This window comes from Aquarana catesbeiana, linkage group LG05 (genome assembly GCF_042186555.1).
Source record: "Aquarana catesbeiana isolate 2022-GZ linkage group LG05, ASM4218655v1, whole genome shotgun sequence".
Taxonomy (NCBI): Eukaryota; Metazoa; Chordata; class Amphibia; order Anura; family Ranidae; genus Aquarana; species Aquarana catesbeiana.
Window position 1 is genome coordinate 16,013,019 of NC_133328.1, and position 72,089 is coordinate 16,085,107.

At 46.4% G+C, this 72,089-nt stretch overlaps 1 protein-coding gene across 1 annotated transcript; it reads right to left on the bottom strand.

Moving 5' to 3' along the window:
- Positions 1-40,872: 40,872 nt before the first annotated feature.
- On the bottom strand, positions 40,873-56,648 carry LOC141144096 (5-beta-cholestane-3-alpha,7-alpha-diol 12-alpha-hydroxylase-like). Its single transcript, XM_073629475.1, has 2 exons — positions 56,567-56,648; positions 40,873-42,807 (listed from the first exon to the last, which is right to left on the bottom strand). Exon 2 carries the CDS (start codon positions 42,797-42,799, stop codon positions 41,267-41,269), a length of 1,533 nt encoding a protein of 510 aa, XP_073485576.1. The 5' UTR covers positions 42,800-42,807; positions 56,567-56,648; the 3' UTR covers positions 40,873-41,266.
- Between the last annotated feature and the right edge of the window lie 15,441 nt (positions 56,649-72,089).

Below are 72,089 nucleotides of genomic sequence, written 5' to 3' on the forward strand. Positions count from 1 at the left end.
TTAAAGCTCTCCAGCGTGACGACGTCTGACTCATCGTCACGCTGCGGACTAAGAAGGACACCTGCGCATGCGCACGTTTCCGGTGGTTGGAGAGGAAGTAAACATAAACGGCGTCAGTAGGGTTGCCACCTCATCCCTTTAAACCCGAACACATATTAATTATACAGGTTCTGAGGTTGATTAAGGTGATAATTAAACTCACTTGGTGCCTTATCTGCATTTAATTAGCCACAGAACCTGTGTAATTCATATGTGTTCAGGTTTAAAGGGATGAGGTGGCAACCCTAGGCGTCAGGCACATAAGGCTGACCCGCGGCCATTTTGAAAAATCCTGTGCCCTTACTCTGGCACTACGGAGGTTCGCTAGGCTCAAAAGTGAGGTTTACATTGTAGGTATTAATGACGCGGGCAAAAATAGACAGCGCCCGGTATATCATGGCTATCCTACGGCTTTCTTTATACTGGACACTGGATTTGACACCAGGGAAGCCCAAGGATGGGGAGAAAGATATTGGAGCATAATAATGCCAAATATATAGACAACCGGAAAGGAGAGTAAAAAAACACAGCACTAAGTGTCAGTTAAAGGGCAACAAAGCAACCAAAGCATTGATTAGAAAATGAATTGCTAAGTGCCCCGAGTGTCCGTACATACCAAGGATAAGGAGGGAGAGGGACAGAAGGCAGAATAAAGGCTCATACCACACATAAAATCAGGATGTATGAATCAGAACAAAAGAGAAAACAAATATACAAATATAAATTAATTAATCGATCAATTAAATCAATTAAATATAATGTATATATAAAGGTGGTGAAGGAGAGAAAAAAATATATATATATTAATAAAAATATTAATGAAAAAACTACAAAAAAGGGTTTGTAACTCAAGGTGTCATTAAGGCCTGGATGTTTCAAGGCATTAAGGGTGACAATCCACTTGGTCTCGCGTTGTAACAAGATCTTATCATAATCCCCCCCTCTTTCATTCGGGGGGGACATGTTCCAGAGCATAAAAATGCATCTTGCTGTCATCAAATTGATGATGCAAACCCATATGTCGGCTTATGGGGGTTTCCATCTTTTTTTTGGAAACTAGAGAGACATGGTCTCTGATCCGATGGAAAAAGGGACGTTTGGTTTTACCCACGTAGAATGCTTTGCATTCGCATAACATAATATAAACCACGCCAATGGATTGGCATGTGGCTTGAAAGTTAGGATTATATAGCTGACCATTATATCTCCTGAAGAAGCTTAGGAAAGCGAAACATGTTGAGAAAGTGGTATTAATTTCTGTATCAATGAATTACCTTTTTGCTTTTTGTATTGTCTTTGGCCAATGTCTGTCTGTTTTTTAAGATTGTTGAATAAAACATATATTTTATTATACGCTCACTACGTCATTTATCTCAGCACCGTTAAAAGTCCCTGGGGCCTATAAATGGCCTCAATGTCCCTTTTTATCTTAACTATATTTTCTGAGATGTGGTGCTCTTGATTTTTCCTCCCTTCCGAATATCTTTATTTAATTTAACTTGAGGTGTTACCCACCTTTCACCGTTAGGAAATCGAGGAATTTCAAATTTAAATTTCAAATATATCTATATATTGTTATTTATCCATCATATTGATTGAGTCACATTCAATGATCTATTTTTTGTTCATTTATTTTTCTGTTTTGGTTTTGTGTGTTTGTATTTTGTTTTTTGTTTTTTGGTTATTTTGAGTTTGTTTTTTTCTTGGTTTCTATATGGCCCACCATTGTGGTAATGCATTTGAGGGATTTATGGATCAGATCCATAAATCCCAGAATGCCACTGGAGGTGGCCTATCCATGGACCGCTTCTTTCTTCGTCTCCAGCGAATGCTGGAGAAGAAGGCAAGAGTTTACTGGAATAAATGGTATTTTTCGAAATATTTGGACGATCAGATTGCCCCTTGGGGGCTGAGAATCCAGATTTTTTTCACAGTGAGCAAATTAGAATCAAATTTCAAAACTGATTGGGTGTCCAATCTCCAATCTTGTTCCATGAAAATGATGGAACTATTATGTGGACATTATGGTGAGGAATTGGCCTCTCTTGATAAGGAAATAGAAAAGCTATATGCTGAAAATAGCTTGATTGTTTCAAGTGAGCTCTTTTCTAACCGTGAGGGAATCCTCAAAACGCACATTGAGACCTATGTAGCTGAAATTTTAAAAACTAAGGAAAAGAAATTCCTAAGGGATAAGTTATCATATGATAACAATCAAGCTTATGCTTGGACACAAACAAAAACAAGCAGGAGACGAAATACCAAAATGCGAACTTCCAGAGATGCCCCTTCTGAACCTAATGATTCTGACACCTCTTCTGCTTCCTCCCTCTCTTCACAGGCACCAGAAGGCTCCAAGGATTCTGGATCCTCCAAAATACGCACCAACAGTAATACTCACGCACCTGCGGGGCCAAGTAAGCGGCACCAAAACACCAACCGCACACCCATACACACTAGAGCCACCACGGCGAAATCTAATATCTCGCACGCACTAGCACAGCGGGACACTCTTCCCAATACTTACGCAAGTACTTCATTATCTCTAACATCGTTACCTTTAACTAATAATATTAATGATTCCAATCAGTCGGATTTTCGTCCGGCTCCGATTTTCACACAACCGGTACACGAACCGAAAAAGATGACGGTCACGGAGGGTCTCCAGAAACAGGTCAAAAATTTGAAATAATCAATTTATCCTCTATTCCCCTCAGTGCTGATCAACTCTCTGTCTTGGAATTAGGCTTGACCTTCTGTCCGACACAGAGAGTTGATCAGTTTGAACTTATCAAAGACCTTAATCTTTTTGCTCGCAAACTAATGCTTCGCATTATGTTTGATAAATCTGCACAATTTAACCCAGTGCCATCTCAATCTCAACCTGCAGTGGAAAATATCACATTGAATGAAATTAAAGCAATGGAGGAGCTCATGGAGCTCTGGGACGAGGGCCATATAGACGAGACAGATCTTTTGGAAGCCCAAACTCTTGATCGGGGTGGCTTTCCTAGTCATGAGCCCTGTGCCCCTTACCCAGTGGTCCCTTTTACTCCTAAAGAGTACAAACCAAAATCTAAAACCTTCCCCACACCACAGGGTAACCCCAATGTCTGGGCCTTTATCCACCAGGTCACTGAGGACATCTGCAGGACTAAATGGAAGGGCATAAGACAATCATATCTTACAAGCCAACAAAAAATGGCTTTAAAATCACTACAGTTGGACTCCCATCTGGTGGTTAAGCCCTCAGATAAAGGAGGCAATTTGGTAGTGATGACTACTGAACAATATGAATCTATGGTCTTACGCCTTTTACAAAACCGAGACTGGTATAAGAAAGTCTCAGAGACTCATGTTACCAACATGATCATACCTTATAGAAAGCTAATTGGAACCGCCTACCATCAGGGCCTGATTACCAAATCAACATGGGAGTTTCTCAATGTGCCTTGTCCTTGGATTCCTACACTATACGCCCTTCCCAAGGTACACAAGGACTTAAACAACCCCCCGGCAGACCGATAGTGTCCGGAAACGGATCTCTCACTGAAAATGCTAGCCAATTGATAGATGAATTCCTTAGACCACATGTGGAAGGCTTGACATCTTACTTACAAGATACCAGTGAACTTCTTAGAGCTCTGGATGGTCTGACCATCCCAAAGGGAGCGTGGCTTGTGGCCTTGGATGTGGAGGCCCTCTACAACTCCATCCCCCATGAATTGGGGGTGGCAGTTGTAGAGGGCTTTATCTCTCGAGATGGGGATGTCCCCCAGGCTTATAGGGGATTTATTTTGGATCTTCTGAGGTTTATCCTCATGAACAATATTTTTCTGTTCGCTCGCTCCCACTACCTCCAGGTGCAGGGGGTTGCTATGGGGACCAGATGTGCCCCCACCTATGCGAACCTGTACCTGGGGGAGTGGGAGCAGAACCTGTTTTTTAGGGAAGACTTGCAAAACCTGGTGGAAAATATACCGATATGGAAACGGTATATTGATGATGTATTCCTAATCTGGACCGGAAGCAGAGAAGATCTGTCCTGCTTTTTCGAAAGTTTGAAAACCAATCCCTATAACTTAACTTTCACCATGGAAGCTAGCCAGTCCATCTTAATGTTCCTGGATGTCACCCTTTTTATCAATCCGGATAGAACCATAGGAACCACCCTTTTTCGTAAAGCATCAGCAGGAAACTCACTCCTGCACGCTACCAGCTCCCATCCACAACCACTTATCAATAATGTTCCCTACGGACAGTATTTAAGATTAAGGAGAAATTGCAGTGAGAATATCCGTTTCGAATCCGAGGCCAGGGCACTGAGAGAACGTCTCAAAGCACGCGGTTATAGCAATAAATGCTTAAAAAGGGCCTACCTTCATGCCAAAAAAAGCAACCGTAGCCAACTAATTCATGGACACACCAAACAAAAACCAGCTTCAGGTTTAAGAATGATTACCACGTTTTCCGGACAACATCGGCAAGTACGTGAATCGCTTCAAAAGCATTGGTATTTGCTGATGGGGGATCCGAAGGTGTCCAAACATTTAAAAAACTATCCTGAGATCACGTATAGGCGATCCCGGTCAATCAGAGACCATATAGTTCATAGTCATTATGCCCCATTGTCCACAACCCATACCAAAAATAAGGGTACTAAACCCTGACACAAACGTGATTTTTGCAGATATATCTATGCATCTCGCAACATCATTCTCCCTAATGGTCAGCTATATAATCCTAACTTTCAAGCCACATGCCAATCCATTGGCGTAGTTTATATTATGTTATGCGAATGCAAAGCATTCTACGTGGGTAAAACCAAACGTCCCTTTTTCCATCGGATCAGAGACCATGTCTCTCTAGTTTCCAAAAAAAAGATGGAAACCCCCATAAGCCGACATATGGGTTTGCATCATCAATTTGATGACAGCAAGATGCATTTTTATGCTCTGGAACATGTCCCCCCGAATGAAAGAGGGGGGGATTATGATAAGATCTTGTTACAACGCGAGACCAAGTGGATTGTCACCCTTAATGCCTTGAAACATCCAGGCCTTAATGACACCTTGAGTTACAAACCCTTTTTGTAGTTTTTTCATTAATATTTTTATTAATATATATTTTTTTTTCTCTCCTTCACCACCTTTATATATACATTATATTTAATTGATTTAATTGATCGATTCATTAATTTATATTTGTATATTTGTTTTCTCTTTTGTTCTGATTCATACATCCTGATTTTATGTGTGGTATGAGCCTTTATTCTGCCTTCTGTCCCTCTCCCTCCTTATCCTTGGTATGTACGGACCCTCGGGGCACTTAGCAATTCATTTTCTAATCAATGCTTTGGTTGCTTTGTTGCCCTTTAACTGACACTTAGTGCTGCGTTTTTTTACTCTCCTTTCCGGTTGTCTATATATTTGGCATTATTATGCTCCAATATCTTTCTCCCCATCCTTGGGCTTCCCTGGTGTCAAATCCAGTGTCCAGTATAAAGAAAGCCGTAGGATAGCCATGATATACCGGGCGCTGTCTATTTTTGCCCGCGTCATTAATACCTACAATGTAAACCTCACTTTTGAGCCTAGTGAACCTCCGTAGTGCCAGAGTACAGGATTTTTCAAGATGGCCGCGGGTCAGCCTTATGTGCCTGACGCCGTTTATGTTTACTTCCTCTCCAACCACCGAAAACGTGCGCATGCGCAGGTGTCCTTCTTAGTCCGCAGCGTGACGATGAGTCAGACGTTGTCACGCTGGAGAGCTTTAAAAGCGGGACCCGTTCCCGCCAGCTTCTGTCATTCCCTCTGGCAATGCGCTGGGCAGATGGATCTTCCGGATTAGCAACGCTGCTACATAACTTCTTTATTATCAGTAAGTCTTTTTCAGCTACCTTCGGTCTTCAGTAATGATCTACCTCAGTGTATTTTAGATTTTTCCATTTGTTTATACTTATAGGTTCTCTGAGAGTTTGCAGTCATATGTCCAGGTCTTTTTCACCCATTAGCCGTTTGTGGACGTTCCAGCCCTGTATGCTGCCCACTCTGTGACTGCTACTCTATTACAATCCTAGAACCGCCCTCCTACACATTCAGCAATTTAGCTTCCTACCATCCTTGAGATGTAATTTTTCGTTACCTTTATTGATTCTACCAGAGGTACACCTTTATCTTGATTTTTTGGATTCTTTTTACTCTCATATGTTTGACTCTATCAAAACTGATACCATTTACCATAATATTTTTGTATTTGATCTTTCTCTTTTCAGAGAATTTCATTTACCTTTAGGGATTTTATTTCTCTCTGCATGCCTTTACAGTGAGGTGGGGACTGAGGGAATAATATCGGCCACTGCACAGACTCATTTTCTGAACTATATCTTTGTTAATAGGTAAGACTTTACAAGTCAATTTGGGATGGGGTGGTGAACGAATAAAAAATTTTTTTTATTTTTTTTTATTTTTTTTTTCATTACTCTTATTATTCTGATACACAGAGTGTGTTGCACATACTCTGATGTATGATATTTTCTTATTTATGTATACAGATTTATTCATTCTAATTTTTGTATCCACTATACCGAATAAATTACTATAAATGCAGAATTTATAAGCAGACATTAATTGTCATTGTTCATATTTATTGCTTATATATATTTTTTCTATTCTCATAGTTGACCCTAATATCACAATATATCTCCTGAAGAAGCTTAGGAAAGCGAAACATGTTGAGAAAGTGGTATTCATTTCTGTATCAATGAATTACCTTTTTGCTTTTTGTATTGTCTTTGGCCAATGTCTGTCTGTTTTTTAAGATTGTTAAATAAAACATATATTTTATTATACGCTCACTACCTCATTTATCTCAGCACCGTTAAAAGTCCCTGGGGCCTATAAATGGCCTCAATGTCCCTTTTTATCTTAACTATATTTTCTGGGATGTGGTGCTCTTGATTTTTCCTCCCTTCTGAATATCTTTATTTAAGTAAACACGGTTGATTGATAATAAATGGCTTCAGCCAAACACTAACCATGAGTGAAAGAAATGTTTTTGTGCTATCATTCATATTCTCTGAAAAATGGCCAAGGAATCATAAATTCTGCCAGGGTACGTAAACTTATGAACACAACTGTGTAATTTTCATATACAAGGCTTTATGTTTGCTTATGATTACACAAAGCTTTTTGGCGCCATCTTGTGGTTATTTTTTATTACAACATGTCTCCAGATCTTATGTTCTTAAATGTCCCCGACGTTCATTCTAACTGCACAACCTCCTTAAACACCCCAAACTGCTGGATACCCGAAGTCGATCTCTCTTTTTTTTTTTTTTTTTTTTTTTACAGAATAAGTCTGAATGTCAGTCACTTTAAATCTGACCCTGGCCGATCCGGCCTTCCCTTCATTCTTTCACAGTTTTACCGGCTTCTCTTCTGTACTGAAATGGCTTCCTCTGATTTCACCGCACACATCAGGGGCGGCCCGTCCATTAAGGGCACACGGGAGCCACCCCCTCTGTCACACCGTCCCCTATAGCACGAATAGATAGATTCATGCATTGCATTGCATGAATCTATCCATGGCCGCCGCTGCCACACCCTATTCAGGCATCCGGCCCCTTTTAGGATGCCGGGCGCGTGAATTCCAGAGGCGGGGGTGTTTTTTTTTTTAACCGCCTGATTAGAGCCATAGACTCTAATAGGCTTCAAAAAGGGTGGACTCGGAGCGCAGAGCATTGCGCTCGCAGTCCACCCAGGCTGTTAGAAAAGCAAATTAATATTTGCTTTTCTAACACTGAACCCGCCTCTCCACCAATCACGAGGCATGGGTCTAATACCGGTCACCTGATTGGCTGAAGGCACAGGTGATCCCATTGGCCAGCTAGCAGAAGCAAGGAAGAGACACACATCGCCTTACCCGTGCTACCTGTCCCACAGTTCGCCATCGTCATCCGCTGCCTGACCCGCCACCAAGATGGGGTAAGTGCCGGTCAGACAGCGAGTTGCACAGTGGCTGCATATGATGGGCACAGTGGCTGCATATGATGGGCATAGTAGCTGCAACTTATGGTCATAGTGGTTGCAATTGATGGGCACAGAGGCTGCATTTCATGGCCACAGAGGCTGCATATGATGGGCACAGTAGCTGCAACTTATGGTCATAGTGGTTGCATTTGATGGGCACAGAGTCTGCATTTCATGGGCACAGAGGCTGCATTTGATGGGCACAGAGGCTGCATAGATTGGGCACAGTGGCTGCAATTCATGGGCACAGAGGCTGCATATGATGGGCACAGTGGCTGCATTTCATGGGCACAGTGTCTGCATTTCATGGGCACAGAGGCTGCATATGATGGGCATAGTGGCTGCACTTCATGGGCACAGTGGCTGCATATGATGGGCACAGTGGCTGCATTTGATGGGCACAGTGGTTGCATTTGATGGGCACAGTGGCTGCAATTGATGGGGCACAGTGGCTGCATTTGATGGGGCACAGTGGCTGCATTTGATGGGGCACAGTGGCTGCATTTAATGGGGCACAGTGGCTGCATATGATGGGCACAGTGGCTGCATATGATGGGCACAATGGCTGCATTTCATGGGCACAGTGGCTGCATATGATGGGCACAGTGGCTGCATATGATGGGCACAGTAGCTGCAACTTATGGTCATAGTGGTTGCAATTGATGGGCACAGAGGCTGCATTTCATGGGCACAGAGGCTGCATATTATGGGCAAAGTAGCTGCATATGATGGGCACAGTGGCTGCATTTCATGGGCACAGAGGCTGCATATGATGGGCACAGTGGCTGCAATTCATGGGCACAGAGGCTGCATATGATGGGCACAGTGGCTGCATATGATGGGCACAGTGGCTGCATTTAATGGGCACAGAGGCTGCATATGATGGGCATAGTGGCTGCACTTCATGGGCACAGTGGCTGCATATGATGGGCACAGTGGCTGCATTTGGTGGGCACAGTGGTTGCATTTGATGGGCACAGTGGCTGCAATTGATGGGGCACAGTGGCTGCAATTGATGGGGCACAGTGGCTGCATTTCATGGTCACAGTGGCTGCATTTCATGGGCACAGAGGCTGCATATGATGGGCACAGTGGCTGCATTTCATGGGCACAGTGGCTGCATTTCATGGGCACAGTGGCTGCATTTGATGGGCACAGTGGTTGCATTTGATGGGCACAGTGGCTGCAATTGATGGGCACAGTGGTTGCATTTGATGGGCACAGTGGCTGCAATTGATGGGCACAGTGGTTGCATTTGATGGGCACAGTGGCTGCATTTGATGGGGCACAGTGGCTGCATTTGATGGGCACAGTGGATGCATTTGATGGGCACAGTGGCTGCATTTGATGGGGCACAGTGGCTTCATTTCATGGGCAGAGTGGGTGCATTTATGTTTTTGTTTCAGTATTTTTCAGTTTCTTTGCGCCCCCAAAATCTTTTTGAGTACCAGCTGCCACTGCTGCACACTTTGAGCTTCTCCCAAAGTGCATTAGAAGCTGCAGCAAGTCAGATAGAACCCGCCCCATTTCCTGGCTGGCAATATCTAGCGTTTTCCTCCCCAGCCTGTCTCTGTCCCGCCCCTTTTATTCATTGGATTTCCGTTCTTTCAATCATGGAGGCTCAGCATCGCATGTGATCACAAGGTGGTCTGCATGCAAATACAGCTTGCCTAGGGACAACCCTCTCCTCCAGACTGACACCCACCCATTAAGCTTACTTGCCAACTGTCACGAATTTCCTGGGACATTCCCGGGAGTTGAACCTTTGTCCCGGTCTTACCGTTTCCTGGGAAATGTCCCGGGAAATGGGCGTTTTCCTGATTTTTTTCCCCGCTGCCGCTAGAGGTCCCCGGTCGGCACTGGTGAATTCTGTCTTTGTCGCCATTTTGAAGAAGACCAGCTCATGCGGAAGAAACAAGAGGCGGAGCCCGGGTGGCAATGGAAGCGGCTGCCAATAGAAATGGCGCGGAGACAGAATTCACCAGTGAAGAAGGGTAACTGCCAGTGGCATCACTAGGGGGGCAGGAGGTGATACCATCGTGAGCTGAGGGTGATGGAGAGTTCCGGGTCCCGGTCCCGTGCTATCTCTGATTGACACTCTGCTCTCACTGCGGCTCCCTCCTCTCATAAGCACGCCACCCGCAGAGTGACAGTCTGAGCAAGCAACTCTCCAGGCGGCTGCACGCTAAATCCTCCTCTGTTCGCCGCCCAGGTGCATGAGGGGAGGGTGTGGGTTGTCCTGGGGGGGGTCTGTACTGATGGGGGGGTGGTTTGTCCTGGGTGGATCTGTACTGATAGGGGGTGGTTTGTCCTGGGGGGGATCTGTACTGATGGGGGGCGGGGGTGGTTTATCCTGAGGGGGGTCTGTACTGATGGCGGGGGGGTCTGCAATAAAGGGGGTATATATTGATGAAGGGGGGTCTGCAATAAAGGGGGTATATATTGATGAAGGGGGGGTCTGCAATAAAGGGGGTATATACTGATAAAGGGGGGTCTGCAATAAAGGGGGTATATACTGATGGAGAGGGGTCTGCAATAAAGGGGGTATATACTGATGAAGGGGGGTCTGCAATAAAGGGGGTATATACTGATGGAGAGGGGTTCTGCAATAAAGGGGGTATATACTGATGAAGGGGTTCTGCAATAAAGGGGGTATATACTGATGAAGGGGGGTCTGCAATAAAGGGGGTATATACTGATGGAGGGGGGTCTGCATTGAGTGGGGTCTATACTGAGGGAGGGGGGTCTGCAATGAGGGAGGACTATAGTGGGTGGGGGGGTGACACCCTGTTTTTCGGCATCCGGTTACACCAACCCTAGTGACGCCACTGGTAACTGTGGACACCTGATGTAAGGAGGGACTCTGCTGGGGACACCTGGTTACATAGTTACATAGTTAGTCAGGTTGAAAAAGACACAAGTCCATCCAGTTCAACCTTAAAAACAATAAATAAAATAAAAAATATTGTACAATCCAATATACCCAATTTTATACCCACAGTTAATCCAGAGGAAGGCAAAAAAACCCCAGCAGAGCATGATCCAATTTGCTACAGCAGGGGAAAAAATTCCTTCCTGATCCCATGAGAGGCAATCGGATTTTACCTGGATCAACTTTACCTATAAATGTTAATACCCAGTTATATTCTGTACATTTAGGAAAGAATCCAGGCCTTTCTTAAAGCAATCTACTGAGCTGACCAGAACCACCTCTGGAGGGAGTCTATTCCACATTTTCACAGCTCTTACTGTGAAGAAACCTTTCCGTATTTGGAGATGAAATCTCTTTTCCTCTAGACGTAAAGAGTGCCCCCGTGTTCTCTGCATTGACCGTAAAGAGAATAACTCAACATCAAGTTCACTATATGGACCCCTTACATATTTGAACATGTTGATCATATCCCCCCTTATTCTTCTCTTCTCAAGAATGAAAAAATTCAGTTCCTCTAATCTTTCCTCATAGCTGATCTCCTCCATGCCTCTTATCAGTTTGGTTGCCCTTCTCTGCACTTTCTCCAGTTCCCCGTTATCCTTTTTGAGAACTGATGCCCAAAACTGAACTGCATATTGCAGATGAGGCCTTACTAATGATTTGTACAGGGGGGCAAAATGATATATCTCTCTCTGGAGTCCATACCTCTCCTAATACAAGAAAGGACTTTGCTCGCTTTGGAAACCGCAGCTTGGCATTGCATGCTATTATTGAGCTTATGATCTACCAAAACCCCCCCCAGATCCTTCTCCACCATGGATTCTCCCAGTTGTACTCCCCCTATCATGTATGATGCATATTCTTAGCCCCCAAGTGCAGAACTTTACATTTCTCAACATTAAACCTCATCTGCCACATAGACACCCAATTAGACAGAGCACTGAGGTCGGCTTGTAAATTGGAGACATCCTGTAAGGACGTTATTTCACTGCATAGCTTGGTGTTATCTGCAAAGACAGAAATGTTACTTTTGATCCCAGACCCAATATCATTTATAAAGATATTAAAAAGTAAGGGTCCCAGCACTGAACCTTGGGGTACACCACTGATAACCTTAGACCATTCAGAGTAAGAATCATTAACCACTACTCTCTGAATTCTGTTTTCAGTTTTCTCTCCATTTACAAACTGATATTTCCAAGCCTGTAGACTTTACCTTACACATGAGTCGTGTGTGGGGAACTGTGTTGAACACTTTTGCAAAATCCAAGTATACCACGTCCACAGCCACCCCTCTGTCCAAGTATATCACGTCCACATCCACCCCTCTGTCCAAGTATAACACATCCACAGCCACCCCTCTGTCCACGTATAACACATCCACAGCCACCCCTCTATCCATGTATACCACGTCCACCGACACCCCTCTGTCCAAGTATACCACAACCACAGCAACTCCTCTGTCCAAGTATACCACATCCACAGCCACCCCTCTGTCCAAGGTTTTACATACCTCCTCATAAAAGGAAATCAGGTTTGTCTGACAACTTCTGTCTTTCATGAATCCATGCTGTCTGTTGCTTAAAATGTTTTTTTTCCAGCAAGAACTCATCTATGTGGTCTTTTATTAAACTCTCCAGTATTTTCCCGACTATAGAAGTTAAACTGGGGCGTGGTCTCGGCACGGACAGATGAGGAGGTGAAGTAACTGAGCTCCCGGTCTGAGGCGACCTGCCAGCATTACAAATCAGTGCCTACCCCGCATTATCGGCTCCTCCACCCCCGGTGGAGTCAGGGAACACAGCGGACTGTTTTCATAATCTTTTATCCCCGCCATGGAACGATATTTGCACCCAGTTACACAGATGGCCTCGACTCCGGCCGGAAACAAGATGGCGCCGGCCGCCTGTAGCCATGCTGCTCCAGATCACGCGACACCACAGAGAGGAGAACACGGAGAGGACAGCGATATGCCGCCGTTCTCCCCTCCTAGCGACCTCTCTCCATGCCTGCCCCGATCCTTCATAATGTCCCCTAATGCAGGGAATGAGAGGAGGAGCAATGGCACTTACAGTGAACCAGCTACAAACTGCCCACACTGACCTGTCTGACCAAGTCATACAGCTTCACCTTCTTCTTGATGACCTTGAAAACCGCAGTCGCAGACAGAACATTCAGCTCCGAGGCATCCCTGAGTCTGTGACACAGGCGGATATGCATTCGCAAGTTACCGCCATCTTTAACAGATATCTCAACCGCCCCCCAGACACTGAAATTTCCATTGATAGAGTACACCGTACTCTTGGCCCTAGACCTACCTCTCAAGACAGACCCAGAGATGTACTCTGCCGTCTGCACGCCTACAAGCTTAAGGAAGAAATTGTGCAACAAGCATGGAGAGTAGGAGTTCTGGAATTTGACGGGGTTCCCATCCAACTTCTGCCAGACGTCTCCAGAAAGACTTTACTAATGCGCAGAGCCCTGAAACCCTTACTAGAAAGAATCGTGGAATTAGGAATGTCCTACACATGGGGCCACCCATTTCACCTGAAAGTACGCAAAGGCAATCGCTCCTACTCACTGCGTCATCCCTCGGAACTACCTGAACTATTATTCGACTTTGCAGAGATGGAGCCCTTACCAGTTCCTAACTGGCTCATTATTGATGTACCATCTGAGCATCTAGGCGGTGCGCCCCAAGGCAGACCTCAAAGAGCCAGAGACAATCGCCAATCCCGCAGAAACAGACAACGGGCTCCACGAAACGAAGAGCGTCGCTGAAGACTGGTCACCAACATCGCACGGTTTCCCTGGACAAGGTTTAATAGACACTAACAGAAGAAATTCAGTCCCCCCTACATAGCATCTGGAGACTCTCCTGAGGACCTTGCCAGAACCCCCCACCCCACCCTTTTTTTTTTTTTTTTTTATGGAACCCTACATGTGGACTCATCCTCTGTTCCAGCCAGATCATTGGGAGGATGAACATGATCACGACCATTGTTATCGCCCTAGGGGCTCACGGGGTCTCACGTGTGGGGGATGGCGGAAGCGGGTACCTCTATCTGCAAGTGGCCACGCCCCTCATCACCCATAGGAGGGCAAAGGCTATACTTGCTTAGGGATCCTGAGTTATTGGCTGCTCTCCCTTCCAAACACCCTCCTTGTTACATGTACGCGATACCTAGTGGTCATGCGCACGGAGCGCATAATTGATCCCCGACAGAAATTTCCTCACACCAAAGCAGAATGGCCCGGTCCTGCATGCGTGAGACCTCGGGGTAGCTACTCCCCAGAGGGGCTTGTATTTGAAGAGGTTTACTACATAGTCAGTAAAAATACGCCCGAGTGTAGGTGCCGCACTGGATGGGTAACGCACCACCTTCGGAACACCGGGCCGTAGTTGGCCTTACCCTCATGGAAGCCTCTGGCTCGCATTGACTCCCAGGCTGGGGTCGCCCCCTGAGGGTAATGCTACACAGTTTAAATTTTGTATTACTGATTCTTTTATATATTTTTTTTTCTTTTAGAACAGAATTAATGGAGGGGGGGGGAGTTTTTATGGTACCCAGTGATGCCACCAAGACTGGTTTGCTCAAAAACTTACGCTCTAAGATGCTGAATTGTATCTCGCTCAAGCATTCCTTGGTCCCTACTATTTTCTCCAAGGGGTTGGGGCATAGGCTGGCTGGGTTATGCCCCTAGGGGGGCCTCCACGATCTCACCCATGGGGGGAAAACACTAGCGCAACATGGTCTCCTCACAACCCTTAAATTTACAGGGCCTAGTCCACAATGGAACTCCCATTTAATAGTTGACTCTCCCTCTGAGAGATATATATTGCACCCCCTATCGTTATCATTTATCAGGAAGTGAATTGTCTCCAAAACATACAGTCAGACCCTGACAGGTTCACTGAGCGGAAGGGCCCCCCGCACATGGGTGGGATCGTGGAGAGGCCACCAGTGTCGGGGCTCAGAAAGAGAGGAAGTGGGGGAAATTAAGCGCAAATGCATCACACTGTCAATTGTCCAGTCTGTAATGACCTATAAAATGTTATGTTATGTTGTGGTTGGATATATGGAGCAAGGTTGACGTTGCCGAAAGGAGCGCTCTGGCCCTCAAGAGATTTTATCCAGAAGCGCCCCTGGAGGGCAACGCTAATCCCTTATATTCTTACTGCCGTTGTTATTGCTCCTAGAGGGAACGTTATGGACAGACATCTAATTAATTGTCTATCCCTAAGTGGCGAGTAGATTCCCAGCTTTGACATTAAGATTGATCTGTTCTTACGCTGGGAGAAAAGTTACACATAAGTTGTGTTTCCTTGTTTGTTCTTTAAAGTTTTTTTTTTTTTTTACTTTGTTTGTTTTTGCAATCAGACTGGTAGGGTCCCCTCAGACCGGAGCTCCCTGTCTGGAAGTGCCTTACCGCTACCCACTCTAGGCCTTCTCTGCCCTAGTGGCGGTAGAACTGCTCACGTGAGCATTAGCTTGGTATACCCTTTCCCTTAGTTTTTTTTTTTTCTTTTCTTGATTCACTCCTTTTTTTCCTCTATCCTGATATCACCTACTCTCGGCTAAACTAAGCCTTCTACCCCCAACACATTTTATTTATTTATTTTTTTTCTTTCTCCTTTTTTCCCCTCTCTACCCTTTTTGGATTGTTTCCCACCACTACTCGGGGGACTGTCGACGACACACCAGCAATGGCGGTGAAGCGGACTGGTTGCCTCAAGGAACTTTGGAGATTAAGAGCGCAAGTAGTCTTTCTCCAAGAGACTCACTTTAGAGCAGATAAGATCCCTAAATTACATAACAATAATTTCCCGACGGTCTATCACAGCCCGTCCCCATCTTCCAAATCCAAAGGGACTGGTATTCTGATTGCCAAGTCAGTCCCATGGCAGATGTTAGACGTCCATAGGGATCCGGAGGGCAAATTCCTCCTACTGAAAGGGAAAATTTACTCCCACACTTTCACATTGGCGAACGTATACCTGCCCAATACCAATCAATTAACAGCTCTCGAGTCTTTTCTCAATACTCTTGATTCCTTCACGGATGGGACCCTTATCTTAGGAGGGGACTTTAACCTGACCATGGACCCCCGCAAAGACTCCTCGGCGAGACTGCCCTCTTCCCCTAGAGGTTCCAGACTACGTCTCAAAGACCTTCTCCACTCACACCAATTAGTTGACATTTGGAGGATCTTTCATCCTCAAGAGAGGGACTACACCTACTACTCTCCCCCACATGGCTCCTACTCCAGAATAAACTTTTTTCTAGTCAAACATTCCACCATCTCTCTAATCTCTGGAGCTGAAATAGGCAATATCGCAATCTCAGATCATGCTCCGATTATATTAGAACTCACCCCCCAACAACAACAATCTAACATCTAACATCTAACACACCAACATGGCGGCTAAATGAATCCTTGTTAAAAGACCCGGAAATCACAGCGGACATACAGCGCGAAATTAGCGATTACTTTGCCACAAACTCGGGATCCGTGGACAACCCCCTTTCCCTGTGGGCTGCACACAAGTGTGTTCTCCGAGGGATCCTCATTAAACACGGGCACTCATCCAAACAACGCAGGACGAAAACATTAACTGAGTTGCTAGATAAACTACACACTCTAGAATGAGTGCATAAACATTATCAAGACCCCGCACTGGAAACGGAACTTACGAAAGTGCGGGAATTGATTAGGGAGCACTCCCTTTATGAGGCCAAACATGTGCTTCTAAGGGTCTGCCGTTCTTACTATGAATATGGTAATAAGTGCAGCAGTATGTTAGCTAGAGCATTGAAAGTCCAAAACAGTAAATCATTTGTCTCGGCGCTGACCTCCTCTACCGGTGCTAAAATACATTCCACCCCAGAGATAGCTGAGGCATTCCGCAAGTTCTATTCAGAACTTGAGATCTATTCCCTCAGCTTCACAACAATCCAGTAGACTCTCTGAAATGAAAACTTACCTACAAGAGGCTCAACTTCCTAGGCTTACGCAGGAGGAAGGAGAGGCCCTATCACAGCCGCTATCGGCCGAAGAATTTGCAATGGCCATTACGGCCACTCAGCCCGGGAAAGCACCAGGACCGGACGGCTTTACGCTTGCGTACTATAAAACATTCCAATCAATACTCATGCCACACTTCTTAAATGCCTTTAACGCAATCACAGATGGCCATAATATCCCTCCCGAGTTACTCAGTGCTAACATCTCTGTCATCCTGAAACCAGGCAAGGATCCACTACAGTGCGCCAACTATCGTCCCATTTCGCTTTTGAACTGCGATGTTAAATTATTTACCAAAATCATTGCAACCAGACTAAATGTCATCATGAAGCGTATCGTACCCCTCGATCAGGTAGGGTTCATCCAATCCAGGGAAGCTAGGGACAATACTATAAGAACCCTAGACATCATTGCATCGGCCGAGAAACTTAATTCTCCTATGCTCCTTCTGTCAACGGACGCCGAAAAGGCCTTCGACAGAGTCGATTGGGCCTTTCTTTTTGAAACCCTCAAATGTTTCGGGATGCCCACCCCAATCTTGTCCTGGGTAGCTGCACTATATACTAAACCAACGGCCATTATTAGAGTCAACGGCTACAACTCGGACTCCCTCGGGATCTCTAATGGCACCAGACAGGGATGTCCCCTATCCCCACTCCTCTTTATACTCGCACTAGAGCCGTTTCTTCAACACATACGTAACAACCAAAATGTGAAGGGAGTTCAAACAAGGGCTTACCATCACAAGGTAGCGGCATATGCCGATGACCTCCTTTTTTATATCACGGAACCCCTAACATCTCTGCCTTCCCTCCTACAAGAACTGAGAACTTATGGTGCCCTATCCAACTTCAAGGTAAACCTCCAAAAGTCTGAGGCTCTTAATGTCTCCATCCCAGACCCTATCCTGAAGAGCCTACAACCTAACTTTCCCTTTAGATGGGCGACTCACAGTATCCAGTACTTAGGGACGAAAATACCGGCGAAGCTAAATTCCATATTTAAACTCAATTTTCAGCCACTATTGCCTGCATTATCCACAGACATGGCAAGATTGAACTGTCTAGCCCTATCGTGGTTCGGCTGTTGTAACATACTCAAAATGAATGCGATGCCCAGACTTTTATATTTGTTACAAGCCCTACCCATCAAGATACCCCAAGCATATTTTCACTCAGTAAGAGCCGCCTTTGCTAACTTTGTCTGGCAGGGGAAACCCCCCCAACTTGCTAGGGCACTGTTGCTCCGGCCTAAACTTAAGGGAGGGATAGGGTTTCCAGATCCGGCCCTATACTATACAGCTGTTCATATGAACAGGGTAGTAGATTGGTGCAGGCATAGCGCCACCAAACTATGGGTCGGTCTGGAACAAGATGCTGCACAGGTACCCATACAGGGCCTGCTTTGGGCAGGGAAAAGCCACACTTCACACCTCTCCCATCACCCCTTAATTGGACCCACTTTGAGCGAAGCAGAGAGGTTTTATAAGCTTTCTTCACTCAACAGTTTTCCGTCCCCAATGACGCCGATAATAGGACACCCCAAGTTCGAACCAGGATTGTCAGACCCAGCATTTTCTGCACATTCACCACAGAAGATCCTACGTGCATCCTATCTCCTCTGTACGAATGGCTGGATTCCGGGCAGAACATTGTTTACGGGCTCAGGATCACAGTTTCTGAACGAGTGGCGGGTACACCAATTATCATACTTTCTGAATTCCTTGCCCAAACCACACCTTTTTCAGAGGCCTCTCAGCCCATTCGAGGAACTTTGCTCGGGGGAGGGCCTGATACGGAAATCTCTGTCCCTTTCCTATGAAGCTCTACTAGATCTCCACGCGCAATCAGAACCTCCCTTTCTTTCCAAATGGGAAAAAGATCTGCAGGTCACTTTTACGAACCAACAAAAAGACAGGATACTCTATTTCGCTCATAAATCATCGTTATGTAGTAAGTATCAGGAAACCACTTACAAAATCATGACATGGTGGTATAGAACCCCATCCGTACTAGCCAAACTATTTCCACAAGTGAGTGATCGATGCTGGAGATGTGATTCCCACAGAGGTACACTGTTACATATCTTCTGGGAATGCCCTAGCATCCAGCCATTCTGGCGGCAAGTCCTCCAATTGATCCACAAATTTACGGATATCTCAGTGTCCGGAGACCCTGCAGCAGTTCTTCTTAATCTGACCCCTCTTTCCCAGAAAAAATATAACAAATCATTACTTAAACATTTACTCAATGCAGCGAGAGCATGCATTCCAGCCATGTGGAAACAACAGTCTCCTCCTACTATCGCCCAATGGTTCGCCAAGGTGAAAGATATAGAAAGCATGGAGCATCTGACCTCTGCTCTTCGGGACAAATCAGAAGAACACAAAACCAGATGGTTCTACTGGGATCAGTTCCGCTTCTCCGGTGAATATTCTCAATACTTATGAACCAATTTATTGCCTATAAAGGACGGTATGGTGTGTGGCTGACAGGACACTATTCGCATCCTCTCACCCCCCCTTTTTTTTTTTTTTCCTCTCTTTTCCTCTTCCCCATTTCACCCTTTTCTTCTCTTCTCCATTTCACTCCTTTTTAAAAAAAAAAAATAAAAAAAATTTTTTTTGATGCACATTGTTATGGCTGAATTCCATTTGCGATATAGGCCATCATCATTAGTAGCTATTCTCACATAGGCATCATATTCTTTATCATTGGCACAAAACTGCCTTGTCTCATGAGCTGATATTGTCAGATTGTGGTAGTTATGCTGAATGTTATTACCCTTATTGAGATATGGCATGGCCGAGCAACTATCTTTATGTAACTGTCTTCTCGTATGCATCTGTTAATAAAAAGATTATTAAAAAAAAAAAAAAAAAAGAAGTTAAACTAACAGGTCTATAGTTACTTGGTAAAGACTTTGATCCCTTTTTAAATATAGGCACCACATTCGCCCTGCGCCAATCCATTTGTACTATTCCCGTCATTAAGTCCCTAAAAATTAGATGCAATGGCTTTGAAATGACAGAGCTCAATTCTTTCAGGATCCATGGGTGGATGCCATCAGGTCCAGGTGCTTTATCCACCTTTATTCTGTCTAAATATTTCTGGACTATATCACTTTTGAGCCATTGTGGATCATTCGGGGCTGTGTCACTACCACCCCATTATGGACATGAGCTCCCACATGCTCATTTGTATACACAGAGCTGAAGAAAGTATTTAATAAATTAGCCTTCTCTTTGTCCCCAGTCACCCACTCTAGATTATTTTGTAAATTCTTTGTAACATTTAAATGATACTAGTGTTCCTTCATTTTTATATTACCAGGTCCAAGAGAGCTTCATTCCTAGTTGGGGCCTCAATAAACTGGACCATAAAATTGTCCTGTAATAGGTTTATACATTTTTGCCCTTTAACTGTCCCAGCAGTGCCAATACTCCAGTCAATTTCTGGGTAGTTAAAATCCCCCATTATTATCACCGTCCCAGCCTTTGCAGCCCTTTCCATCTGTGCAAGGAGCTGAGACTCCACCTCCTCGTTAACATTGGGTGGCCTATAACAAACTCCAATGATTAACTTTGAACTACGCACATCTATATGCAGTTCCACCTATAATGCTTCAGACTCATCACACTCTCCATCAATCAGGTCCTCTTTCACACTTGCTTTGAGATCACTTCTCACATAGAGACAGACCCCGCCACCTTTCCTTTTTACCCTGTCTCTCCGAAAGAGTGCATAGCCAGGAATATTAATAGCCCAGTCATGTGCGGATTGAAGCCAAGTTTCAGCAATACCGATTACATCATAGTTCACCTCATGCACCAGAGCTTCCAACTCACCTATTTTGCTTGGCAGACTCCTTACATTGGTGTACAAACACTTTAATGCATTATTACATTTTGCTCTGGTGCTTTTCATATCATTTTTAGTAGTACAAGTGGCACTATAGTTTCCAATGGCTGTTTGCAACATGGGAAATTTCTTGTCACCTGCCATAACCCTCCCCCCATCTATCCCCATTCCACCCTCCATTTATTGTCTGACCCCTAACTGACCTGTCTGCCCGATGTAATTCTAGTTCACCCTCCCCCCTCAATCCCAGTTTAAATACTCCTCCAGCCTTCCCATAAACCTCTCCCCCAGCACAACAGACCCCCTTCCATTCAAGTGCAAACCTTCTTTAGCATATAGGTTGCACCCCAATGAAAAGTCAGCCCAGTGCTCTAGAAACCCAAATGCCTCCTCCCTACACCAGGTCTTTAGCCATGCATTCAGCCCCTGCCTTTCCTGTGTTGCGCATGGCACAGGCAATATTTCAGAGAATATCACCTTGGAGGTCCTTCCCTTCAACTTGCAGCCTAGTTCTTTAAATTGATTCTTAAGGAGCCTCCACCTTCCATGTATACTGTCATTGGTTCCAGCGTGAACCAAGACAGCTGGGTCATGCCGAGCCCCTCCCAGTAATTTATCCACCCGGTCCACCACATGCCGAACCCTAGCACCAGGGAGACAGCAAACCATTCGGTTGAGACGATCCTGGCGACAAATTATTCTATCAGTCCTTCTGATTATAGAATCCCCTATTACCACCAACTGTCTAGGCCTACCTGCACTCCCCTCACCACCTCTACTAGATGGGCTGCTCTCCCAGCTGTTAGGGGTAGCAGTGACATCTAGGGACTCTGCTGGGGACACCTGGTGTAAGGAGGGACTCTGCTGGGGACACCTGGTGTAAGGAGGAACTTTGCTGGGGACACCTGATGTAAGGAAGGACTCTGCTGGGGACACCAGATGTAAGGAAGGACTCTGCTGGGGACACCTGAGGTAAGGAGGGACTCTGCTAGGGACACCTGGTGTAAGGAGGGACTCTGCTGGTGACACCTGGTGTAAGGAGGGGCCCTGCTGGGGACACCTGGTGTAAGGAGGGACTTTGCTGGGGACACCTGATGTAAGTTAGGACTCTGCTGGGGACACCTGAGGTAAGGAGGGACTCTGCTAGGGACACCTGGTGTAAGGAGGGGCCCTGCTGGGGACACCTGGTGTAAGGAGGGACTTTGCTGGGGACACCTGATGTAAGGTAGGACTCTGCTGGGGACACCTGAGGTAAGAAAGGAACTCTGCTGGGGGCACCTGATGGCAGGCGATGGTGGCAGGTGACACTCTCAGGGCTTCCACTGATTCTGCATTATGGTGAGTTGAACTATTTCATTTTTTATTACAATATAATAATAGAAATAATGTGCTTCAATTATCCTGACACCATACCAACCATGGTGCTGGGATGACTGAAGTGCTAACTCCAGGGGTTTGGAGTATCTGCTGATTGTTAATCTTTCTGGAATACACATATTTCTATTGTGGTGGAAGATCTGGGCCTGCTGTCCCTCCATCCCTCTTTCTTTCCTTCTCTCTCCTTCCCTCCCTATTTCTTTCTTTCTACATCCCTCATTCATCTCAGACTCAAACTACGCCAGAGAGGACTGGGAGTGTGCAGTCTGGGATAGGTGCAGAGCCAGCAGTAAGGACTGATGTCACGGGCAGTGGAGTCGGGCAGCTGCAGCCAGGAGGGTTGGCAGGGCCTGAAGAGGGCTTACTGGGAGCAGTAGTCCACCATAGGACAGCTACCACTAGAGACTTCCTATTGCATTTTTGCTACATTAAAAAGGGCCTGCGGTTCCTACCTGCAAAGGGCAAGTTGCTGAGGCCTGGCTGAGTCAATGTTGGGCCCAATCATGTGCTAGCTGTGCCTGGAGTAAAGCGCTGTGCTGGAGAGAGAGAGTAATAGTCTGCAAGCGAGTGTCGTGGTGGAGGGGACTGAAGTGTATATAGTTGTCCTAATTGATTGCTATACAGTCAGCCAATTATTTGTGGGCATCCCATATTGTTCCTATCCCCATCCAAGTTCAAATTCCTCAATAAAACATAAAAACAAGCACATGGACTGTTCATTGTCTGAAAGGTGACCAGGAAATGAATGTCGGGCTGGGTAGGGTGACAGGTGGGCTACATCTTTCAGCAGTCCCTACGGGGGTAACGCTACAGATACTAAACATTCTGGCCTGCCTGAACCTCTGCCTTGATAGGGTGCTTGTGGCCAATTATGGCTCAGGGGGTTAAGTAAACACCCCACACTATATAAGGCCGCCTGCATGTTGGCCTTGTGTATTGTGTTGGTGGCGTTTGTTCAGAGAGAGAGACTGTCATTTTATTTAGTTTGAGCAGGCAGGCAATTCCTTTTGTTCTGTTGCTAATATACTTCAGGCAGGCAGGTGAGACCGTTAGATAGCTGCAGTGTATTTTGTATATATATGCATCCCGGTTTTGTGTATATATATATATATACACACACACACACTGTATACTGTTTAGCTTCATCTCACTGCAGACCGTTCCTGGTGTACTGTTGCTAATATACTTCAGGCAGGCGACCAAGACAGTTAGCTGCAGTGTATTTAGTGTGTGTGTATATATATATACACACACACACACACATACACATCCCAGCTTTGTATATATATATATATATATATATATATATATATATATATATATATATATACACACACACACACACACATACACACACTGTATACAGTTTAGCTTCATCACTGCAGACCATTCCTGGTGTATTCTAATATACTTTAGCCAGGCAGGTGACTCACTGAGCTGCAGTTCATTTAGTAAATATATATACAGGCTTGTGTATGTATATATATATATATATATATATATATATATATATATATATATATATATATATATATATATATATATATGTCTAGCAAAGCCTGCACCTGACTAGGCCATTGCCTGAGTGTGTGTTCAAAGACACTTTCAGCCAGGCAGGTGACTCACTGAGCTGCAGTTCATAAAATATATATCCACTGCATTGTAGTCTAGCCAAGCCTATACCTTACTGTAGGCCATGCCTGGTGTGCTGTTTTTAGTAAACTTCAGGCGTTGTTTTGCTAATCTAATTGTACAGTATGTCTGGAAGGCCAACAAGGAGAGGCAGACGCTCACAGGCCACTAAAAGAGGGCAAGCAGCCTCTGTGTCTACAGCAAACAGTGCTGGTCATGGACACGGTGCATCCTCAGCACATGGCCGTGGGGCACGCTTTTTCTCGGCAGCTGGCCGTGTTGAGCCACAACATGTAGAAGAGTTGGTAGAGTGGATGACCAAGCCGTCCTCATCCTCCTCATCCTCTGTCATCCAGGCTCAGGGTACTTTGTCTGCCAATGCAGCTGCCAAAGCAGACTCTTCCATCGGCTCAATGTCATCAGTCACTCCTTTCCTAGCCCCACCATCATGCCCTGAGGAGTCCCCCAAACTGTTCGACCACAGTGTAGGGTACATACTGCAGGAGGATGCGCAGCAATTTGAAGGCTCTGATGATGGTACCCAGGTTGAGGATAAAGGCAGTAACGTGAGCCCAGAGAGAAGAGGGGGTGCCCAAGAAGGACAAGAAACTGGCAGTCATGTTCCCCCAGCTGCAGCATACTGCCAGGTTTGCTCCAGTGGCGAGGAGGGAGGGGATGATGAGGTCACTGACTCTACGTGGGTGCCTAATAGAAGAAAGGAGGAGGAGGAAGAGGCGGCACATCTCCAATGAGGCAGGATGCCCTCCAGGGGCCAGCTTAAGGGCAACCACCTGACTGCATCACACCGCAGAGCTCCGCATGTGCAGGGTGCTGCTGACTCTGCACGTTTTTCCAAAAGATCTTTGGTGTGGGCCTTTTTTTAGATGTGTGCAGCAGATCGCACTGTTGCTGTTTGCAACATATGTCTGAAGCGTATCACGCGTGGCCAAAACAGCAGCTGCTTGGGCACCACATGCTTGACCAGACATATGTTGAGCTCCCATGCAGTCCGTTGGCAACAGTACTTAAAAGACCCACACCAAAGAACAAGGCAGACCTCTCCTTGCTCCTCATCAGCTGGGATCTCCAACCCCACTATACCTTCAGTCCTCTCGAAACCAGCACTGATAGGAATGAAGGTGTAGAATTAGGTGTGCCAAGTACTTGCGGGCAATCTGCTATCGCTACACCAACATCCGATTGTAGCAGGCAAATTTCCCTACCCCAGTTGCTAAACCGGCGAAAGAAATTCTGTCCCAGCTATCCACATGCTCAGTGGATGAATGCTAGTTTGGCTAAATTGCTAGCACTCCAACTGCTGCCTTTTCAGCTGGTGGACTCTGCCCCCTTTCGAGAATTTGTGGAATGTGCGGTACCTCCGTGGCAGGTTCCCAAACGCCAATTTTTTTCTCGTAAGACAATTCCAGCTCTCTACCGACATGTGGAAGGCAATATCTTGGCCTCATTGGACAGGGCGGTCAGTGGTAAGGTGCATATTACCGCTGACTCATGGTCCAGCAGGCATGGACAGGGATGTTACCTTTCTTTCACGGCACTAGGGATGAGCTTCGTGTTCGAGTCGAACCCATGTTCGACTCGAACATCGGCTGTTCGATCGTTCGCCGAATTGCGAACGTTATGGGCCGTTCGCGCTAAATTCGTGTGGCGCGTCACGGCCCATAATTCACTGCGGCATCGCAGTGCATTGCTGGCTGATGATTGGCCAAGCATGCACTATGACCCGCATGCTTGGCCAATCACAGCGCTGTCAGTAGAGAGAGCTGTAATTGGCCAAAGCCAGGGTGGCTTTGGCCAATTACGGCTCAGGGCATTTAGTACACACCCCACACTATATAAGGCCGCCTGCACGGCGGCCCTGTGTAGTGTGTGTTCCGGTGTGCTGAGAGATAGAGAGAGAGAGAGACAGTGTCATTTGATTTGAGTTAGATAGATTAGGCAGAACAGTCAGTCAGTTAGCTGCACTTACAGTGTATTGTGTATATATATGCATCCCAGGTGTTGCATATATATATATACACTGTATTCAGTTTAGCTAGATCCGTTCCTGTTATCTTCTATCTAGACTATTTACATTTAATGCAGTGCGTCCTGCTCACAGTGTTCAGCTAGATCCGTTCCTGTTAAATTCCTACTGACCGGCAGGCTTGTCTGGTTACAGTATATAAAGCTACCTGAAGAAAATTACAGGTGTTCTATTTGATCCTATTAGTACCACGGTCAGGCAGCTAGACTATTTACATTTAGTACAGTGTGTCCTGCTCACAGTGTTCAGCTAGATCCGTTCCTGTTATCTTCCTACTGACAGGCAGGCTTGTCTGGTTACAGTATATAAAGCTACCTGAAGAAAATTACAGGTGTTCTATTTGATCCTATTAGTACCACGGTCAGGCAGCTAGACTATTTACATTTAGTACAGTGCGTCCTGCTCACAGTGTACAGCTAGATCCGTTCCTGTTATCTTCCTACTGACAGGCAGGCTTGTCTGGTTACAGTATATAAAGCTACCTGAAGAAAATTACAGGTGTTCTATTTGATCCTATTAGTACCACGGTCAGGCAGCTAGACTATTTACATTTAGTACAGTGCGTCCTGCTCACAGTGTTCAGCTAGATCCGTTCCTGTTATCTTCCTACTGACAGGCAGGCTTGTCTGGTTACAGTATATAAAGCTACTTGAAGAAAATTACAGGTGTTCTATCCCAGCTTAGTGCAGCTACAGGCCATTAGTATGTCTGGAAGGCCAAGAAGGAGAGGCAGACAGTCACAAGCCAATAAGAGAGGGCAAGCAGGCTCTGTGTCTAGTGCTGGTCGTGGAGACGGTGCATCCTCATCAGCACGTGGCCATGGGACACGCTTGGCCTTTTTTTCGGCAGCTGGCCATGTTGAGCCGCAACATGCGGAAGACTTGGTCGAGTGGATGACCAAGCCGTCCTCATCCTCCTCATCCTCTCTCACCCATGCCCAGGGTGCTTTGTCTGGCAAAGCAGCGGCCTCTTCCCTCAGCTCAATGTCATCAGTGACTCCTTCCCTAGCTCCACCATGTCCTCATGAGGATTCCCTCGAACTGTTTGACCACAGTGTTGGGTACATGCTCCAGGAGGATGCCCAGCGTTTGGAAGGCTCTGATGACGATACTGAGCTCGATGAAGGCAGTAACATGAGCGCGGACAGAGGGGGTGCCCAAGAAGGACAGCAATCTGGCAGTCATGCTCCCCCTGCTGCAGCATACTGCCAGGTTTGCTCCAGTGATGAGGAGGGAGGGGATGATGAGGTCACTGACTCAACGTGGGTGCCTGATAGGAGAGAGGAGGAGGAGGAGGAGGAGGAGGAGGAGGAGGAGGAGGAGGAGGAGGCGGCAGCACATCACCAACGAGGCAGGATGCCCTCCAGGGGCCAGCCTAAGGGCAGCACATTGACTGCATCACACCCCAAAGCTCCACATGTGCAGGGCGCTGCAGTCTCTGCGCGTTATTCAAAAAGTTCTTTGGTGTGGGCCTTTTTTGAGACGAGTGCATCAGATCGCACCGCTGCTATTTGCAACATATGTCTCAAGCGTATCTCGCGTGGCCAAAATATCTCCCGCTTGGGTACCACATGCTTGACCAGACATATGTTGACCTGCCATGCAGTTCGTTGGCAAGCGTATCTAAAAGACCCACACCAAAGAACAAAGAGGATCTCTCCTTGCTCCTCATCAGCTGAGATTTCCAACCCCACTAGACCTTCAGTCCTCTCTGAGACCTACAGTGAGAGGAATGAAGGTGTAGAATTAGGTGTGTCACAGCCAAGTACTTGTGGGCAATCTGCTTTTGGTACACCGACGTCAGATTGTACCAGGCAAATTTCCCTGCCCCAGCTGCTGCACCGCCGAAAGAAGTTTGCTCCCAGCCATCCACATGCCCAGCGGTTGAATGCTAGCTTGGCAAAATTGCTAGCACTTCAACTGCTGCCTTTTCAGTTGGTAGACTCTGCCCCCTTCCGTGAGTTTGTGGAATGTGCGGTTCCTCAGTGGCAGGTACCCAAACGCCACTTTTTCTCACGGAAGGCGATTCCGGCTCTCTACCGGCATGTGGAAGGCAATGTCCATGCCTCGCTGGACAGGGCGGTCAGCGGTAAGGTGCATATTACCGCTGACTCATGGTCCAGCAGGCATGGACAGGGACGTTACCTAAGTTTCACGGCGCATTGGGTGACTCTGCTGGCAGCTGGGAAGGATGCAGGACAAGGTGCAGTAGTGTTGGAGGTTGTTCCGCCACCACGCCTCCAAAATGCTGATTGTGACACACCTCTCTCCTCCACCCCCTCCTCTTCTTCTTCCTCCATGGCCTCTTCCTCGGAACCAGCGGTGCTCCGTAGGCGTTCAAGGGGCTACGCAAGTACGCAGGCCAAAAGATGCCATGCGGTGCTTGAGCTGGTGTGCTTGGGGGACAGGAGCCACACTGGGGCAGAGGTTCTGTCAGCTCTGCAGGGGCAGGTTCAGAGGTGGTTGACGCCACGCCAACTTAAGGCAGGAATGGTGGTTTGCGACAATGGCACCAACCTCCTCTCTGCCCTCCGACAGGGACAAATGACCCATGTGCCCTGTTTGGCTCACGTCCTTAACTTGGTGGTGCAGCGGTTCTTGGGCAGGTACCCGGGCTTACAGGATGTCCTGAGGCAGGCCAGGAAAGTCTGTGTGCATTTCCGCCGGTCATATAATGCCAGTGCTCGGCTGACGGACCTCCAAAAGGAGTTTAACCTGCCCAAGAACCGCCTAATCTGTGACATGCCCACCAGGTGGAACTCAACGTTGGCCATGCTGCAGCGGCTGCACACGCAGCAGAGGGCCATCAATGAGTACCTGTGCGACTATGGCACCAGGACAGGGTCAGGGGAGCTTGGTTTTTTTTCCCCACGCCAGTGGGCCATGATCAGGGATGCATGCACTGTCCTGTCACCATTCGAGGAGGCCACGAGGATGGTGAGCAGTGACAGTGCATGCATCAGTGACACTGTCCCCCTTGTCCACCTGTTGGAGCACACGCTGCGTGGAATAATGGACAGGGCACTTGAGGCAGAACAGAGGCAGGAAGAGGAGGACTTCCTTAGCTCTCAAGGCCCCCTTTATCCAGACAGTGTTCCTGCGTGCCCGCCGATCACACAGGAAGAGGACGAGGAGGAAGAGGAGGAGGAGGAAGATTGTGTCAGTATGGAGGTGGAGCCTGGCACTCAGCATCAGCAGCAGTCTTTAAGGGATCAGTCCCAAGAAACACATGGACTTGTACGTGGCTGGGAGGAGGTGGCTGCGGACCATGTCGTTCTTAGTGACCCAGAGGACTCCGGACCGAATGCCTCAGCAAACCTACGCTGCATGGCCTCCCTGATCCTGCAAAGCCTGCGTAAGGATCCTCGTATTCGTGGTATCAAGGAGAAGGACCAATACTGGCTGGCAACCCTCCTTGATCCACGTTACAAGGGTAAGGTTGCGGACCTTATCTTGCCATCGCAGAGGGAGCAGAGGATGAAACATCTTCGGGAGGCCTTGCAGAAAGGTCTGTGCAACGCGTTCCCAGAGACTGGGAGGTTACAAACTCCTGTTTCTGGACAACGTGTTGCTGAGGCTTCGGTCAGTCAAAGAAGGAGCGGTGGAGAAGGTGGCCGTCTGACCGATGCGTTCAGACAATTTTTTGGTCCGCAGCCCCAAGGTATGATCGGTTCCAGCAACCATCGCCAGCGTCTGTTTTACATGGTGCAGGAATACCTAGGGGCAAGATCAGACTTGGACACCTTTCCCACCGAAAATCCTCTGGGTTACTGGGTCTTGAGGATGGATCACTGGCCAGAGCTTGCACAGTATGCAATTGAGCTACTGGCCTGTCCTGCATCCAGCGTTCTTTCGGAACGCACATTCAGTGCTGCTGGAGGCGTGGTAACCGATCACAGGGTGCGTCTGTCCACCGACTCGGTCGATCGGCTGACCTTCATAAAAATGAATGAGTCTTGGATCACCACCAGCTACCAAGCACCTGATGCTGATGTAACCGAATAATTTTTTTTGAAATCTCAGATCCCTTCAAAGACTGCCTATGCTGATGCTGAGTGACTATCCCTGAGTAATTATCCTCTTCCTCCTCAATCATCACGCTGATAGCTTGTAAGAACATTTTTGGTTCTGGGCGCCACCACCAGTGCCTAAGGCACAATTTTTCAGCCCCTGTTTAACAGGGGCGTGTAATTACAATTTTTGATGTAATACTTTGCAGCAGGGCTCGTTCCTGCATTCCAACTAGAGTGTCTGTGAGGGGTTGCAGTGTTGTGGCACCAGCACCAGTGCCTAGGGCCCAATTTTTCTGCCCCTGTCTAACAGGGGCGTGTAATTACAATTTTTGATGCAATACTTTGCAGCAGGGCTCGTTCCTGCGTTCCAACTAGAGTGTCTGTGAGGGGTTGCAGTGTTGTGGCACCAGCACCAGTGCCTAAGGCCCAATTTTTCTGCCCCTGTCTAACAGGGGCGTGTAATTACAATTTTTGAAGCAATCATTTGCAGCAGGGCTCGTTCCTGCGTTCCAACTAGAGTGTCTGTGAGGGGTTGCAGTGTTGTGGCACCAGCACCAGTGCCTAAGGCCTAATTTTTCAGCTGCTGTTCAACAGGGGCATGTAATTACAATTCTTGATCTAATATTTCACAGCAGGGCCCTGTGAGGGCTTACAGTGTTGTGGCCACAGCAACACCTAAGGCCCAAATTTCTGCTGAGTATATAGGGCAGGACCCTACTTTCAAACATCTAACTTACAAACGACTCCTACTTGCAAACGGAAGGAGACAACAGGAAGTGAGATGAAATCTACCCCTAGGAAGGGAAATTCTCTCCTGTAAGAGTTAATATGGGAAAACAAGTTCTCCTTTCCACTGATGCTTTCCAATCCTTGTTCCACAAAAAAACCCAAATTTTCAAAAAACATTTTTCATTGGGACAAAAAAGTGAGGTGAAATCTTCTGAAGAGGAGGAAAGACAGCAAAACAAATGTCACAGGGGTGATAACCCTTCCCTATGTTTTCCAAAAAGCTTAAAAATAGATTTTTTGGCTGGAGCTACACTTTAAAAATCTACCAGTTCAAAATTACAAACAGATTCTACTTAACAACAAACCTACAGTCCCTGTCTTGTTTGCACCGCCTGTATACTGCTGTTCAGAGTATATAGGGCCTGGTGGCCCCACACCTTTCCTTATTTTAATTTGGGTGCGGGGTTCCCCTTAATATCCATACAAGACCCAAAGGGACTGGTAATGGACTGGGGGGTACCCATGCCGTTTGTCTCACTGATTTTCATCCATATTGCCATGACCCGACATGACATTAAACCCGCAAGCAGTTTTAAATGAGATTTTTTCCTTTAAAAATGACATTTGGTGCAGGGACTGTTCTAAACATGGGAAACACGCGTCACTTTACAGGCATACTATAGACACCCCCCAGGTACGATATTTAAAGGAATATTTCACTTTTTTTTTTTTACTTTAAGCATCATTAAAATCACTGCTCCCGAAAAAACGGCCGTTTTTAAAAGTTTTTTTTGCATTGATACATGTCCCCTGGGGTAGGACCCGGGTCCCCAAACCCTTTTTAGGACAATACCATGCAAATTAGCCTTTAAAATGAGCACTTTTGATTTCGAACGTTCGAGTCCCATAGACGTCAATGGGGTTCTAACGTTCGTGCGAACTTTCGGTCCGTTCGCGGGTTCTGGTGCGAACCGAACCGGGGGGTGTTCGGCTCATCCCTACACGGCACACTGGGTAACCCTGCTGGGAGCTGGGAAGGATGCAGGACATGTCCAGTACTGCAGGATGGCTTAAAGGAATTTTGGTACTGTGTTGCTGTGCTCGTTACCGTTACTAAATCCTGTGGCAGGGGATCATCCAACTAACACTAAATCCTGTAGCAGAGGATTGTTCAACAATTATTATTCTCAAGTCTGTGGCAGAGACTTTTGTCCGTGCATCATTCCGGCTGCTAGGCCAGAAGAGAGAGGCCTATCCGGGTGAGCAAGATCCGTTGACTGAAGGTGTACTCGTCTCCAGGATCTAAAGTTCTTCAGTGATCTGTACAAGGTATCTGAACTTTCCCCTAACCCTCCATCCTTCTACTGCTCAAGTTGTTTAATAAAAAGCATTGGAAAAAGAACTAATTGACTGGTGCATACATCGGTGGGCGCAAGGCCCAGTATAGACTCTAAGTTTCTAGTATGGTGAACTGTGGGTAAAGGGTGACGGCAAAGACCCAAAATAATAACCAGCAGCTCCTTCGGGGGTCAGTGCTACAGTACAAAATAACAAAAACGACAAAAAAACACTAAAAATAAATCAGATTACATGGTATTTCAACTAGTTTTGCGGGTTTACCGCTTCATCAGGAAATACATCTGCGGATACAAATAGACATACAATAATATATAGAAATTTCATATAGAAGATATTTACAAAATCATAAGATGGGGAAAAGAGAAAGAGATAATGGGACTGCTTATCCATGCCTCGGTGAGTGCATAGCATAAGGCAACCCGGCATGGTCTCCCCGGCAATTGGGAAGGAAATATATGGGATCACCAGCTAGCTAGCGTCTGATTGAAGCAGTATAAAGAATGGATAATGTCAGGTAAATATCCAAAGTCATAGGGTGGTACATGTGTGAGGGGGACACACACACCAATGTGAAAAAAATGGTGATAGAATGTGAAATAGTGAAGAGAAGGACCAAGAGAGGAGCCACATAGATGAGTAAGAAGTAAAGAGGAAAAAAAAAAAAGGAGGTGGAAAAGTGAAGGAAAAAGGAAGGCGGGGGGGGAGAGGGAAGAAGGGACAAGAGATGATTACAGTTTAAAATGTTGACTCATACAGTTCCTGTGGGGCAGGATTGGCGAAATCTGACATGTTTCTCCCAGTTGGGCTTCCTCAGGGGATGTATTTGTCTGCTATAGGTCATACCATTCTAACAAATAAACATATGGAGCGGCACAGTGGTGTACTGGATAGCACTTTCACCCAGCCACAAGAAGGGTTGCTGGTTTGAATCCCAACCACGACACTACCTGCCTGGAGTTTGCATGTTCTCCCTGTGCCCTGCGTGGGTTTCCTCTGGGTAATCCGGTTTCCTCCCACACTCCAAAGACATGCAGGTAGGTTAATTGGATCCTATCTAAATTGTCCCTAGTATGTATGAATGTGAGTTAGGGACCTTGGAGTGTAAGCTCCTTGAGGGTAGGGACCGATGTGAATGTACAATGTATATGTAAAGTGCTGAGTAAATTGACAGCGCTATACAAGTACCTGAAATAAATAAATATGACACAAGTATACATGCATATTTAACAAAATTATTACATTCAGGGTATTTCATTCACATGCTCACCCCCCCTCCCCCCCATTGCTCAATATACTACTTCAAGAAAATATATGTCTTGAGTAGGGATGAGCTTCGTGTTCGAGTCGAACCCATGTTCGACTCGAACATCGGCTGTTCGATCGTTCGCCGAATTGCGAACGTTATGGGCCGTTCGCGCTAAATTCGTGTGGCGCGTCACGGCCCATAATTCACTGCGGCATCGCAGTGCATTGCTGGCTGATGATTGGCCAAGCATGCACTATGACCCGCATGCTTGGCCAATCACAGCGCTGTCAGTAGAGAGAGCTGTAATTGGCCAAAGCCAGGGTGGCTTTGGCCAATTATGGCTCAGGGGATTTAGTACACACCCCACACTATATAAGGCCGCCTGCACGGCGGCCCTGTGTAGTGTGTGTTCCGGTGTGCTGAGAGATAGAGAGAGAGAGAGACAGTGTCATTTGATTTGAGTTAGATAGATTAGGCAGAACAGTCAGTCAGTTAGCTGCACTTACAGTGTATTGTGTATATATATGCATCCCAGGTGTTGCATATATATATATACACTGTATTCAGTTTAGCTAGATCCGTTCCTGTTATCTTCTATCTAGACTATTTACATTTAATGCAGTGCGTCCTGCTCACAGTGTTCAGCTAGATCCGTTCCTGCTATTTACATTTAGTGCAGTGCGTCCTGCTCACAGTGTTCAGCTAGATCCGTTCCTGTTATCTTCTAGACTATTTACATTTAGTGCAGTGCGTCCTGCTCACAGTGTTCAGCTAGATCCGTTCCTGCAATTTACATTTAGTGCAGTGCGTCCTGCTCACAGTGTTCAGCTAGATCCGTTCCTGCTATTTACATTTAGTGCAGTGCGTCCTGCTCACAGTGTTCAGCTAGATCCGTTCCTGCTATTTACATTTAGTGCAGTGCGTCCTGCTCACAGTGTTCAGCTAGATCCGTTCCTGCTATTTACATTTAGTGCAGTGCGTCCTGCTCACAGTGTTCAGCTAGATCCGTTCCTGTTATCTTCTAGACTATTTACATTTAGTGCAGTGCGTCCTGCTCACAGTGTTCAGCTAGATCCGTTCCTGCAATTTACATTTAGTGCAGTGCGTCCTGCTCACAGTGTTCAGCTAGATCCGTTCCTGCTATTTACATTTAGTGCAGTGCGTCCTGCTCACAGTGTTCAGCTAGATCCGTTCCTGCTATTTACATTTAGTGCAGTGCGTCCTGCTCACAGTGTTCAGCTAGATCCGTTCCTGCTATTTACATTTAGTGCAGTGCGTCCTGCTCACAGTGTTCAGCTAGATCCGTTCCTGCTATTTACATTTAGTGCAGTGCGTCCTGCGCACAGTGTTCAGCTAGAGCCGTTCCTGCTATTTACATTTAGTGCAGTGCGTCCTGCTCACAGTGTTCAGCTAGATCCGTTCCTGTTATCTTCTAGACTATTTACATTTAGTGCAGTGCGTCCTGCTCACAGTGTTCAGCTAGATCCGTTCCTGTTATCTTCTAGACTATTTACATTTAGTGCAGTGCGTCCTGCTCACAGTGTTCAGCTAGATCCGTTCCTGCTATTTACATTTAGTGCAGTGCGTCCTGCTCACAGTGTTCAGCTAGATCCGTTCCTGTTAAATTCCTACTGACCGGCAGGCTTGTCTGGTTACAGTATATAAAGCTACCTGAAGAAAATTACAGGTGTTCTATTTGATCCTATTAGTACCACGGTCAGGCAGCTAGACTATTTACATTTAGTACAGTGCGTCCTGCTCACAGTGTTCAGCTAGATCCGTTCCTGTTATCTTCCTACTGACAGGCAGGCTTGTCTGGTTACAGTATATAAAGCTACCTGAAGAAAATTACAGGTGTTCTATTTGATCCTATTAGTACCACGGTCAGGCAGCTAGACTATTTACATTTAGTACAGTGCGTCCTGCTCACAGTGTACAGCTAGATCCGTTCCTGTTATCTTCCTACTGACAGGCAGGCTTGTCTGGTTACAGTATATAAAGCTACCTGAAGAAAATTACAGGTGTTCTATTTGATCCTATTAGTACCACGGTCAGGCAGCTAGACTATTTACATTTAGTACAGTGCGTCCTGCTCACAGTGTTCAGCTAGATCCGTTCCTGTTATCTTCCTACTGACAGGCAGGCTTGTCTGGTTACAGTATATAAAGCTACTTGAAGAAAATTACAGGTGTTCTATCCCAGCTTAGTGCAGCTACAGGCCATTAGTATGTCTGGAAGGCCAAGAAGGAGAGGCAGACAGTCACAAGCCAATAAGAGAGGGCAAGCAGGCTCTGTGTCTAGTGCTGGTCGTGGAGACGGTGCATCCTCATCAGCACGTGGCCATGGGACACGCTTGGCCTTTTTTTCGGCAGCTGGCCATGTTGAGCCGCAACATGCGGAAGACTTGGTCGAGTGGATGACCAAGCCGTCCTCATCCTCCTCATCCTCTCTCACCCATGCCCAGGGTGCTTTGTCTGGCAAAGCAGCGGCCTCTTCCCTCAGCTCAATGTCATCAGTGACTCCTTCCCTAGCTCCACCATGTCCTCATGAGGATTCCCTCGAACTGTTTGACCACAGTGTTGGGTACATGCTCCAGGAGGATGCCCAGCGTTTGGAAGGCTCTGATGACGATACTGAGCTCGATGAAGGCAGTAACATGAGCGCGGACAGAGGGGGTGCCCAAGAAGGACAGCAATCTGGCAGTCATGCTCCCCCTGCTGCAGCATACTGCCAGGTTTGCTCCAGTGATGAGGAGGGAGGGGATGATGAGGTCACTGACTCAACGTGGGTGCCTGATAGGAGAGAGGAGGAGGAGGAGGAGGAGGAGGAGGAGGCGGCAGCACATCACCAACGAGGCAGGATGCCCTCCAGGGGCCAGCCTAAGGGCAGCACATTGACTGCATCACACCCCAAAGCTCCACATGTGCAGGGCGCTGCAGTCTCTGCGCGTTATTCAAAAAGTTCTTTGGTGTGGGCCTTTTTTGAGACGAGTGCATCAGATCGCACCGCTGCTATTTGCAACATATGTCTCAAGCGTATCTCGCGTGGCCAAAATATCTCCCGCTTGGGTACCACATGCTTGACCAGACATATGTTGACCTGCCATGCAGTTCGTTGGCAAGCGTATCTAAAAGACCCACACCAAAGAACAAAGAGGATCTCTCCTTGCTCCTCATCAGCTGAGATTTCCAACCCCACTAGACCTTCAGTCCTCTCTGAGACCTGCAGTGAGAGGAATGAAGGTGTAGAATTAGGTGTGTCACAACCAAGTACTTGTGGGCAATCTGCTTTTGGTACACCGACGTCAGATTGTACCAGGCAAATTTCCCTGCCCCAGCTGCTGCACCGCCGAAAGAAGTTTGCTCCCAGCCATCCACATGCCCAGCGGTTGAATGCTAGCTTGGCAAAATTGCTAGCACTTCAACTGCTGCCTTTTCAGTTGGTAGACTCTGCCCCCTTCCGTGAGTTTGTGGAATGTGCGGTTCCTCAGTGGCAGGTACCCAAACGCCACTTTTTCTCACGGAAGGCGATTCCGGCTCTCTACCGGCATGTGGAAGGCAATGTCCATGCCTCGCTGGACAGGGCGGTCAGCGGTAAGGTGCATATTACCGCTGACTCATGGTCCAGCAGGCATGGACAGGGACGTTACCTAAGTTTCACGGCGCATTGGGTGACTCTGCTGGCAGCTGGGAAGGATGCAGGACAAGGTGCAGTAGTGTTGGAGGTTGTTCCGCCACCACGCCTCCAAAATGCTGATTGTGACACACCTCTCTCCTCCACCCCCTCCTCTTCTTCTTCCTCCATGGCCTCTTCCTCGGAACCAGCGGTGCTCCGTAGGCGTTCAAGGGGCTACGCAAGTACGCAGGCCAAAAGATGCCATGCGGTGCTTGAGCTGGTGTGCTTGGGGGACAGGAGCCACACTGGGGCAGAGGTTCTGTCAGCTCTGCAGGGGCAGGTTCAGAGGTGGTTGACGCCACGCCAACTTAAGGCAGGAATGGTGGTTTGCGACAATGGCACCAACCTCCTCTCTGCCCTCCGACAGGGACAAATGACCCATGTGCCCTGTTTGGCTCACGTCCTTAACTTGGTGGTGCAGCGGTTCTTGGGCAGGTACCCGGGCTTACAGGATGTCCTGAGGCAGGCCAGGAAAGTCTGTGTGCATTTCCGCCGGTCATATAATGCCAGTGCTCGGCTGACGGACCTCCAAAAGGAGTTTAACCTGCCCAAGAACCGCCTAATCTGTGACATGCCCACCAGGTGGAACTCAACGTTGGCCATGCTGCAGCGGCTGCACACGCAGCAGAGGGCCATCAATGAGTACCTGTGCGACTATGGCACCAGGACAGGGTCAGGGGAGCTTGGTTTTTTTTCCCCACGCCAGTGGGCCATGATCAGGGATGCATGCACTGTCCTGTCACCATTCGAGGAGGCCACGAGGATGGTGAGCAGTGACAGTGCATGCATCAGTGACACTGTCCCCCTTGTCCACCTGTTGGAGCACACGCTGCGTGGAATAATGGACAGGGCACTTGAGGCAGAACAGAGGCAGGAAGAGGAGGACTTCCTTAGCTCTCAAGGCCCCCTTTATCCAGACAGTGTTCCTGCGTGCCCGCCGATCACACAGGAAGAGGAGGAGGAGGAAGAGGAGGAGGAGGAAGATTGTGTCAGTATGGAGGTGGAGCCTGGCACTCAGCATCAGCAGCAGTCTTTAAGGGATCAGTCCCAAGAAACACATGGACTTGTACGTGGCTGGGAGGAGGTGGCTGCGGACCATGTCGTTCTTAGTGACCCAGAGGACTCCGGACCGAATGCCTCAGCAAACCTACGCTGCATGGCCTCCCTGATCCTGCAAAGCCTGCGTAAGGATCCTCGTATTCGTGGTATCAAGGAGAAGGACCAATACTGGCTGGCAACCCTCCTTGATCCACGTTACAAGGGTAAGGTTGCGGACCTTATCTTGCCATCGCAGAGGGAGCAGAGGATGAAACATCTTCGGGAGGCCTTGCAGAAAGGTCTGTGCAACGCGTTCCCAGAGACTGGGAGGTTACAAACTCCTGTTTCTGGACAACGTGTTGCTGAGGCTTCGGTCAGTCAAAGAAGGAGCGGTGGAGAAGGTGGCCGTCTGACCGATGCGTTCAGACAATTTTTTGGTCCGCAGCCCCAAGGTATGATCGGTTCCAGCAACCATCGCCAGCGTCTGTTTTACATGGTGCAGGAATACCTAGGGGCAAGATCAGACTTGGACACCTTTCCCACCGAAAATCCTCTGGGTTACTGGGTCTTGAGGATGGATCACTGGCCAGAGCTTGCACAGTATGCAATTGAGCTACTGGCCTGTCCTGCATCCAGCGTTCTTTCGGAACGCACATTCAGTGCTGCTGGAGGCGTGGTAACCGATCACAGGGTGCGTCTGTCCACCGACTCGGTCGATCGGCTGACCTTCATAAAAATGAATGAGTCTTGGATCACCACCAGCTACCAAGCACCTGATGCTGATGTAACCGAATAATTTTTTTTGAAATCTCAGATCCCTTCAAAGACTGCCTATGCTGATGCTGAGTGACTATCCCTGAGTAATTATCCTCTTCCTCCTCAATCATCACGCTGATAGCTTGTAAGAACATTTTTGGTTCTGGGCGCCACCACCAGTGCCTAAGGCACAATTTTTCAGCCCCTGTTTAACAGGGGCGTGTAATTACAATTTTTGATGTAATACTTTGCAGCAGGGCTCGTTCCTGCATTCCAACTAGAGTGTCTGTGAGGGGTTGCAGTGTTGTGGCACCAGCACCAGTGCCTAGGGCCCAATTTTTCTGCCCCTGTCTAACAGGGGCGTGTAATTACAATTTTTGATGCAATACTTTGCAGCAGGGCTCGTTCCTGCGTTCCAACTAGAGTGTCTGTGAGGGGTTGCAGTGTTGTGGCACCAGCACCAGTGCCTAAGGCCCAATTTTTCTGCCCCTGTCTAACAGGGGCGTGTAATTACAATTTTTGAAGCAATAATTTGCAGCAGGGCTCGTTCCTGCGTTCCAACTAGAGTGTCTGTGAGGGGTTGCAGTGTTGTGGCACCAGCACCAGTGCCTAAGGCCTAATTTTTCAGCTCCTGTTCAACAGGGGCATGTAATTACAATTCTTGATCTAATATTTCACAGCAGGGCCCTGTGAGGGCTTACAGTGTTGTGGCCACAGCAACACCTAAGGCCCAAATTTCTGCTGAGTATATAGGGCAGGACCCTACTTTCAAACATCTAACTTACAAACGACTCCTACTTGTAAACGGAAGGAGACAACAGGAAGTGAGATGAAATCTACCCCTAGGAAGGGAAATTCTCTCCTGTAAGAGTTAATATGGGAAAACAAGTTCTCCTTTCCACTGATGCTTTCCAATCCTTGTTCCACAAAAAAACCCAAATTTTCAAAAAACATTTTTCATTGGGACAAAAAAGTGAGGTGAAATCTTCTGAAGAGGAGGAAAGACAGCAAAACAAATGTCACAGGGGTGATAACCCTTCCCTATGTTTTCCAAAAAGCTTAGAAAAGATTTTTTGGCTGGAGCTAAACACGTTAAAAATGTTCAAAATTACAAACAGATTCTACTTAACAACAAACCTACAGTCCCTGTCTTGTTTGCACCGCCTGTATACTGCTGTTCAGAGTATATAGGGCCTGGTGGCCCCACACCTTTCCTTATTTTAATTTGGGTGCGGGGTTCCCCTTAATATCCATACAAGACCCAAAGGGACTGGTAATGGACTGGGGGGTACCCATGCCGTTTGTCTCACTGATTTTCATCCATATTGCCATGACCCGACATGACATTAAACCCGCAAGCAGTTTTAAATGAGATTTTTTCCTTTAAAAATGACATTTGGTGCAGGGACTGTTCTAAACATGGGAAACACGCGTCACTTTACAGGCATACTATAGACACCCCCCAGGTACGATATTTAAAGGAATATTTCACTTTTTTTTTTTTACTTTAAGCATCATTAAAATCACTGCTCCCGAAAAAACGTCCGTTTTTAAAAGTTTTTTTTGCATTGATACATGTCCCCTGGGGTAGGACCCGGGTCCCCAAACCCTTTTTAGGACAATACCATGCAAATTAGCCTTTAAAATGAGCACTTTTGATTTCGAACGTTCGAGTCCCATAGACGTCAATGGGGTTCTAACGTTCGTGCGAACTTTCGGTCCGTTCGCGGGTTCTGGTGCGAACCGAACCGGGGGGTGTTCGGCTCATCCCTAGTCTTGAGGAAGCCTAACTAGGCGAAAAATTTCAAAATTTCATCAATCATGCCCAACAGGAACTGCATGAGTCGACATGTTAAGCTGTAAACCTGTACTTTTTTTGCTCTTTGATATTTATATTTTTTTAATGCTGTTTAAAATAAATGAATGAATAATTTTTATCATACTCAGTCATTGTGATGTAATAGCACCCTAAAAGTCCCAATTATCTTCCTATTTTTGTTCTACAATATATGGGATGTGGTGCATAAAGCCATTGGTGATCCACCCACACTTACCTTCCCATTAACTAATAATGGTTTATATGGATATATATTGTAATAAATACAGTATGCAAATGTGTAATTAGTATTTATTTCACACAATGTATATATTAATTTTTTTTAAGCTTTTATGGATCAAAATCTTTTTTTTTTTTATCAGCAAAGAATTTTTTTTAATTTTTTTAATTTTTTTTACAAAAAAATTCAGTTATACAATCTATCGTATGCTTACAATACTTTGCTGTCTTTTTATTTTGCACTTTTTGGGGATGTTTGAGATTTTAGAGTGGCCTTTGTTCACTTCATATAATGTTAAAGAATTTCCACTTCCTCTGGACCTGAATGAATACGAATAGTAAACACTGGTCAAAAACTTTTGTCATTCACTTCCCCAAAATGATAAAATAAGTTCTTATACTTTTTGTACAAAAAAGTAGAAGTTATTCTTGTGGAAGATGTTGTCTTCTTGGTCTAATAGCGTAACCTGTACCGGAATTGGACATCTTTGGTGGGTTGCATGGTTCCAAAACCCCAACGACTCACATCAATGGGTGGAATCTCCTCCTTAGGATTCACAAGCTCAAACTCGAAATACAACAGCATCAAAAACACAAATTGTTTGAGTTCATTGGTGGCGAAAAAACGCCCGGGGCAGATTGTGGTGCCGGCACCCCACGGCATGGTGAAATATTTCACCCGTTTCCCGTTTTTGTAGAATTCAGTCTTTTTGCTACCGTCCTCATTGAGGAAGCGGTTGTACTTGAACTTCTCAGGTTCGGGATGGACCTCTGGGTCCATTTGCACCGCAGTGTATGGGAATATGCCTACACGGTCTCCTTTACGGATGGCAAATTCTCTTCCATTGGCCATCTTGAGGTTCAGGTTCTCTTTGACAGCTCTTATCAACACAGGGGCAGCTGTAATACGCAAGCTTTCTTCCACGGCGCTGTCCAGAATGGGTGTCTTCAGCAGCATGTCTCTGGTGAGGTTGATGAGCAGTCCACCTGCTTTGACTTGTTGCCCGGTTTCTTTGAGAACGTTTTGAACTTCTTCACTTACAGCCTGCATAGCTTCCGGGTTTTTCATGAGGAAGAGGAGGAGCCAGAAAGACGCAGGTCCGGTGTTACCCTGAGAGGCCCAAAGAAGAAGAAACATGAACCGGTCTTGCATACTTTCTGGCATCCCATTCTCAGCCCTAAACTGGAACTGATCGGTGACCCACCCACTGATATTTTCCTTCTGTAGGGTTTTTTTTATGGAAAGCATGTTCCAGAACAGCCTCTTCAGCCGTTCGGCTTCCAACTTGCCTTTTGGTGTCAGGACGGCATAAGCTAGGCGCGGGAACAGCTGGTCATACTTTCTGAACTCATAAAACAGTTCATCTGAGATGTCACGGTCAAGTTTCTTGGCCATTTCTACATCGCCCTTACTTTTAGGTGGCTCATTTCCAAATAAAGCCAGGTAGCCGGCTCGAAAGACGATGTTGTAACTGTAATTGAAAAGCCCGTCTTGATGCCATTTTTTTTCACCATTTCCGGCACCAACATTATGAAGCATCAAGTTTTGTAGGTTGTCCATCATAGCTTGAGTCATGAGCACAAGGCCATCGCCCATGAGGTGCTTTGTGCTAGCTTTCTCCAGCATCTTGTGGTCATCGGCTGTAGTATGGTAGCCGAACACCCTTGCCACCAACTCTGCGGCAAACTGCACAAAGTCAAGCTTTTTGGATTCCTTGATGATGGGACCAAAAGAGAGTGGATCGGTCACAAAGGTGAAGTAATAGCCAGCAATCTGAACTGTGAAGATGTCTCCATGTTTCTTCTGCATCCTCTGCAAGAAGGCAGCTGTGTTGTTACGGAACTCAAGAGCGTATCCCAACCATGGGATGGATCCTTTGTCTAATGGCGGCTCGTTGGGTTTTCTCTTCCGGAACGCTCCCAACATGTAGAGGCCTCCAAGGACAGAGGCCAGTAAAGCCAGGAGGATCGGGAGGAACAGAGCCATCTTGGAGGCTGCAAAAGAGAACACAATATATTATATATCGGTCCATCCAGTCCTGAAATTTACACATCACATCCCTGGTGTATTCGCCACTGTAATTTTACCTTTACTTATAGCATAGCTCCCAACTGTTCTTGATTTAGAGGGACTGTCCCCAATTTGGAAAAAAAAAAAGGGTCCCTCTATCCTCCTCATCTATCCCCCTTATTGGTTTGATCTATATAGTGGTATATAAAATGCACATTTTTATCTTTCAGAAGGTGTTTCCCAGCGCTAAACCTTTCATCCAAATTCTAAATTGCTAATTTGTAAATCTTAAAAGAATATAAAAAGGAATAGTAGTGGTAAAAAAAGAAAGAAATAAAAAACCCACAACACACGCACGCACGCACTTGTGGGTTTCAAATACATTTTTTTTTTTTTTTTTGTATAATTCACCTTTAACCACTTGCCCCCCCTGGAAAATGACGGAGGAGTAGTGCAGCTTTAGTTTTGGGACAACGTCATAATGGCGCCCCAGAACGGCTGCTCTCGTGCGCGTCTGCTCCGTGTTCCTAGAACACCGCGCGACCCCGATCTCGGTAAAGAGCCAGTGACGCGGCTCTTTAACCATGTGACCGACTGTGTCCAATCACAGCCGGTCACATGTAAATGCAGAAGTGCCGTTAATTGGCTCTCCTCGCCTCACATTGACAAAGTGTGTGGCGAGGAGAGCCGATCAGCGGCATTTCCTCGCAGGGTGGACCTGGACAGGTAATGAGGGCATTGATCATCAGTGCCCTGATTACAGTACAGCTCCAGCAGTGCCCATTAGTGACACCAATCAGTGCTCCCCATCAGTGCCTGCCTCATCAGTGAAGGAGAAAAATTATTTATTTACTGACAAACTAAGAAAAGTACTAATTACTTACCGGTAACTGTCTTTCTAGGAAATCTTCCAGGACGGCACACCTGAAGTAGGCCTGCCGTCCTGGAAGATGACTTGAGAGAAACGTTTTTTTTCCCCAAATTTTTGGTCCATTTAAAAAAAAAATAAATAAAAAAAACCCACCAGTGATTAAATACCACCAAAACAAAGCTCTATTTGTGTGAAGAAAAAAAGATTAAAAAAAATAACCTGGGTACAGTGTAGCATGACCGCTCAATTGTCATTCAAAGTGTGACAGCGCTGAAAGCTGAAAATTGACCTGGGGCAGGAAAGGGGGTGGAAGTGCCCAGTAGGCAAGTGGTTAAGGAGGCGTGGCAGTGGGTGTGTCCTATACCTACAAAATTTTGCTAATAGGTGTCCCTTGTTTCCATCTCAAAAAATTGGGAGGTGTGCTTATAGGTCTCCTTCCCACCCTGTGACCAGACAGTAAAAAGGAGAAGCAGAAGTCTATTACGCTCATCTCTCTGCTACTCTGCTCTCTATCAGGTGGACCCAATGGAGGTACACCCGATGTAAAGGGGGACCCTGATAGGGGTACACCCCATAGGGGGACACTTTAATGGGGGCATATAAAGGGCACTCTGAAAATTGAGAATAAAGGTTATTGAAATGCTATGGAAATTGTACATCACCTATTTTTTGATGGACATAAAATGGACTACATACAGCACTGGTTCTCAACTCCTGTCCTCGGGACCCACTAACAGGCCAGGTTTGCAGGATAACTGAAATACATCACAGGTGATATCATTTGCTGCTCAGTGATTGCATTATTCTAGTCTGCATCTCCCCAAGGTAATACTTAAATTCTGGCCTGTTAGTGGGTCCTGAGGACTGGAGTTGAGAACCACTGACATACAGTATATCCTACAATAGACTAGAAGAGTCATCACACAAATGAAAAAAACATGAGCATCAGACATCGGCTGGTAGAAAATGTAATGATCCAACCTCCTTGAATTTTATTTTAACCCCCCCTGGGCAGGCTGCACACTTATCCTTAGCTAACATGGTACAAATCTTATGTAACGCAGGGGTTTACCAGCATCCTTGTACTGGATGGTGTGTATTCCTTAAGGGAATGGCTCTCTCTAGTAGCCACAACACTGCATTATACTGTGAAGCCTAGAGGAAGGGACTCATTTGTTTAACTAGACTGGGAGCTACTTACCCACGATGCTCCGTTCACCTACCCACAATGCCAGGGACAGAACAGCCCTGCTGGTTAGGCAGGGCCGTCTTTAATATTGATTGGACCCTGGGCAAAACTTTTCTTGGGCCCCCCCCCCCATGCAGTTTTCCACCTGCTTTGAGACATACAATAAATAGCAGCTAGACTCAAAATCAGTTTACCAAATCAGATCAGGCAGCTATTGCGTTTGGTTGTCAGAGGTTACAGTGTATCATTACCACTCACTGACTGGTTGCTAGAGGTTACAGTGTATCATTACCACTCACTGACTGGTTGCTAGAGGTTACAACACACATTACGGCTCACTGATTAGTTGCTAGAGGTTACAGCACATGATTTCTGGTTGTTGATTGGTTGCTAGAGATTACTGTGAATATGACCTCAGGGGGGCATGATATACATATCAATGCTGCCGGCCGCCGCTATTTACATATGAATACGGGTAATTTACATGTAAACACGGGGTCTGCAGGTCATCTGTACACAACAACAGGGCAGAGCTGGGGAGCATTAGTAGCAGCACTTCACACTGAGATATTGGGACACAGCACAGGACTAAAACCTCAAGGGACGAGGGACTTTAAACCAGGATAGTTGGCAAGTATGAGGCAGCTGCTTTGGGCCCCACAACAATGACAGGGCCCAGGGCAGCTGCCCCTTTTGCCCTGCCTTAAAAACGGCCCTGTGGGTAGGCCTATAAAAAAGGGACAGCGCGGCCATGCTTCTCTCTCTTCTTCCCGGGACGCGAGACCTGCCTGCAGGGACCTGTGTGGGTGTGATCGGAAGAACTGCGGCCTGCTTGCTGCGGAGCGGAGTTGGAGCCTCCCGAGTAGGTTTAACACACAGTGCGCTGGGCCAGCGTGTGATCGGACCGGAGGATCCGGGACACTCAAAAGGAGCCAGCAAGACGGTTCCCGGTCACCTGACGGAAGGTGCAGCTTGACGGTGCCACCTGGGAGCGGGACCGGGGATCACTGAAGCGGAGCAGCACAGTCGTTCGGGTCCTGTGTGGTGAGAGGGCTGTTGCCCAACATATAAATATTACTTTGCAGCCTAGTTCAGAGGATTGCTGAGACTCGTAGTTCTAACAGAGCAGTCTCACTGCATAGACTGACCGCAGGCCTCAAAGTTTGCCTTTCTCATAACATAGAGTGTTGGGTTGCCCTTTTCATAGAAGAGGAAGCTTGCACGCGTTTCACACAACCAAGTTCACAGTTCACCTACCACCTTTATCTTATTTTAACATTTGCTTACTCATTGGATTACAATCACTGCAGTATAATAAGGCTAGCTGAAGAAAGAAGATCAAAGACTTTGTCATTCACTATAAAGCACTTATTATTTCTCCTACACACACACTCTGCGGACCGCAGTGCAACCTAGGGGGAGCCCTTGAGTATATGTACTGTGTTGCCTTGTTATCTAACATCTAACCTCGGATTACGAGCATAATCCGTTCCAGGAGTATGCTTGTAATCCAATGTACTTGCATATCAAAGCGAGTTTCCCAGTTGAAGTCAATGGAAAAGAAAATAATTTGTTCCACATTGGCTTCAATAGGATGCAATACCGCATGCGGCCAGAGGCGGGGGGGCGCAGGAATAGCCTCGGAAACGGCCCGAGGGACACTTCGGCGGACCTCGGCAAACCTTGGAAAGACTCCATTCACGAGCCTTTCCGAAGTTTGCCGAGGTCAGCCGAACTGTCCTCGGGCCTTTCGGCTCTGCTCGGCTCCGGCGCCCCCCCCCCCACCTCAGGCCAAAAGCTGTACTGCACACCACTTTTGGCCTGAATCCTGCTAGTTTTGCGAGACAACACTCACAAACCAAGTTAGGATTTTTAGAAATACAGTGCTCGGTTTGCGAAACGCTCGTTAACCGCGTTACTCACAAACCGAGGAGTGTGTTTGCGCAGCTGCATTGGGAGTGGGAAAGTGCCCAGTGCCAAGATTTTACCACTCTGAGCATCAGTCCCACCTTGAGGCACGCCCGCACGCGTTACTCATATGTTATTTGAGTTTGAATATTTATAGGTACCTTGAGTGTTATTGTTTTAACCTTGTGTATCAGAATCAACATCGTATTCTATATTCTAAACCAGTTTCCAGTAAACTTACTGTGTGGTTAAAGTACAAATGGTGTGAGACGTTGTCTATTCCTATAGCAGGTGGAGTGACGGATACCCAGGTAACAGTGAATTACAGTATATTGTATTATAATTGTGCTGCTTCTTACCGTTGGGTCTCACACAAACACTACCACACAGTTGTGCCTGGGGGGGGTCGAGTCCTTATTCAGGGGTTGATAGGCAGAGTTCAGGTCCAAAGCTATTATCAGCAGCTCCTTAGGGGGTCAGTGCTACACTTATATATTATTTATATATATAATTATTATTATTAGGGTGGAGAGTACCAACAGATAAAGATTATAATCTATACACATAATCAGGTGTGTCCCCAAAGACACCCCAATAAATACACCCAATAACAGGGGACACAGCACAGAGAGTATCGTTATTTCCTCCTATTCAATTATAATCCGGCATCTTCAGCCACTTTAATCACCGACCTTCACTATGCCGTAGGAATGGAGATCTGTCTTTGCTCAGCTCCTAGCTGACTTCCATATATACAACACATGGGATACCAAAGAGGTGCAACCACATTAACCCTTACATATCCATAGCAAACCATTGCTTAAAAAAAAAAAAAAAAAGTGGATTCTTAGTTCTCATACATTGCACATAGTGGTGCACCAAAATTTAAATTTCAGTGCTGAAACTGAAACCAACGGTTTTATAATAAAAATACATGTATACTATAAATACAATTTTTAAATATATATATTATATACACACATATACATACATATATATACATATATATACATAAAAAAAAAAAACAGAAATGCATGGGAATTTTTTAACATTGGTTCCTATGGAGCATGTTCACATCAATGCATTTTTGGAAAGGGTCGGGGACTTTTTTTCATGCAAAATGCAGCGTTTTGCATGTAATATAATTCAATGGGCCTGCATCCAAAAACGCAAGTACCGCGTTTTTTTTTTTTTTTTTTTACACTGTATACAGTATAAAAAAAAAAAAATAAAACCCCACACCAGAAACGCACCTCCCCATTGAAATGCATTGAAAATGCAGCAAGACTGCATTAAAAATGCGCCCATGTTGCGCTTTTTTTATGCATTTTTTGAGTAACATGACCCATAAAAAAAACAAAAAAAAAAAAAAACACACACACGGTAAAATTTCGGCAAAATCGCAGGCTTTTCTCCAGCCAGGCACTTTTTTTTTTTTCCTCCTTTCGGTACAATACTGAAAACCCTATTTTCAGCTGATAATCTGTAGCGGCCAAAATCCCTCTCTGGCCAGTCCCTACTTTACCCTGCAGATTGCCAATATCATACTTGCCAATGGCACACTTCTAGGAGGACCATGGACACACAGCGCTTTACTAAACCTGGTAGTGCAAAATCTGAGGCAGCTGTGCGTAGAAACCAATCCGGCTCCAGGTTTTAGCCCTCGTTCACATTGGGCCGATTTGACAGGTCAGATCACATGCCAAATCAGAGCCCATTGCCGTGTCTTGCTGAGAAAGTTCCCTCGGCGGATAAGGACCCCCCCTGTACTGCACAGGCGCAGCGCCTGCGCAGTACGAACTACTATCAGTCGCCGGAGATAGCCGAAGCTCAAAATCTACAATCAGCTGTACACGGCGCCTGCGCCCTAGGTCCAGGTTCCTTCCCCACCATCCAAGTGGACCTAGAGGGGGAATAAAGAGCCGAGCGAAGCGAGGCCGTGCCCGAAGCATGGCGAGCAGCCCTCTTACAGGCGCCGTGTACAGCTGATTTTCACCTATTCCTCTTCGGCTATTTCCGCCGGATCCTACTGCGCAGGCGCAGCGCCTGCACAGTAGAGGGGGGTCCTTATCCGCCGAGCGGAACTTTCTCGGCAGAACACCGGCAATGCCACCCGTCCGAGTCGTAGTTTCTGCACTACTTTTGGCGACTTAAGGGGCGATTTCCATAGACATCTGTCAAATCGCCCCCCCGGGCCCCGAAGTTGGACGTGCAAATTCAGCTGAACTCGCACGATTTCAAACCCGCCCTCAGTGTGGGCTTATTGTCAAAGCTTAATTGAACAAGCTGAAGTTGGAGTCAAATATGTTTTTATTGCGTTTAACAGAATGAAACACCTTAACGTAATATCCAGATGTTCAGTACAGGAGGCAATACATTGTAATGCCCCGTACACACAGTCGGATTTTCCGACGGGAAATGTTCGACGGGAGCTTGTTGTCGGAAATTCCGACCGTGTGCAGGCTGAATTGGACATTGTCCATTGGAATTTCCGTCGCACAAAATCTGAGATCTGGATCTCAAATTTTCTGACAAAGCAAAATCCGTTGTCGGAAATTCCAATCGTGTGTGTACACAATTCCGGAATCAAGCAGAAGAGCCGCGCTGGCTATCGAACTTCATTTTTCTCGGCTCGTCGTACGTGTTGTTGTACGTCACCGCGTTCTTGGCGTTCAGAATTTCCGACAACATTTGTGCGACCGTGTGTATGCAAGACAATTTTGAGCCAACATCCGTCGGAAAAAAATCCATGGCTTTTGTTGTTGGAAAATCCTATGGTGTGTACGCGGCATTAGTCTTATATCTGGTACACTCCAGGCCAAGGGTCTTCAAACTACGGCCCTCCAGTTGTTCAGGAACTACAATTCCCATCATGCCTGGCCATGTCTGTGAATGTCAGAGTTTTACAATGCCTCATGGGATGTGTAGTTCTACAACAGCGGGAGGGTCGTAGTTTGAGGATCCCTGCTCTAGGCTTTAGACCAGTGGAATATACGGGTAGGATCATTATCCAAATGGTATCGGCTTAGCCCGCGGTGTATTGTGAAATGCAATATGAGGGGTGGAGATGAAAACATCCGGGTTCTAGTCATGGAGACATAGAAGTGGGGGGAGAAGGTAGAAAGAAAAATAGAGCGAGGGGAGAGGGGAAGGGGATTTGGAGGTTGGAACGGGAAAGGGTAAAGTGGATCGGGGGGGGGGGGGGGAGAAAAAAGACGGGGTTGAGCAGGCCCTGGTGCAACAAATCAGGAAATCAGGATCGTAAGGCGTGTTTGGCTTAGCTTTGGGGAGTTAACAAGGCTTTCAGGGAATCAGAAGTAGGGGTATTCGATCCAAGTGAGCCAGAGAATTTTATATTTATCGAAGGTATCATTGTCCAAGGCCATCATCTCTTTATGGTTGCCACCTCATCCCTTTAAACCCGAACACATATTAATTACACAGGTTCTGAGGCTGATTAAGATGGTAATTAAACCCACTTGGTGCCTTATCTGCATTTAATTAGCCTCAGAACCCGTGTAATTCAAAGGTGTTCGGGTTTAAAGGGATGAGGTGGCAACTCTACATCTCTTCCATGCGCACAATGTCGTTGACCACTGAGACCCAGGAGGACAGGACAGGGGAGGGGTGGTGGTGGTCTTCCTGAATAGGGGTATAAGTTGCCTGGCGGCTGACAGGAAAAAGCGTAATAGAGTACGTTTTTGAGAGGCTATGGAGCATAGATAATAGAGCCATCTCTGGGGTGGGTGTCGTTGGCCGATCATATAGACTACTGTATATGGCGAAAACCTGAGACCAGAGGGGTTGTATGGCCTTACACCAAATGGGGATCTTGTCTTGCACACTAACGTTACGCAATTGTTGTGCCACAAACACGAACGTAGTGGCGTACTACGAGGAATTTCAGCTCTTGAGCGCCACCCTTTGGGCCCCTTTGGCTAATTTCGTGTTTGGTGAGCATTGATTCCGATCATGCGTGTTTTGTACTTTCGACCTTTGTGTGGCAGATTTGTGTACTGACCATCCGAAAATCCGCCGTCACACCGCCAGAGCACTGCGCCCCGAGCCCACCCAGGTGTGTTACACTAGCGAATGCATATTGTGCATGCTCGCTCCCCCTCCCTTCCCTCCTGTGATTGACAGCAGTGGGAGCCAATGAGGAGAGGGGGGGCAGGACAGTCAAGGCTCCCATGCACAGCGCTGGATTGGGGTTGGGTATGTATTGGGGGGGCAGTGGCGGCCCGTGCATTAAAGGGGCACGGGCGCTGCCCCCTCTCTCCTGCCACCCCCCTTTAGCACCAATAGATAGGTTCATGCATTGCATGAACCTATCTATGGCCGCCGCTGCCACCCCCTATTCAGGCCTTTTCGGGCGCAGGGCGCCTGGATTACAGCGGTGGGGGTTTGAAGCACCTGATTAGAGCCTTGGGCTTTAATGGGCGCCAAAAAAGGTGACCTGCGAGCGCCATGCTGGGCGCTCGCAGGTCACTCAGCTATTCGCTTTCCTAACACTAAACTGCCTCTCCGCCAATCAGGTGCTCGGATCTGTTACCCATCATCTGGCTGAAACGACAGGTGCTGTGATTGGACACCAGGTGTCCAATCATAACAGAGGACGGGAAGAGAGGACAGAAGAAAACATCGAGGAGCTGTGTCACCGAGACAGGTAAGTGAAGACGGCTGGGGGCATACTGGCAGCATTTGATGGGGCACAGTGGCTGTGACTGATGGGGCACAGTGGCTGTGACTGATGGGGCACAGTGGCTGTGACTGATGGGGCACAGTGGCTGTGACTGATGGGGCACAGTGGCTGTGACTGATGGGGCACAGTGGCTGCGACCGATGGGGCACAGTGGCTGCGATTGATGGTTTTTTGGTTTATTTGCGCCCCCCCCCCCCCCCCAGAAATTTTGAGCACCAGCTGCCGGTGTTGGGGGGGGGGGGGGGGGGGGGGAGTACACACTGAAGGTTTTTTACCTTTATGCATAGAATGCGTGAAGGTAAAAAAACATTCACCACTTTGAGGGGGAGTGGTTAGGGGGCGGTGCCAAAACCACAGCTCAATATAACTTTTTAACACTGCCCTCCCCCCCCTCCAAATGCAAGTTTAAACAAGCCCCAAGGGCCAGGTCACACTACATGCAGTTCAGTAGGTTATACGGCATAGTTCACACCAGTACGGTCAGTTCCAGGAAAAAAAAAAAGTAAAACATGCTAAAAAAAAAAAAAATCTAAACGGAAGGGTACTGGAACGCTGTAAAACGCATCAAAAACGCATGAGAATGCACCTAGACACACTGGAAGACACATTATCCTTATTTAGGGCCAGTTCACACCACATGCAGTCCAGTGCGGGTTTTTTTCCTGCATCAAAAACGCATCAGAAAGTAGGTTATCTGGTTTTCAATGGCATAGTTCACAACCAGTGCTTGCAGTTCCAGAAAGAAAAAATAAAAAGAGTAGAACATCGGCGTTTTTTCCTGCACTGGAACGCTGTAAAACGCATCAAAAACGCGCAAGCAGAAAAGCATCTGGAACGCATCCGGACTGCGTTTCTATGGTGTGAAGCGGCCCTTAAAGTGCATTTTATCTACAACTATATAGATCAGACCAAAATAAGGAGGAAAGGAGGGACTTTGTTCCAAATCAGGGACAGTTGTGCTCTCAACCAAACTGTCAAACCATCCAATGGCTGGTGTCATAACTGATCACATGTGCTGCATCATGGCAGCTTCCATGGCTGAAAACGATAGGGGGGAGGGTTTACACTTTAACCCTTTGATCACCCCTGAAAATAACGCCTTCCCTGCCAATGTCATTAGTACAGTGACGGTGCATTTTTTTTAGCACTGATTAATGTCACTCGTCCCCTAAAAGTGTCACTTATGCCACGTACACACGATCGGAACCTTGGATGGTTTTTCCGACGGAATTTTGCTCAAGCTTGCCCTGCATACACGCGGTCACACAAAAGTTCTCTTAACTTTCGTCCGTCAAGAACGCGGTGACGTACACCACTATGACGAGCCGAGAAAACGAAGTTCAGTGCTTCCGAGCATGCATCAAATTGTTTCCGAGCATGCGTAGGAATTTCGCACGCCGGAATTGCTACAGACGATCGGAATTTCCGATAGGAACTTGTTCCGTCAGAAAAATAGAGAACCTGCTCTCAGTCTTTTGCTGGCTGAAATTCCGCCAGCAAAAGTCCGATGGAGCATACCCATGGTCAGAATTTTTGACCAAAAGCTCACATCGGACTTTTGCTGGCGGAATTTCCGATGGTGTGTACGGGGCATTAGTGTCTGATTTGTATGTCGCAGTCCCACAAAAAAAAAAAAAGTTCATCACTGGTCGCCGCCATTACTAGTAAAAATATCTCAGTTTGTAGACGCTATAACTTTTGCGCAAACCAATCAATATACACTTATTGGGATTTTTTTTTTACCAAAAATATGTAGCAGAATACATGTTGGCCTAAATTGATGAAGAAATTAGATTTTTTTTTACATTTTTTATTGGATGTGTTATATGGCAGAAAGTAAAAAATATTGTTTCTTTTTTTTTTTTTTTCAAAATTGTCGGTTTTCGTTTATAGCGCAAAAAATAAAAAAACGCAGGAGGTGATTAAATACCACCAAAAGAAAGCTCTGTTTGTGGGGAAAAAATTATGTCAATTTTATTTGGGTACAGCGCCGCACGACGTTTGCGCAAACCGATCAATATACCCTTATTGGGATTTTTTTTTTTTTTTTAACCAGAAATATGTAGCAGAATATGTATTGGCCTAAATTGATGAAGAAATAAAAATTTTTTATTGGATGTGTTTTATAGCAGAAAGGGGGGAAAAAAAAGTATTTTTCTTTTTTAAATTGTTGCTTTTTTTTTGTTTTTAGAGTTTATAGCACAAAAAATAAAAACCATACAGAGGTGATCAAAAACCACCAAAAGAAATTTGTTTGTGGGGGGGGGGGGACATAAATGTCATTTGGGTACAGCGTCGCACAACCACGCAATTGTCAGAGTAACGCAGTGCCGTATCGCAAAAAATGGCCTAGTCATGAAGGAGGAGAAACATTCCAGGGCTGAAGTGGTTAAAAGAAGCTCCTGTCTTTTTTTTTTTTTTTTTTTGCAGCTTGTTGAAATGAATGTTTTGTCAAATACAGAATGCACAAAAAAATGCAAAAAAAAAAAAAAATGCAGAATGCACAGGCGCGTGTTCCAGCGTGAAATGGCCCATTTGCACCATCATGCTAGAAACTGCATGTGATTTTTTTTTTTTTTTTTTTCCTCCAAGCACATTATTCAGCTTTAGCATCAATGCGCTGCGTTAAAATGTTAACATAATTATAACATTATAATGTTAAGGTGCGTCTTACATGCAAATGTTACACACATTCTCTCTTTTCATTTGCATCATTTCATGGGAGATGCTGACTCGTGACTTTGTTACATACATAGTTACATAGCAGGTGAGGTTGAAAAAAGACAAGTTCAACCTATGTGTGTGATTTAAAAAAAAAAATGTACTAAGCAGAACGAGTTGTGTTGTCAGCGCATTTTCTGCCTTGACTATCACGCGATGCGCATTTTGCAAAAATCTACAAAAGATGCTGCAAATTAAAAAAAAAAACAAAAACAAAAAACAAACAAACAAACAAAAAACCACCAAAAAAATAAAATAAAAATAAAAAATACAACGCAACTGCCCTCTAACCCAATGGGGTTGATTTACTAAAGGCAAATCCACTCTGCACCGCAAGTGCCCTTGCTGTAAATCTGAGGGTTAGATCTAAAATGAGGGGAAGCTCTGCTGATTTTATCATCCAATCATATACAAGCAAAAATGCTTCTTTTTTTATTTTCCTTGCATGTCCTCCTCGGATCTCCAGCAACTGCACTTCCAAGTGCACTTGTGGTGCAAAGCGAAGTTGCCTTTAGTAAATCAACCCCAATGTTTCTCAACTCCAGTCCTCGAGGCACCCCCAACAGGTCAGGTTTTCAGGATTTCCCCTGTAGATGAAAACCGGCTGTGGTAATTACTTAGGCTCCATTCACACTAATGCGTTTTTTGATGCATTTTGCAGAAATGCATGGGAATTTTTTTTTAACATGGGTTCCTATGGAACATGTTCACATCAATGTATTTTTGTGCCTCTGCATTTTTGGAAAGGGTTGGGGACATTTTTTTCATGCAAAATGCAGCGTTTTGCATGTAATAGAATTCAATGGACCCGCATCCAAAAAACGCAAGTACTGCATTTTTACGTCTTTTTTTTTTCCTCTCTTTTTTCTTACACTGTATACAGTATAAAAAAAAAAAAACAAAACACTAAAGCAAAACGTGGCAAAAACTCGACATGCACCGCAAAAAGCACTGCAGAAACGCTCAAAAGCAAAATGCATAGGTGGGAATGGAGCCTAAGGCCTGATTCCCACCTATGCAGTTTTAGTGTTTTTTGCATTTTGCAGATTTGCACTACAGTCCATATAACATGGTTTCCTATGGAACACGATCTGTAGTGCAAATCTGCAAAATGCAAAAAGCACAAAAAATGCCATAGGTGTGAATCCAGCCTATTGCTTCAGAGTGTTTCTGCAGTGTTTTTTGCGTTGCTTGCCGCGTTTTCGAACATGCATTTTAGACGCGTTTTCAATGCGTTTTTGACGCGCTTTGTGTGGTTTTTTTTTTTTTTTTTTTTACAGTGTTTTTTTGATACTGTATACAGTGTAAGAAAAAAGAAAGGAAAAAAAAAAAACGCAAAATGTGGCAAAAACGCGTCAAAAACGCAGTACTTGCATTTTTGGATGCGGGTCCATTGAATTCTATTACATACAAAACGCTGCATTTTGCATGAAAAAAAAGTCCCCGACCCTTTCCAAAAATGCAGAGGCACAAAAATGCATTGATGTGAACATGTTCCATAGGAACCCATGTTAAAAAATTCCCATGCATTTCTGCAAAATGCATCAAAAAAATGCATTAGTGTGAATGGAGCCTAAGGCAGTGAAAAAAAACCCGAATCAAATCACCTGTGCAGAATAATGGAAAAGCCTGAAAACACGACCTGTTGGGGGCGCCTTGAGAAAACACTGACCCCATGCTCTGATGGGCAGCGCTTCGTGGATTATAATAGTCACTCGTTTTCACGCGCATTAAGGGTCAGTTCACACCACATGCAGTCCAGTGCGTTTTTTTTTCTGCATCAAAAACGCATAGAAAAGTAGGTTATATGGTTTTCAATGGCATAGCTCACACCAGTGCTTGCAGTTCCAGTGCGTTCCGGTTCCAGGAAAAAAAGGAGAACATGCTGCATTTTTCCTGCACTGGAACGCTGTAAAAAGCATCAAAAACCCATGGGAACGCACTGAAATGCACCTAAACGCACCAAAAATGCACCGCAACACCCATGTTCTTATTTAAGGGGAAAAAAGGGGGGGGATGCACTGGACTGCATCAAAAACGCACCAAAAATGCATCAAAAACGCACTGGAACGCATCAAAAACATGCATTAAAAAAGCATTTGAAGTGCATCCAGACTGCGTTTCTATGGTGTGAACCGGCCCTTAGTGAGCTGTAATCCTGCGTTGCGATGGGGTGAATGAACTCTCCAGCGAACCGCGGCACAAAGCACGGGACGCAACTGTTATAAATTGACTGGATGAGCCCGATCGTTGTTTTTGCAACGACACAAATGAACAGCGGCTGGAATGAAATGAATGGTGGAGCTGCAGCTCCTTCACACACACAGCAAGCAGAGGAGACGGGAGGGTTACCTGTGGCTGCCAGCGAAGTCCCAGCTACTCTGAGCCCCACACAGTGACAGCTTCTTGTTATTCTGCAGAAGCCCCGCCCCCCCCCTCCCCGTCTTATCTCGGCTGCAGACGGCTTAACCCCTTCCTTATCCACTCCGCTCAGGAATGCAAAACATTCCAACAGTGCAAATGGCCCCTCCCCCCCCACCTAGAACCGGTCTTTGCAGCACATGGAAGGGCGACACATGTCAAAAAAAAAAAAAGAAAGAAAGAAAATTCCCAGCTCTACTTACCAACCAGCCTGCGACCAACTGAATTCTCCCGTCTAAAGCCCCGCTACACACTATTAGATTTTCTGCAGATTTTTGTCTTCAGATTTATCAAAACCATATAATATGAGGTCAAACCTTAAAGCCTCGTACACACGATCGGATTTTCCAAACGTCAGACTTTTGTCCGAAGGGTGTGTGCCGGGAACTTGTCTTGCATACAAACATTACACAATTTTCGGCCAACAAACACGGGCGTAGTGACATACTATGAGCCGATAAAGAGGAAGTTCAATTGTCATGCGCCCACCCTTTGGGTTCCTTCTGCTAATCTCATGTTAGTAGAAGTTTGCTGAGTGTTGATTTGCGCTTTTCATTTTGTTTCTGAACGGCCGTTCGTCAACCAGCCATAAAGCGGAATCGGAGGAGATAAAGTGTTATTTATTATTGGCCTTGGAGTTATTGCTTTGACCCAAGTCCAGTCCAGGAACAGGAGGAGGAGGAGGAGGATTTCTTGGACCAAAAATTGGTTGCTTTATTAATCGTGACCAATTATGTCATATGCCTTTGCTGTGGGAGCTCCAGGAGAATAATCCGGATGATTTAAAGAATTATCTCCGGATGACAGACCCCTGCTTTCACCAACTCTTGGCATTGCTGACCACCTATATTAAGAAGCAGGACACATGCATGAGGCTTTTATTTTATTTTTTGGTTGAATAATAATGATTTGATTTTGATTTTCACCTTTTGTGGCCATCAGAGCTCCAAGTCGCTTAGGATAAGTCTCTATGAGCTTGCCACATCTTACCACACATAGCTCCATCCATCTTTTCCTCAACTCTGACCAGTTTACCCGTCCTGACTTCTGAAAAACATCCCCACAGCATGATGCTGCCACCACCATGTTTCACGGTGGGGATGGTGTTCTTTGGGTGATGTGATGTGTTGGGTTTGCACCAGACATAGCGTTTTCTTTGATGGTCAAAAAGTTCAATTTTAGTCTCATCAGACCAGAGCACCTTCCTCCATACATTTTGGGAGTCTCCCACATGCCTTTTCGCAAACTCAGAACGTGCCATTTTGTTTTTAGCTGAAAGTAATGACTTTCTTCTGGCCACTCTGCCATAAAGCCCAACTCTATGGAGGGTACGGCTTATTGTGGTCCTATGTACAGATAGTCCAGTCTCTGCTGTGGAACTTTGCAGCTCCTCCAGGGTTACCTTAGGTCTCTGTGCTGCCTCTCTGATTAATGCCCTCCTTGCCCGGTCCGTGAGTTTTGGTGGGCGGCCGTCTCTTGGCAGGTTGGCTGTTGTGCCATGTTCTTTCCATTTGGTTATGATAGATTTGATGGTGCTCCTAGGGATCATCAAAGATTTGGATATTTTTTTATAACCTAACCCTGACTTGTACTTCTCAACAACATTGTCCCTTACTTGTTTGGAGAGTTCCTTGGTCTTCATGGCAGTGTTTGGTTAGTGGTGCCTCTTGTGTTATGGTAATGATTAAGAGCTCCAACCGAGCCCAAGGTTATCTGCTGCTGTCTCTAATTTGAAAGCGTTGATATGCATGCATATAAAAGTAAACACACTGAGACACGCTCAGCTCCGTTACTTCTTACACTTCTAATTTATTCAAGGCGGTGCTAATGTTTTATACACACAAATACGTCATTGCTATGTTAGTCTAATAGGTACATCTCATTGGTTAAGATAGAAAAAGAAAATGGAGAATCTTCATAACGAGGTCTGGCTGTCTTTGGTTTTATCTTCAGTTCCGCGTTCTTCTGATGTGTGGGATGCAGGGGGTACCCGCCATTTTGATAAAAATATAGGAACAGAGCAAACCTGTATACTTATATAATGAGTAAGGAGAAAAATATGTATACACATAAGAAAATAGACATTTTCAGATTATTATTATTATTATTTACATCACATTCCTTCACAATCCCCCCTAAAATGACTATTTTCTCTTTTCTGTCCCTAATACTAAAGGTCCCACTTTGGCCTGGCCCTTCTCCTCAGCAACTCTTTTAGGCTGTATATAGAATTGGGCAGCAACTGTTCACTTCCCTCCTCGATACAGCTGGAGAGGTGCAGTCAGGCACTATCTATCCCTATAACCTTATAGGACTGTGAGATTATGGACAGGGAGTGACTGTAGAGGAGTGAAGGGTTTGTCATCTTCCATCATAAGGGGGTCCTCTTCTTCTTGGTGGAGAAATGTAGGTGTGCTATTCTCTACAGCCTTGCTCATTAACTTTTTACGAAAGGTAGAATACAGCATACAATCAGGGCTAAAAGAACCAGGATTATTAATACCGTTACCCCTATCTGGGCGAGCACCTTCTGCCACCCACTCATCCAGCTGAAGTATTGATCCCATGGGTCTGTGATACCTAAGTTCTTCTTCAACTCCAATGACAGATCTTCTAATTTCTTTATAGCTAAAGTAACCTTACCATTTGGGCCAGTATTATCAGGAATGTATGTACAACAGGCTCCCGTTTTTTCCTATGATTTTACAAAACACCTCCTTTCCCAGATAGCACCATGTCTAAGGCCATCAGGTCCTGGAATGTCATGTAGGAAGTGGGGGCTAACTGGTCAGCAATTGGCTGGAGGGCATCTTTAGAGTAATTTACAAATCTCTGTTGGTTATAATATGTGTAGTGTCAGGTCACCTAGAGGCTGGGTGACAGATGCACATCGTTGGGATCAGGAGTGCACCGCAAGGTAGTGGACCCTACGGCTGACTGCTGCGGCTTAAACCCTGGGAGGTTCAGGAATCAGGTCTACTGGATCACTGACACAGATCCCACTGGGAGCTGGAGCATAGATTCCCCAGGGCGCGGAGTCTAAGAGCCAGCAGGTGTTCACTAGAGCCTTTAATGGTAAGGATGGACTGCGCTGCAGTCTGGCTCCAGGTCGCGGCCCCCAGGGTCTCACAGCTCACGCTCACGGTAGACTACAGGAGAAGAGGAAGGAGGCAGCAGGCTGGAACATCAGGGTCACAGGCAAACAGGGATGGTCGGGAACACGCCAAAGTCGGTAACAGGAATCAGATGTATGAAACACAGCAAGTACACACAGAGGCTAACACACATGGTTGATCAGCACTGCTGGCTTGCATTGCACAGGTTAATATAGGGTTCCCTGATAAGGCCTGGGGTGGGGCCATGCTTAGAGGAGAGGCTACAAAAGCAGTCAGGTGAGGGTCAGCTGGTCTCTAGAGATGAACACATGGAGACAGGTATGCTGATCGACAAACTCTATTGCATAACCATGACATGTAGTTAATCCAATCTACATTCTTGCTGACAGTTGTTATGGGGATCAAAGACTCAAAACCAGCTTTTACCTGATCCCTGGCTTTAAACTCATCAGGGACCCCCCTTGTAACCCCTATGACATGTATGTATACATGAGGATCAAAGCTTCCGGAGAGAGCTGCTCGCTTCCTCCTCTGACTGTGTGCTGGGTCAGTGTATGTATCAGGGGTATCTTCAGTTAGGATATGGGGGGGCATAAAGTGAGACCCGTAGGAGAGAATAGACGGAGGGGATGCATGGCTATGGGAGGAACAGGGTCAGGGAACGGTCAGTCAGGTCAGTGGTGGGGCATAAGTTCAGCTCTTACCTGATTGGAGGTAGAAGTCAGTGGGGGCTGGATCCAGAGGTTGGGGTCCGGTGTAGGGGGTGGATTCTGCATCATTCGGAGAAGTTTGGAGAGGAGACATCTTCCCACCCTCCCGCCCTGGTGTTAGGAGTCAGCAGGCTGGATAGGTATGGGTTGTATTGGTATTTTATGAATACGGGTGAAGGTGTTTGTGTGATTCAACCTTATTTTCAAAAAATAAATAAATAAATAAATAAATAAATAAATAAATAAAAAAGAATAATAAATAAAAATAAAATAAATGAGGAATAAATTAAAAAAAAAAAAAATATATATATAACTCATGTTGTCTACGGTAAAAATGTAATGTTGTGGTGTATTTTTCGAACTCGTCACAGCAGTTGGCGGTTCAAGGGGTCTTTGGGTGTCAGTACAAATTTTACATGGTCACAGGAGTAGTGGGGCCCATCTAAGGATGGCGCTTACATTTGTTAGCGGTGGTTTTCCCAGGAGATAAATCCCCTGGGGGAGGGGAATATGGAAGTAGTTGTGTTGTCCGAGTGTCCTCGAGCCTGTTGGGGTACAGCTGAGGATATAGACCGTTTACAGTTATAAAGTGTGCCTTTTTTAAGACACCCAAAGACCTCTTGCTGTTGTACATTATTTTGTTATTAAGGGTATGTGTTAAATGTTTTCATGTTTTTGTTATTTATTATTTGGTTAATAAAATTGGCTGCTGTGGCCTTATAAAACCCATGTCACGCAGTCTGTGTCTTTAATTTAATGGTAAGACCCAAGGTTGACGAATCCTTTAGTCATGACCTTTGCAAGGGCACATTCACTGATCCAGATTCCCTCTAGATCAAACAGAAAAAGGATATGCAGCACCCGAAAACACGCTCTCCTGCAGTGATAAGCGTGCATTCAGGTGTTCTTCTTGGCCAACTTGATTGAGGTGGCTGTGGTCAGCAAAACTTGGACTGGACCATCATAACTTGGCTCAAGGATCTCCAGACAGTAGTTGGTGTGTTCCTGTATCTAATTCAGGAACTGGAATGGAAGAAAACACCTGGACATGCATTCAGGTTAATTCTCGTGATAATGTGGTTACATAATTAGTCAACACATCAGACTGCAACTGTAACTGTTGTGGAAAGTAACAACCAAGTCTGGGAGCTGAACCAAACAAAATTTCATAAGGGGATAGGGCATGTTTCCCCTGGGGGTGTGTCTGACACTGAACAGGGCAATGGGCTAACTGTCTGGCCAACTCATGTTAGTCTCTTGGGCCATCTTTAACATCCTGTTTTTAGTGTCCCATTCATCCTTTCTACCTTCCCGCTACTTTGAGGGTGGTATGGGATGTGTAGTGCCAACTGAACCCCCAGTGCTGCCCAAATCTCTTTAGTAAGGGTTGCTGTTAAGGCTGGTCCCTGATCTCTCAATATCACCTCTGGGACCCCAAATCTACATACTATCTCACTTAGTAGTTTCTTAGCTGTGGTCCTGGCAGTCATGACCACTTCCACTAGAGCGTATTCGAATCTGCCACTTCTTGGCACTTGAGAATGATCAATTTGCATCCTCTGGAATGGGGTATAGGGCTTTTGCCAGGTGCTTCTTCTGTGTTTTTTCTGTGCGTCCTGGGTTACATTTGGTGCAGATAATGCATGATCTGCAGAAGTTGTCGGTCAGTGGAGTAACTCTTGGTGCAACACTTGTTGATAAGAGAGTTCATAAAAGTCTTTGTCAAGTGGGCAGCTCCATGTGCCCATTGCACCACGGCTGGGTACATACTCCTGGGTAGACAAGGCTTCTTGTTGCACTCGAATAGTCCATTTCTGAGAGTTGCTCCTCTCCGTTTCCAGCTTTCCTTCTTATCCGGACTTGCTGTTTCCTGTAGCTCTTTTAGATAAACTCTGTCCACTGGGAAAGTCTGTAAGGTAAGCACGGGGTGGTCTTCTTCTACCACCCTGCTGTCCACTTCCCGTGGACCACCAGCTGTCTGTTTGGCAGCTGAATTGGCTAGATGATTGCCTCAAGCTTCCTTTGAGTTCATTTTGTCGTGTGCTTTACTCAGAATAGTCACTTGGGTTGGGAGAAGCAAGGCATCAATTTTTCACAGGTGTTCCTGCAGCCGTCAGGAATTCTCTGTCCTAGATAACACCATTATCATGGGCAATGCTGAAAGCATATCTTGAGTCCATATGAATGTTAGCTCTTTTTCCCTCTGCCCATTTACATGCTGTAGTAAGTGCTTACAGCTCTGCCTCCTGTGCAGACATCACCGGTGGTAAGGCTTCAGCTTGTAGAACAGTGTTTTCAGTGGTGACCGCGTGTCCTGTGTGGTCATGGGGTGACAAGTCAAGACTCTACTCCTCCTCCTCCTTTCCCCCCTCGAGAAGTGGAAGAAGGGTGGTAGGGTTCAGTGTTTGACAACTTAATAGAGTAATGCTGTCCAGTAGGAGGGAACACAGGAGTCTCAAGTGTCTGGTAGTGGACAAGTGTTTCGGCTGGATCTTGGTTGAATATGGCAACAACGTCATGGGGGGCAAGCACAACGAGGCAGTGTCCGAGGACCAAGTTCAAAGTTTTGTCAAGCAAGGCTTGTGTAGCAAATCCAGCTCACAGACACAATAGGCCTCCTCTTGCTACCGCATCCAGCCGACAGGAATAATATCCTATGGGGCGTAGGCTGATGTCGTGTGATTGGGTGAGTACACCTGCAGCATGTCCCAGACGTTCAGATACAAAGAACTTGAGCGTTTTGTCGTAGTCTGGGAGCCCTAGCGCCTGAGATGGCACACTTGAGTCCTCAAACTTAGATATTTCTTCAGGAGACATCTGGAAGGGTCTGATTGCAGAGCATCAGTAGGAAGGCTTCTGGAATCCATGCTCTGCACTAGGAAATTAGTCCAAAGAAAATGACAGGTGTTGAGCACCACTGCAATTTGGGCTTTGAGGCTCTGCAGCCCTGGTTGGCAAGATAGCACAACAGGCTTTCTGAGGTGACTTCAACAGGGGGTAAGTCAGCTGCACAAAGGAGAAGGTCATCAACATGTTGGAAGAGAATCACTTCCGGGTGTTCCTCCTGTCATGTGTCAAGGATGATAGCCATAGCTTTTGCAAACTGGCTTGGAAAGTTCTGTGCCCCTTGTGGCACAACTGTTTAGGTATGTTGCCGTTTCTTTCCGTGGATGAATGCAAAAAGGTACCAGCAGGAGGGGTGAGGGTGGACACTGAAGAAAACGTTTAAGGTCCACCTCTGTGAGGTACTTTGCAGTCAAAGGCATTCACAGCAGGTACCTGGTTCTCCTTTAGGATTCTCTTCTTGGGATTATTGTGGTTTCCGGGGCAATGAAGTGCCCTCTTTTAGCTTGACTGAAACTGGTGGCACTTTTAAGTGACCGTTGTCTTCCGGTCCTGTGGACCATAGGCACGCAGGGATTCTGTCAAGTACTTCCTGCAGTATTGAACTTGAAGTTTTTGCTTCATTAAGTGTCATCAGGAGAGGCAGAGAACACAAAGCAGATGAGTCTTCTAAAGATAGGGGAGTATGTAACTTCATCCCCCCTTCAGGCGTGTCCTGATTGAGGCCTGTAGTCCGGACAACACATCAGCTCCTAGTAGATTCAAGGGACATGTAGAGGACACCACAAATCTGGCAAGCAAATCAGGAAATGTCCCCACTTGGAGTGGCTTTACAAATGGACTGGAGCGGGACACCCCATCCACTCCCACGCAGGAAACGTGTGTGTCTCTTTTCATAGAGGGAGAAACTCAGATCATCAAAGGCCTGTACGAGTTTAGTATGATACTTCTTCAGACTCCCCTTTATCTTGGGTAATATCTTGGATTGTGGTCTTCTGATCCGTCAACTTCTCCTTTGCCCAGTCGTGGAGTTGTGCACAGAACTCCACGCCTGAGGTGTAGGAAGTGGCACTTGTCAGGCTGGCATCATCGAAGGCCGTCTGCATGACTGGCTAAAAGACATGTCCTGCTTTGATTCGGCATAGGCTGATCAAGTCTCTCCAGGCAGCTGAGTAAGTTTCTTGTATCTGCACTATCCTGTGGTAGAAGGGAATTGGCTGCTTCTCTGGGTCAGGCAGACTTGTCACTAAGGCCGCTGCTTGTGATAGAGTAAAAGCGACATACATCACTGGTGCCCCTTCTGGTAACCGAGACTGTTGTTGGGGCGGGGGCTGGCAAGAGGCACTGTTCCTTACGGTTGCCAGCATGTGTTTGAGATCCTCTCGGAACTGAGAGTCTGGAGCCGGATTGGGGGTTAAATCAGTGGGTGGCTTTGCTGCCTGCTGTTGGGCTTCCCACTCAGATGCTTCTTCATCATTAACATATCCGGCCTGGGAATGTGATGCTCCCGTATTGGGGAAGACAGGTGTGTGGTATGAACCATCTTGGTTTAAAACAGGGAGGACTGGGTACAGGCTGTTTAAGCTTACTGGGTGTACCAAGATGGCCACTGGCAGGAAGTGGACTGGGTAGAAAGTGAAGGCATGGGTGCACTAAGATGGCCACCGGGTTGAGTTGTCACAGTGGGTTGTGCTTGGGTGGTGAGAAAGGAGTCGTCGTTAGACGGAGGGCAGTGCTGTCCCTCCCCTCCTTTGTTTCAAGTTCCAACATATCATCAGCTCTGTGATACACATACATAATACAATCGCCATCTTTCTTAACTTCCTTTATCCAATTTTCTTTATCACACAGGATTTTTCTCCCTGTTTCTTCAGCAACATAACTTTCGCCACTTCTTTCAACTTTGTTAACTATTTCAACATCTTATCTCCTCTTCACTATCACATTCTTTTCTCTCTCTGTTTCTCGGCTAACGGCTTGAGAGGAGAATACATACAACCAAGGGGTTAATATTCTTTCTCAGTGTTCTTATCAACAAATTCCTTGGGTGTGAGTACATAAAACTGCGCTCCTAGCTTCTACTGTTTGCTATAACCCTGTAATGTACGGTTAATCTCAGAACAAGAACAAACACGTCAGGGGTAGTGAGGAGCAACGGCCCGCGACCCAACAGATCCCCCGGGCAGCCCCCCCTCCGACCTTAACCAGTCCCCAACCCCTCTCGTGTATAGCAAACAGTAAACCACAAATACACTCACGACAGGACATTACACCTGCTACTCTTCGAACTGCAAAATTTCAGCAGGCTAAGATAACCCCAGGGGCAGACAACTCCCCTTTATACCCAGTTAAAGGCCGTCATTACAGTAACTCCCAGAGGCCGACAGCACATCTGGGGGTGATACATCTGTAATGCTTTCAGACTGCAACGCCAGCAGCTGAGATAACCCTCAAAGATTCGACGAACCCAGAGTAACCCGTCCTATAACCGACTGCCACAATAACCCATCTCATTCCAGAAGCCGACAGCTCGTCTGGAGATGAGAACACACATGTAGCACTTTTAGACTGCTGAGTTTCGTAGCCCAAAGAATGGCAGACAGTGAACAAATACAGTCAGCAGAAACCCATTGACAGGTTCGTTAAAACGACCTCAGGCGAGGAAATACCTGCCTCTAAGACAGTCTCAGCATACCGACAGAATCCAGCCGTCAACCGAAAGATAAGAAAGTCGTACAGTGGTAAGAATATAAATCAAACTTACCGGTACTGTTAGGGCTGCGCAAACCCCACTCTTATCAATCATTTAACGCCTGAATGCTTGTCGCGGTATAGCTTCGACTGTAGCCTGAGGTCCCGGGTTTCGGCACCATCTGTTATGGTAATGATTAAGAGCTCCAACCGAGCCCAAGGTTATCTGCTGCTGTCTCTAATTTGAAAGCGTTGATATGCATGCATATAAAAGTAAACACTCTGAGACACGCTCAGCTCCGTTACTTCTTACACTTCTAATTTATTCAAGGCGGTGCTAATGTTTTATACACACAAATACGTCATTGCTATGTTAGTCTAATAGGTACATCTCATTGGTTAAGATAGAAAAAGAAAATGGAGAATCTTCATAACGAGGTCTGGCTGTCCTTGGTTTTATCTTCAGTTCCGCGTTCTTCTGATGTGTGGGATGCAGGGGGTACCCGCCATTTTGATAAAAATATAGGAACAGAGCAAACCTGTATACTTATATAATGAGTAAGGAGAAAAATATGTATGCACATAAGAAAATAGACATTTTCAGATTATTATTATTATTATTATTATTTACATCACATTCCTTCACACTTGCTTAGGTGTTGCAGCCTCTGGGGCCTTTCAGAAAGGTGTGTCTATGTAATGACAGATCATGTGACACTTAGATTGCACACAGGTGGACATCATTTCACTAATTATGTGACGTCTGAAGGTAATTGGTTGCACCAGAGCTTTTTATGGGCTTCATAACAAAAGGGGGTGAATACATACGCACATGCCAATTATCAGTTTTTTATTTCTGAAAAATAGTTTTATGTATATATTTTTTTAATTTTACTTCAACTTAGACTATTGTGTTTTGATCCATCACATATAATTCAGATTAAAAAAAAAATATTGAACTAAAGGCTGTAATGTAACAAAATAGGTAAAAAGCCAAGGGGGGTGAATACTTTTGCAAGGCACTGTAAATAGAGGGTAGGGGAACCCGGGGGGGGGGGGGCGCACCCTCACACCTCCTTAACCACTTAATGAGGCCTTTTTCTGGGGACATTCTCCCAGATCCCCACACACCCCCTGGGGAATGCATCAGGCACACTCTGGGAGCGCTGGTTCCCTCAATGAACTGTAGCTCCCCAGTGCCGGCAGCACTCATGCAGCCCCAGACCATGACACTCCTACCACCATGCTTGACTGTAGACAAGACACACTTGTCTTTGTACTCCTCACCTGGTTGCCCCCACACACGATTGACACCATCTGAACCAAATAAGTTTATCTTTGTCTCATCACACCACAGGACATGGTTCCAGTAATCCATGTCCTTAGTCTGCTTGTCTTCAGAAAACTGTTTGTGGACTTTCTTGTGCAACTTTAGAAGAGGCTTCCTTCAAGGATGACAGCCATGCAGACCAATTTGATGCAGTGTGTGGCGTATGGTCTGAGCACTGACAGGCTGACCCCCCACCCCTTCAACCTCTGCAGCAATGCTAGCAGCACTCATAGGTCTATTTCCCAAAGACAACCTCTGGATATGACGCTGAGCACGTGACCTCAACTTCTTTGGTCAAACATGGCGAGGCCTGTTCTGAGTGAAACCTGTCCTGTTATACCGCTGTATGGTCTTGGCCACCGTGCTGCAGCTCAGTTTCAAGGTCTTCAATCTCCTTATAGCCTAGGCCATCTTTATTTAGAGCAACCATTCTTTTTTTCAGATCCTCAGAGAGTTCTTTGCCATGGGGTGCCATGTTGAACTTCCAGTGACCAGTATGAGAGAGTGAGAGCGATAACACCAAATCTAACACACCTGCTCCCCATTCACACCTGAGACCTTGTAACACTAACGAGTCACATGACACCGGGGAGGGAAAATGGCTAATTGGGCCCAATTTGGACATTTTCACTTAGGGGTGTACTCACTTTTGTTGCCAGCGGTTTAGACATTAATGGCTGTGTGTTGAGTTATTTTGAGGGGACAGCAAATTTACACTGTTATACAAGCTGTACACTCACTACTTTACATTGTAGCAAAGTGTCATTTCTTCAGTGTTGTCACATGAAAAGATAGAAGAAAATATTTACAAAAATGTGAGGGGTGTACTCACTTTTGTGAGAAACTGTGCATGTGTGTATATATATATATATATATATATATATATATATTTAATAATAATAATTATATAAGGCAGCTAGTATGGTGGCCTGAATTTATGGGAGGGGCCGGGGGGGTATTTAGGCAGCCCACTCGCCTGTGGTCTTTGTCGGTTCCTGTGCGCGATTTGTCACGTCACTAGTACGACTCTTCCAACTCATTGGCGTTCGTGAGTTGCGTGTTCGAAACTTCCAGAGGCTTTCAGTTCTCTGTTCACAGTTTTCGTACATCGTGTCTTGCTCAACAGTCGCAGGTAGGGTTCGTATGTCATTTCTTCATTTCATGCATCACCATTTGCTAGATATCCTGTGTCGCCCCAACCCCGCTACTGAACTTACGATCCATTCGTTAAATCTCCGCACGTAGCCTTAGTTCTCAGCCTCATGCAAACCAAACACTTACAACGCAATTCGTGAGTACAGTTGTAGTTGTAGTTACTTTTCAGTCAGTCCGGAGCTAGTCGCTTCAGCAACTCACCGGACCGTCCCGTTTTGTTATGTTATCTTGGTTCCGATTCAAATCCAGTCGCATCTGCGACGCGCCGATTCATACCGGCACGTTCAAGTCAGTTCATTTCATTCCAGACCATCCCCCATAGTCTGGTTCATTGCTAGTCGCAATCGCGGCACACCAATTCGTGCCTCTGTCATGGCAAATCATTTCAAATACCTGACTCCGATTCGAACCCAGTCGCATCCGCGAAGCACCGATTCGTTCCGGCGTGTCCCAGTTGTTCTCGTCTCATTTCATACCATGCTCCACAGTCCGGTTCGTTGTCAGCCGCAATCGCGGCACACCGATTCGTGCCTCTGTCATGGCAAATCATTTCACGTACCTTTCACCCCGATTAGGATCCAGACGCATCTGCAACGCACCGATTCGTACCCGCCTCGTTCCAAACAGTTCACCCCAAGTTCATTCCATGCTCACTTTGATTCGTCGACAGTCGCAATCACGGCACACCGATTCGTGCTTCTCTCATGACAAATCATTTCACTCAGTTCATTTCACGTACTCGTCACCCCAGTTCAAAACCAGTCCCATCCGCAACGCACTGATTTGCACCCATCATTTCGGTCTTTTACGGGTGTTACTTTGCATGTTGCCTGTCATGCCTGGCATATCTCGGCATAGCTCCACTGATGTTCGATGTCAGTCGCCTCTATGACGCAACGGAGTCCACTCACGGTCTCAATTCCTTCGTTAAGACCTTCGCCTCACGATTAGTTCCCCTTGCAGTCGCACGAGCGCACTTCAAAGTTACCCAACCGGGCCACTCAGTCACCTCCTAGTTGTAGGTAGTCAAGCCTCTCACCATTGTCCGTCTGTCGTTTCTCCTCTAGGTCAGTCGAGTTCAGCAGTTCCATCCTGCAACAGGTTGGACGTTATTTCCCCCATGTTAAAAAAAAAAGAAAAGAAAAAAAAAGCAAGAGGGAGAAAGAGTATACATATGCATATATGTATAGAAAAAAATAAAACAATCGAGTTTTCGACCTCAAAGACTAGGACTTCGCATCTAGGGCACAAGTCAGCCAGAGCCACGTCACAGGCCGGCAGAGAAGATCTCACGTCTGCCCCTCTGTCACCTTCTCCAGTTTCAGAGAGTGGCAGCATGCAGTCCCTCAGTGGATGGACTATCCCCAAATTGACAGCGGGACTGAGGCGCAAGCATGTGCCCTTCCCTGGTACGGCCAGGAAGGCCGAGCTCTTCAGGCTCCTCTTCCCTCCGCCAGGCATAGATGGGCCCAGCTCCCAGCAGGCGTCTCTTCAATCTACATCTTCCGCCATCTCTCAGCTCCACACCATGGTGTCATCACTGTCCACCACAGTCACGGACGTTCAAGCCAGAGTGGCGCTCTTGGAAGAATGCCCGGCCACGGCCGTCCCTGACTCAGTCGCAGTCCAGGTTCTGACACCCCCTCCTGCAGGTACCACAGGGAAGAGTTCCACTATCTTCCCAACACACTTGGTCCCAGCCAGCATCAGGATGGACATTCTGGAGGGCAAGGACATCAACCTTGCTTCCCTCCTTATTTCGGTCCACGATCTGGCAGAAAATAAAACTTATGCCTGGGGAGATGTATCAGTGATCCTCAAGGCCAAAGATCCCAGGCCCAACCGCAAATTAACTACAGCAGAGTTTACGTTGACCTTTGGGATGCTGAGGGATGTCCTGTGCTCAGTTAGTCCCAGCAGGAGGGAAAATCTGGACCTATATCTCCGCACCGTGATGGACCTGGGCTAAAATATACAGTGGGTTCTTATTTTACTATTACCACCGTTCTTTCTCGGCCAAAGCAGCAGCCAGGCTCACATAATTCCAAGCAGGCACGGATTGGAGCCTCACGGACACAGTAGTTCTGCCACCACTTACCTCACCACTACGTGCCATCTGCCAGTCCTCCACCCACACCACTTCCTGGTGCACCAACACAGCAGTCAGACGCCCCCTCGATCTCCCCTCCACCCCCAGTGCAGCTCAGGGCCTGTCGGCCCCAGTACAGGCACCCCAGGTGGACAAGTTCGGACGTCCCGTTCTGTCAATAGGGGGAGCAGCCATCTGCAATAACTTTAATTTCGGATCGTGCAATTACAGCCAATGCCAGATGCTCCATGTCTCCAAAAGAAAAAGTCCTGACTAGGCCGAGTAAACGTCCTATGGCTGTGGCTTGACCTCACCTCACACCCTCACTGGCCACCTTCCTTATACAAGGATTTACAGCAGGATTTCATTCCGGCCTTAACTCACTGCCCCCTACGTCTCACAAATTCAGGAACCTCCGCTCAGCAGCTACCGACGAACAGGCCATAGATCAGTCTGAACTTGACCAAGGCTTTATCATAGGCCCCTTCGCTCAGCCACCTTTCAACACCTGAAGAGTTAGCCCTATTGGGCTTGTCAAGGGCAAGTTCTCAAATAAAGTTTGGTTGGTGTACAACCTGTCTGCGCCTCATTCTTCCCACATTCCGAGTCCGAATTCCCTAATTCCTTCAGAGGAATTCTCCCTGAAATATGCTTCCGTAGACATGGCGATTCAGGCCATTATCAAAGTAGGCACAGGCGCCTGGCTCTCTAAAGCTGCCATTTCGGACGCTTTTAAGCTTCTACCCATCCAACCGTCCATCTGGTGCTAGCACGTCATTAAATGGAAGGAGTCATACTACTTCGCTACCAAACTGACTTTTGGCTCCAAAAATAGCCCCTGGCTCTTCGACACCTTCGCGCAGTCCCTCACCTGGATAATGTCGCACCAAGCGCAGTGCCAAAAAGTCATCCATTACCTGGACGACTTCTTGCTAATTGAACAGCCCGGTGTGCTCCCAGGAGACCTAGATAGGTTGACAGTCATCTTTGGGAATTTCAATATATCCATTGCGGAACACAAAGTGGAAGGCCCAGCACACTCCATCACCTTCCTCAGAGTTAACCTGGACACTCGTTCCATGCAGGCCAGCCTTCCCCTCGACAAACTGACCCGCATCAGGTCAGTCCTTCAAGACTTTACCCGTACACAGAGGGTGTACTAAGAAGCAGCTTCAGTCACTCTTCGGAAAGCTCAACTTCGCAATGAGGATCATTCCCCAGGGATGATCTTTTGTTTCACGCCTCCTGGTCTTCCTCTCCCAGACACAGAACCCCGATCAAATCCTCAGCTTAGACGCTGCAGTAGCGGATCTGTCAATGTGGGAAGAGTTCCTTACTAGTTGGAACCGAATATCCATGTTCATACCATCAATATCGCCTCTATCACCACAGGTAGTAACAGATGCCGCAGCCTCCACAGGCGTCGCTGCAATTTTTGACCACCATTGGTTTTCAGGACCATGGCCTACTCCTAATCCCCGGGTTCATCCAGTCTCCCTCTCGGTTCGAATTACACCCG

Coding starts and splice junctions, on each gene's coding strand:
- LOC141144096 (XM_073629475.1), bottom strand. CDS start 42,799: ATGGCTCTGTTCCTCCCGATCCTCCTGGCTTTACTGGCCTCTGTCCTT.